This window comes from Oryza brachyantha, chromosome 1 (assembly GCF_000231095.2).
Source record: "Oryza brachyantha chromosome 1, ObraRS2, whole genome shotgun sequence".
In the NCBI taxonomy this organism is placed as follows: Eukaryota; Viridiplantae; Streptophyta; class Magnoliopsida; order Poales; family Poaceae; genus Oryza; species Oryza brachyantha.
Window position 1 is genome coordinate 18,554,300 of NC_023163.2, and position 61,661 is coordinate 18,615,960.

A 61,661-nucleotide genomic window follows, 5' to 3' on the forward strand; every position below is an offset into this window, starting at 1 on the left:
CTACTAATATGATAATATCAACTAACCCAAGTTTTTTATAAATGTTTTTTCAACTACCAATCTTACCGGTTTCTTTGGTTTGTCTTTTTTTTAGAAATGAAAATAGTTTTGTTAGTTTTGTGATCTGTAGCACCAAGTTTTGTTAGCACTTAGTTACATGGGCCTGGTTTTGTTAGTTTTGTAAGTATTCCTATTTCTTATTTTAATTCTGAACAGTACTGACGATCTCACCCAGTAGGTATAAGTTCTGAATAAGATCAGTTTTGTTTTTGCTGCTAGTTTTTATTCCTGCTTTGTGTCTTTGCTGCTAGTTGGATAGTTTTGTTATTTTTTGTTGTTTGGAGTTTTGTTATCAAATTTATGGCAATAGGTATTAGTTTTGTTAATTTAGTTTTGTCAGAAAACCTCCAAGCTAGAGATGCCTAGTTTTGTAAATTTTGTAGTTTTGTCAGCTACTATTCATGTCTAGTTTTGTAAGCTACTAGAAATGTCTAGTTTTGTGAATTTTGTAGTTTCATCTGTTACTAAACATGCATGACTGATGTCTTGTTAACTGATACTTGAATTTACCGGCTCTAATTATTGTAGAATCAACAATTCACCACTGTTGTAGGCCCGAAGAAACCTAATATACCCACTAATTGATGATGGCGAAAAGTGTAGGGATATGTTTTAGCAAAGCACAGCTAATCCAATGCTAATTTAGTTTTGTTAGCAATAGTGCAGAGAAATAGTTTTGTTACTTTTTAAAAGTGTTAATTGTGGAAGTAACTAGCTTAAGTTATGCAATATTAACTAGCTTAATATGTCTGGCATGACCGCACATCATCTATGAATTTAGGTCCTGCACTGGAACGATGCAGAGACTTTGAGGCATTCGTGTGTGACATGTCAAAAGTAAATTTTGGCGTCAACAATTGTCCAGAAGAACAAAATAAGTTCAAGTGCTCCTGGTTGTACTGAACAACACTTTGTTCCAAGCAAGAATTTAGTTTTATGTTTGCAAACTAGCTTTTAAGATTTGTTTTTGCCAAATGGTGAAATTGAAGATTTCATAAGAAACAATGATAGTTGTGAAGCGGGGAAATTAAGTATTTTGAAAGAGCACAAAAGATTAAATTTCTAGCTTGACACCTAAGAGTTGTTAAATATTCTTCAATTATAACTAATGGCAATTATAACTGTTGAAAATTTAAATCTTTATTGGCTTGTTATGTCATAGTTTTACGTATGACAGCCCATTAGGGTGTTTATCTCTTTTCAACTAAACGTGGAGTAAAATCTATCACAAAAAGCCTATTAGCAAAGCTCACTAATAGAATAAACAAGCCTAGATGGCATGGCAGAAGCACAAAGTTGAGTAACAGAACGACGAAACAAACGCATACTGGACGCGTGGTACGTGGTACGAGAGGCACCCAGATGATGACACGTGTCTCCATCGTGTGGCTCAAAATTCAGCTGAAATTGCAAAAAAAAATCAGCCGGCTGTCACCTTTTTCATAATTAAATCAATGTCAGGTGGAGACCATCTGCCATTTTAAAAACCTGTAGAGTAGAAAACCAACTTGCGGTTTGTTGGCGCAGTATGCACTTCCAAGGCATGCAGCAATGATCGTATGCATCTGCTTCTGGGAATATAATAATACTTTTGCTGCGTACGTTTAAGTAGATTATTCGTTGATTTGTTATGCGCACACTTACCAAACTTCTAAACAAACTTCTAAACAAGTGTTTATACTGATAAATTATATCATTACAATTTGGATTCAAACAAAACATTATAATTTTATAGATTTAGAATAATAAAAATGATGGATAATTTTCATATTTTCTCAACTTCAAAACTCCTACAAAACCCCAACCCAAACGCTAAAGCTCGATTGACCCTTTGGTTTTGTTAAGCTCACCAGGGTGGTGCGGCAAAACCTCGTTGGTTGCCTTCGTGTGCCTACTCCTGCACTACATTAGCATCTTTGCCATCAAACTTCTCTCCTCCTTTAAGTTGTTGTTTCTATAGATCCATCCTATAGAAATTTCGGTAACTAGGGCATCCATTATCGGCGACGAGGACTAGCTGGAGAAGGTTGCTCTTTGAGGCCATGTGCAATCTTTATCTAACCTTCGCCATAGAGCTCTCCTTCTTTGGTTCTAGAATTACTTAAGAATGATTACCACCATAGCCCTATACTCACCAAACAAACAATAGTGACTGTGTGCTGCTTAGTAAATAGAACATTGTCATGATGGAGTGAGCCGATTTCTTATACCAAATAAAATAGATAATAGTCCCTAGAATGTACATTCACATAATTATCATAAGCTATTGTTCTTCGAGGTCACTATAGTTTTCACTGAAAACATGACAAATATAAAGGAAACACATCCATTCTAACCAAATCAATCAAGCAAGAAGAGAAAAACTTTCAATTGAAAGATGGAAATTTTGGAGCCCTAAATTTTTGATGGCCTTGTGTGTGCGCTGTTGACGGCTCTGGCGCTAGTTAACTACTAATTTCATTGATGGATAAACTAGAAACTCAATTAGGCAGGATAGTTCAAAAAACCACCCACACTTTCATCAACATCAAAACCATCGGTACTAAATGAAGCAATGGTACTATTTCTGTCCTATAATTTTATTATCTTTGTCGGAGAGTGAAAAATCATCTAACGGGAAGTCGCGGGCCCCCCTTTGTTGGTTCGAACCGGGGGTATGGGTGAGAGTGTTAGTGTTAGGAGACAGAGGGAGTCGGGCCCCTCGGGTGCAACAAGAACACAGAAGAAGTATACATGTTTGGGCCGCTGAGAAGACTAATACCCTACTATTGTGAGTGGTTGCTTGGGGCGCAAGGAATTACACCCTAGCCGAGCTCAGCGACGAAGTGCGCTGAGCGTCTGTTGGTTATGTACTGGAGAGTGCTCTTTTCTTTACATAGGCAAGGGCCACCTTTTATACTGTAAAGGGCACCTACAAGTGCCTACACCCATCCTCTAACGATAATGATAGAGAAAACAAATATTTTATGGACAATTAATGCCCATCAGATCTAGGGGCGTGCGGCGACGACGCACACCTTTTCTCGGAGTGGGCCATGTCCCGTTTGCAACGTGGGCAAAGAGGTCCACGTCACTTCATCATTTAATGCTGAAGACTTCTGGTTTCTTCGACTCCACGGAGCGGCGGTGATGATGATGAGCCTCGAATATGGAGTGCCTACTCTCTCCGGAGGGAAAGACAAAGAAGCCTCCCATTAATGGTCGATGAGATAAGGCTGACACAGATCACATCCCCTGCCAGGGGAAGGGGCATGCAGGCTCTGACATATCCTCGGTCTGCCGTCACATCCGTCGGTCCCATTGGATGACTTACCGTGTCTCAGGCACGCCACATTCAATTTGGTGCCCTGCATGTGACAGAGCACCATTAAATGTGGCTGTAGAGCGTCCTGTGCTGGGCGCCTCCTACGCCACATGTTCTCTGGCATGTGGGGCGAGAGGACGGAGGGTCATGCGTCCCGACCCCTGGTATGAGAAGGTGGCAGCCTTTTTGGTCTCAAGCCCGACCCTCACGGGGTGGGCCACATAGCTCAAGGACGGCTCCTTCCGTGTAGCAAAGACTGTAGGTCAAGGTTTGCAATGTATTAGCTTTGACCTTGCCTTCGTCGAAAAGAACATGATAATATGTTGGACGGCATGTTCCCTTCATACGGCGTACCCGGGCCCATATCACTAGGGGTGGACAGAAAGCTCGTGACTCGTTAGCTCGCTCGACTCGTGACAAACTCGGCTCGGCTCGTTTCATTTTTCTAACGAGCCGAGCTAACATTTTAGCTCGTTAGAGATTACGAGCCAGCTCGAGCTGGCTCGTGAGCTTCTCGCGAGCCTAACGAGCTAGACCAAAGATACACGATTCGCCGGCATTCATTGATTCCACCCCGAAAAGCATACGTTCAATACTCTATAGGTTCGCCATGTGATTTGTTGGTTCAAACTTTAATATTTGGATACAATTTCATATGACTTACATGTTTGAACTGAAAATTTACTTATAAAATCTATTGAAAAATTGTTTAAGTTAATTTTTCATGCACGGCTCGCGAGCCTAACGAGCCAGCTCGAGCTTTATAACGAGCCGAGCCGAGCTAGGTTTTTAGCTCGTTACGATAACGAGCCGAGCCAGCTTGTTATCTTAACGAGCCAGACTGAGCCGAGCCGAGCCGAGCCGAGCTGGCTCGTTATCCACCCCTACGTATCACTGACAATCTCATTAATTCAATATTTGTATAGAATTTCTTTATCTACTTCTCACCTCAGCTAATTACATTTATCCTGTACTTAAGTTTTTCCACATGTTTAGTCGTTTCAACCAATAACAACAATTTTCAACACCAATCCCAATCCTCTCAAAAATGGTTAAAAAGCAGTACTACTGTTATGCTGCAGAGGAAGTTGTCGATAAGAGCGAGTATTCCTAAATAGGCATGGAAAAGAACACCCCCAATTTCGGAAATGGGGAGCAGCCGTTCAGCTGTTTGGGGACCCAGGCAAGGAGGCATGACCTATCCCCACCCATATTGCAACCCTTCAACATATTCTGAGCCTTCAAGGAGACAAGATATTTTCGAAGAGAGCACACGTAGGGCCTAGCTAGCACAGTGCACTATAGTATTAGGAGCACTTCTTTACCACGATTCTCCAACCAACCAATCAATCCAATCCCCATGTAGGCCACGAGACCCCGGCCCCTCCCTTAATCGGATCCCATCCATGACCCATCGGTTCGCAGAAATGAGCTAATCCGCCGTGCACGTACGCGCACCATCTTGCCACGACCAAACGCCGGCGCCTTCCCGGTGGCGCGTGCTTGCTACCTACTATAGCGTTGCATGCGCGCGGTGACGTGCATTGCCATAGCGCAGGTTTTCGCAAATCCACTCACAAGTAGTGCCAAGTGCCAACACATAGTACGTTGGAGTCAAAGAGAGATCGAGCCAAACTGAGTATATCCTGGCGCGATATGACGGATCCGGCTACTAGATTAGGGGCGTGGTTAGTTGGGGTTAGATCGGGAGGCACGCACGCACGCACGCCCCCGCTTTGCCGGTGCCGGATCACGCTGTTGGTCCAAAAGGCGGCACTGTTTCGTGCCATCGCCTCAAATCTCACGCGATGGCGACGTACGCCCACAGGGGGAAGGGTCAGGAGCCCGACACTTGTCGCGCTCCGGCCTCCCGGAGACTTCTATATGAAGAGGCCCCCCCCCCCCCCCCAGCGCGCGCGCCCCAGCGGCTCACCACTAGTTTACTCTAGGTCGGTCATGTCCTGTCACGCATAATTAGCGAGCTAGGATTAACCGCGAGCGGAACTGCTCTGTGCTTTTGAGCGATTTGACGTGCAGCTAGCTAGCCTAAGCGCTCTCAGTATAGTGAGGCGGTGGCGCGCCGGCGCGGAGGGGGCAGAGAGAAATGGACGGGCTGCACACGGAGCTCGCGCTGGGGCTGATCGGGGGCGACGGGCAGCAGCAGACGGCGCCGTTCGTGGCGAAGACGTACCAGATGGTGTGCGACCCGCGGACGGACGCGCTCGTCCGGTGGGGGAGGGAGAACAACAGCTTCGTCATCGTCGACCCCGCCGCCTTCTCGCAGCTCCTCCTCCCCTGCTTCTTCAAGCACGGCAACTTCTCCAGCTTCGTCCGCCAGCTCAACACCTATGTCAGTATGCTACAATACGTGTGCCATCGCTGGGTCCGATTCGATCGCCGGCGGCCCTGACCATTAACGGTGTTTTTTCTTATCTTCTTGTCATGTGATCGATGCAGGGGTTCCGGAAGGTTCACCCTGATCGGTGGGAGTTCGCGCACGAGTCGTTCCTGCGGGGCCAGACGCACCTGCTCTCGCGCATCGCGCGCCGCAAGAAGCGAGGCGATCAGGGCGGCGGCGCGTCCTGCTCTTTCGGCGGCTTCAACGGCGCCGGCGAGCAGCATGCGGCGTCCAACATGGGAATGTTTGGGGAGGAGGCGGCGGCGGAAGACGTGTTGGCCAACGAGGCCGCGCTGTTCGAGGAGGTGCAGAGGCTGCGGCACAAGCAGACGGCCATCGGGGAGGACCTGGCGCGGATGAGCCAACGGCTGCAGGCGACGGAGCGGCGTCCCGACCAGCTCATGTCCTTCCTGGCCAAGCTCGCTGACGACCCGAACGCCGTCACGGGCCACCTCCTCGAGCAGGTTGCGGAGAGGAAGCGCCGGCGCAAGCACCTCCCTCCCCACGAACCAACCGTCTCTCCCCTCCCGCCTGCGCCGCCGCCACCACAGCAGCCGCTCCTGGCACTTGCCGGCGCTGCTGCCATGGAGGGCACCTGGCAATGGACGACGGAGCATCAGATCAAGCCCATGACGATGCTCCCATCCTTGGAGCCGCCCACAGCTAGCTGCGGCGTACAGAAAGTGCCTGAGCTCGGGGGCGGCGGCGTGATGGGCTTGACGGACGGTGAGGCCAAGGTGGAGCCGCCCTTCCCATTCTGCCTACTTGGTCAGGCTTTCTTCTAACTTGCCGAATCATGCCCATGCACGCGTAGTAATTCTTCCATTTCCACCATGCACTTCCTAATTCAGTCACTCCTACGTACACACACATGCAAAAACAAAAGGTTAAAAATGATGTTAGTTCTAGTGCAATGCATGCAGTAATACCAGCATCGATCGGTATGTTTTGATCTGATTATTCTTACAGGGTACAGATTAGATTGCAGACGATGGTGTAATGCGACAACCTTAATTGCTGTACGTATGCACAACGCATCAAACGATAGTTGTACGTGTTAATTAGTATTTTTTTTGGGCGCTAGCTGCTAATTAGTTAGTCGTCCTACTATTATTAGTAAGTAGGAGTAGTGTTTTCATTAGGTGGACGCGTGGACATTTGTTCTTGTCCTCCAAGCTTGTAGGGATCATCAAAGTGGTTAAATCTATCTATAATCTTGTTGCACCTTCTGTATAATACTTGCCGGAAACGTGCACTTGGCCACCTGTGATTGCCCCATCTACCCTGACTCCAACTTTAGTCTATGGAGTAGTTTGTGACTTTGTGAGAAGTGGCTTTTGCTTTCGACGCTTTAATTTATCCGGGGCCCACTGCACATCCAATAGGAAGCTAGGGGTGGTGACGATCACCGTGACCGATGTGTTGTTTAATGGTCCAGGTGTCCGCTTCCATTAGCATTCTCGGTAGTGATGATGTTAATTAAAGTTTTGGATTTGGACGTCGATGTGGAAGCTAGCTACGGCCTACGGGATCGATCGGAAGAAGAAGAACCGATCAAGAGGCTCTTAGAGCTCACGAGAGGGCGCGCGGCGCGCGTGCCCAACTATTTTTGCCGATTTTTGACGTGATTTTCCTGTGATCTCTCCTCTCCCTCCCCCCGTCGCTCTCGGTGGCGCCGCGCCTTCGATCGAGTCGAGTCCACTTCTTAGTTACGCAATCCCGCGGAGATGCGGGGATAGGAGCTTGCAGGTACTTGACTACTGTACTTTAGTTTGAGCTGGGACCCTCGTCGATCGTGGCTTAATTGTGGCTAAGCATCGCGAAATCTTTGTTTAATTACCCCCACTAGGCTGGTCCTGCCCCCCAGCTAGCTGTTAAGTTCGGTGGCGCGCAAGGTGTGACACTCTGATTGATATGATAAATTGTAGTAATCTAGCTAGTAGTTGCTTTGCAGGATTCCAACCTGCCGGCAGCCGCAGTAGTCGCGTAGATCGATCGATCGAAACGACGGGAGGGAAAGTATTTACAAAGATTTGGCTGTCCGCCAGCTTGATCGATCGATCGATCGAGTTGTACGCGTGCTATCTAGCTACTGGCTGAGCTAGCAGTGAGAGATGATATATATATATATATATATATATATGTGTGTGTGTGTGTGTGTGTGTGTATGGGCGTACGGTTAATGACTAGATAAAGCTATAAGCTGGTACGGTACCATAGAACGTAGCGCGATGGCCATGGCCACTAGCCGGTTCTCTATCCACCACGCCCACGTGACATGATATGGTCCATGTTCCCCACGGTCGGAATATATATGTAGCCTGCCAATCTAGCAGCAGATGGCTCGTAGGGATCATATATCCGTTCTATCATTCATCCTTAAAATAGAGGATAAAGAGTAAAAATTGAGTTTTAGTACAACTTTTATCCAATCCTCTATTTTTCTATGTCATTTATATTAGGAGGAGAAACTCTATATTTAAATGTTTTCTCTCTATCTTTAAAGAGATATGGATAATAATAGTATCATATATGGATTATCTGTTAAAGTAAAAAAAATATGAATGACTAAACTATTTTAGATGATCATCTAAATAAAGATATAGATAAACAAATTTAGATAAACTGCTGGGGATGGTCTAGTAATATTATGGTCTCTATATAGTCAGGTATACCGAGACACTGACGCTCTGTATATATTTCGTATTCCAAGGAATTGAAGTGTATAAATACTACGGTGTGTAATTGCCATGATGAAACGAGATATATAATGATTTTTTATCATTGAGTGTGTATATATGGGAATGGGAGTGATCGATGTCATGTCACTGTACGACGACGCAAGTGGCTGTAGTACTACGTATAAGATCGGATGAATAATGACCGAATTGAATTTGGATGGATGAGCACATCCCTTTAATTGTTTTGACTCCCTCGTTTGAGACTATTTTGATAGCTAGCTACTTCCCCCGTTTCACAATATAAGATTTTCTAGCTTTATATAGATTTATAAGAATACAAATGAATCTAGACATATATATAAATTATATATATTTATCAATTGATAAATTTAGACAAAACTAAAAAGTCTTACAATATGAAACGATGGTAGTATTAGCTAGTCGATCGAAGAAGTAAACGTGGGCCCGGCTATATTCAGCAGGCGGCCCCCAGTTAGCAGGTCACCGTCAGGCACGCACCAGATGACTTTGTGTGTTTACTGTGAATCGCCACGAAATTGTGTATAGTATATGCATGTCTCGGTGTACTGTGTTACGTTGGCGACCGTAGGAGCCCACCTCGATCACGCCATCCTGAAAGGGGTGAGAGGGGCCGTGTATGCATATGCAGATACTGCTACGGTTACTGTGAACCGCATCGTCCAACCTGCGCGACGACAGGTAAGGTGATTCGAGCAGCTGCTACACTGTCAAGCCGCGTGACAGTAAAGTTAAAAACCATATCACAAGTACTATCAATCGCGACGTCTAACTAATGTTTTGACCAGCTAATAACTCGCATGCAAATGCATTAATATTCACGGCGCGCGCACGAGGGATTGATTGAAGTTAATGAATGGATTAGTAGTATTTCCTTCGTATTGTTTCGCCTGGTTGATCATCCGTCTTATTTAAAAATATAAATAATTATTATTTTGTTTTGATTTAACTTATTATTCAATAAACTTTTAAGTATGACTTATAATTTTATATGTTTAATAAAACTTTTAAATAAAATAAACGATTAAATATATATTCAATAACATATTCTCGAGGAAGCAGTGTGTACCATTAATAAAAAAACCAAAAAATATAATTATATTATACATGTAATATGGTTAAGTATTTGTAATAAAACGTTTAAAATAAATTAAATTTGAAGTAGAGAGATGTGCTTAGTTAATGCACGCCAAATGGTATGCCACTAGGAGTATGCACAGAGTATATCCAGGGCAAGGGCGACATGTACTGATCTACCTCCAGCTCGAGCATGTGAGAGGAAAGCCAAAGGCAGCGCGTGCACAGGCGCGACGTGCCACTGTAGGATTGCCTGGGGGCTCATGCACGCAGGCGGATCTCTGGCTAGCCAACTTGAGAGAGGGAACTGCTGCGCATTCAATTGCATGTTAGCCGGTGCGGGGCCCACCATGTCACGTAACATAAATTATGTTATCTATACCACCATAGCTGCTACCGATAGTCCAAAGAAAAAAAGCTGAGAAATCATATATAGAAATTATTTTTTAAAATAGTGGTGTTTTTGAGTAATTGTTTTCTCCTTTTCTCTTCTAACTCTATATTGTTCCACCAAGACACATGTCTAGTAGAAACTAGAGGTTTCTTCCCAGTGATGAATTCATGGTTTCTTGGTGTATTGGGTGAAAAAAGACTTAGTTTCTTTATGAGAAAATCATTTCTAAGTTTTTCCATCTCTTTCTTTATTAATTACGTTGTCATGTTATCATTTTTTATTATATGACAAACTATTTAATAAAAATAGAAACAATCATTAATATACCATTGGAACTGTCTAAGGTTGCTATAGCCTAAAGGACAGCATGCATGCTCTCCAATGTAATCGATCTCGCCGTTTGGTATATATGTGCCTGAATATATGTGGTGACAAGTTACAAACGTACGTGTGGTATATGCCTGATTTGGGGCGTGCCAAACGATAGCGGGATGGGAACATTATGTAATACTAGCTGAATGTCTGCGCGTTGCAATGGGATTTTAATAAAAGAATTTATCATGTGCCTATGGCCCTATGAATTTATGGTTTAAGACTTACGCAAAAGGTAACTTAAGATTTTTGACAAGGTAAATTTGTATATGTGATTTTTGACAAAGACTTAAAATAGAATTTTTTAGTGTCAGCCCATGCCTCCTTCACACGCGTGACCTCATTCGCGCACCCAGGCCACAAGCTGGGCATGAGCCGCATATTCATCGCCCCGCGCGCGCTCTTAGCTGTCCGATCGGCCGGGTGGTGACTCGACAGCTGGCCGTCGAGTTCGGGGCGACAAAACCCGAATCACAGTCGCCGTGAGTGCCAAAACCCTAACCATAGCTCGCTTTGCTCCCTCCCCTCTCTCTGGCGAGCGACGCCGGTGCTGTACTCCAGCTGGCCCGCACCCGTCCCCTTTCCACTTTCCCTTCCTCTCGTCGGTGCTCGGATGGCATGACAAGGCGCGGCGGTGCCATCGCACGACACTTCGCCAACGCACGCGTTTGCCTGAGGGTGAGCGTGCCGCCGTCAAACGGCCTAAAGTACCCATGCGTTGCAGCGGGATACCTATATTTCATACAAGTACTATTTCATACCAATATTATTGTTGATTTCATTTATTATTCCTAAGTATATGTACATGGCATCTGCATGCATTTGTAATCAAAGAGCTTGATTTAATTATGAGGAAATATGGAATATATCCGTGCTGCAAATGTTGGGATTCACATGCATATGTGAAGTGAGGTCGAAGGCTGCTGATCATAATGCCATTAGCATGGCAAATTTTTATCGATCATTACTCAATTATATTTGTAGATGTGGCAAACGAAGTTCGTCTTTGCCGTATCAAAATGCTGAATAACCTCCTCTTGCAGTTCAGTTCGCTCTTTATTATTATTGTTGTTTACTTGGTCTTCCTCTGACATGTCTTTTGAAATACTGTGTTTTTTAGTGTAATTTGTGTGTTTATGTATTCGCAAGAACCCTAAAACCTTGTCCATCAGATGTATTTTAAACTATTATAACATGTTGCAACAAACAAGTGAGTAGATCTTGAAGCATGAGGCCCTATAAACGAATTATACAATCCAGAAGAAATCTGATAATGGAAAACTGATGGTGAAGGTGTCCAAACCTGCATTGTACTTTATAGCTAACTTTTCAGCCTGCAAATGTTTAATTACATGTTCAACAAACATAACAGCATTTTTAGACTGTAAACTGAACTCTAACAGAGCATCAATTTATAGAGCACATTAATTTCTAGAACATAGTTTATACAAATCAACATACTAAACAAAGACAAAAAATATATTACTTGTGCACTGCAACACTTCTACTTAATTAACTATCTATCTCCTAATAGCTATTCATATTTGTACACATAGATGCAAATATGCAATCAATCTTAATCAATTATGTGCCATGTAGATTAACTAATTAATAGACTAATTAGAATAGTAACTTTACAATGCCATCAAGTTTCGGTTCACCTCGTTAAGATACCAGTGTCTTTTACTTTTTCCCCTGTTACTATCTAACTTCTCAAATCTCAAATCAAATTCACAAAACAAAAATCAGAGAAGAAGCTGGCCTCTTATTCCTCTCGCTTGCTCTGGTCTGGTAAAGCAGGTCAGCTCCACCCATCAAATTCCCGAAGCAACATAGCGCCGGCATGGCGTAGCAGCAGCCGGCAGGATGCTCCTCCTCCGCCGCCGCCGGAGGAGGATAGCGGGCCTCCCCAACACCATCTTCCTCGGTGTCATGGCATGCCTCCCCTGCCGCGCTAACCATGTCCACATGGCCTGCATCGACAAGCAGTGGCCCAACGCCGTGAGGAAGGAGCCCACGCCGCGAGACCGACCCCCACTCCCCCGCCACGGCGACCAGCACGTTGCCATACCAGCAGGCGTCTCCTCGCCGCACACGAATGCATCGATCCACACGCTCCTCCTCCCCAATGACCCTTACAAGGAGCGGTTCCGAGGATGGTATAGCGCCGCGACAGCCACTGGATCTACGGTCCGTCACTGGTGGTGCTGCTAGATGTGAGGTACACGCGCCTGGGTGGGAGGTAACTAGGGCATGTGACGGGCGAGTGAAAGGAGGTTGTCGCCGGGGGTGGCTACACTGGTTAGGTATGTGATGGGCGTGGCGTCGGTTAGGAGAGGCAACAACTATACAGTGAGAGCAGTGGTGGAGGAATCACCGGCGGTGCGGGGAAAGGAGCGGTGGTGAAGAAGTGGCGGCTAGGTGTGAAAGCAAGCACCTGAGCATACACACCGTCAACCTGAGCATACACACCGTCAGTGGGGATGTCCTGACAATAATAGCCCACATGTCAGCCAATGTGGTGGTGTGTGGTGGCAGTATTCACTGTCACCACTAGCAACCTTTATATAGTAAAAATATATTGGGATTGATATATATATATATATATATATATATATATATATATATATGTTTGATTCATATACTCAAATATATTTATAGCTATAGTTGTTCAGAAAGTCAGCAAAATTGTTAAAAATGTCGTCGATGAAGAGTGCAGAATTTAGTTCATGCCACAACGATCTATATGGAAGGGAAATTTTGTTGATGCTTTCCTGTTTAGAACAAAGAAGAACAGAGATAATCTGATGAGCAGGAAAATTTGGTCACGTGTAGATAGATTCTATTTCGCCGGAATTCGTTGATTGCTCTTCATACCACACATAACCGTGAATACGTACTTTAACAGCCTTAAAGAGATAAACGTGCCATTGTTTCGCTTTTTGGAAGAAAAAATGCAACCATGTTTCTACCAATAAAAAAATATACGAGTAAACCTTTTCTACATATCCATATAACAACTTAAAAACAAAAGTTGTAAAATAAAGCATAATGAAAACCATAACATCAAGTCTAAAATTAAGTTTTAAAGCTTAAATTTTCGCTTATAAGCAGTTACACATGTGAAACATGTGAGCCAAAGACTGACAAGAAATCCCTAGGATCACTATAATCCATTTAAAGTCAGACAAATCACTGATTGTGAATGTGGATGTGTGTATATATATTCACAAAAAAATTATTTGGTAAAATTTTGTAAATAGTAGGCTATTATTGCAATAAAATTGCCAATAACTTTTCATATTACATGATTGATATTTAGTTAACATTTTGATGAGTGGGGAACACATAAAGTTTAATGTGTAGACATCATGGTTTCTTGTATATGTGTGATCCGGTGTATCAACATTCAACAGCAGCATATGCATTCGAATTCGTGCATGCATGCATGCGAAGAACAGCCAACTTACCCTCCCTTGCACGTGTGCACGCATGGTATGTGTTCCCTTGCAGACTTGCAGTACGCCGCATGGCATACTGTGTGCAGGATATTGGACGCACATTATGGCTTATGGGGCACCGATCGATCGATTATTCTATCACAGGGGACCAAGTATATTTTATTGATCCACGGTAGGATTGAATTTTCAGTACATATTTAATCATTTATCTTATTAAAAAATTTACATAATTATCAATTATTTTGTTATGATCTAATTTATTACAAAATACTTTTAGACATGACTTATTACAAGATAAGATGAACAATCAAATATAAATCCAATAATCAACATTGTTGTTGACGTTAAAATGTGAACGTTGCCGTGTCACACATGAAGGCTTGGGAGTTACTTCTCAGACAGCTCCAGTGCAGGACCTAAATTCTCCGAAGGTGCGCGGGAGTACCAATCAGTTTGATCCCGTAACTGACAAGATAAACAGTCAAACAAGCCGATCGTCTATCGGGCCGATAGGTAACTAAATATCCAGCCGATCGGACGTTGGTATAATAGCGCTTAGCCGATAGGCCGAGCAATCGGCTGTTGGAAGTTTGGATCGGCTGAGAATCCGATACAAATATACTTGAATCATAAATAAATAAATAATGAGCATTTTGTTGCGATCGGCTAAACCAACTTGCATGTAATCCTCACAAGCCGATGCAACATAAAATAGTTATCGATCTAAATGAATCAAGCCAATTGGTATAAAAATAATAAAGTAATGCAATCGGCTACTCTATTGATGTAAATATAATAAATACGTAGATCGACAAAGATCATCGGCTATAAATGACTGACAAATGACCAAAATCTATAAAATATCTCGCCCAGATTGCTAAAAATAATCATAGAAGATCGGGACCAAACCAAGACAGTTCAATATTACGCCTAGCAATGTCAGGATAGATACTAAACAGATCTAGATCGCTATCAAACCGATGAGCCGATGACTGATAACTTATTGGCTGGTACTCCGATAAAACAATGAGCAAAATACATTGATCTGATATAAACCATATGATAAACGTGATTTACTAGATCGGACCGAATGGAGACAGTATTAGATTGAATATGTCAAATAGTAAATATCAAACCAACATAGATCGCTCAAAGTGGTCAACCATATCAACTCAAGATACAAAAGTAACCTAAGCCGAAACTGATACGATAACTAGCAATCGCGTAGCCAAATTAGAAGCTTGGACTGAACTGAGACAATTCTAATCTAGCCGATACGATTACCTTGGCCGGCAGAACGTAGGTCTTACCTCTCCGCCGGAGATCGATACGATGCAGCCCAGCGTCAAGTGCCAAGTTCCGCCAGTGTTGAAACCTCGATGAAGAGGGTGGCGATGCGCCGAGAGTAATTGATCTAATTATGATGTAGATAATTTACAATGACCCCGGATATATATATTTATACCCTTGGGTGGATAATAGTTCATGTCAAACATGACACACGACTCCTAATAGATAAAAAGAAATAACAAACTCTATATTTATTACGACACACATTTCCTAATAGATAAAAGAAAACAAACAAGTCTCGATTGGACTATAACTCTTTTAAAGATAAAGCAAAAATCCTAAACTAACTCTAATTAATAGATAGATTTATGCCGCCATGCCTTTGTCTTCACGATTCCCTGTTAAATTCAAACTGTTCTAGATAAAAATTTCCATTAGTGATTGCGCCTTTCTTATCCGAATTCAATAAGAAAATTTACCAAATTTTGGTGTTAACAAACATCAAACGAAAAAATACAAAATTATATAGTACATAGCAATATTATGTCCCTGGCTTATATCAGTTTTCTTTGCTCGTTTCTCAGTTAGGATGTGTAGAAAAAGATCAAACGGAAAATATTGGGACCGAGACTAAAAAATAGGGTTATCACTCGTGCTCATGGGTAACCGAATTGACTGAATTAGGAAAAACACAAATTCCCCTAGCTAGCCAATAGAACCCGATCAGATCCAACAAGAGAAAACCCTAATTCTCCCCCTACTTCATCATCACAACCCACAGCTTGTAGCGGCGCCACACTCGGCTACCGCTTCCTCCATGTGGAGCTCCACCTCAAGATAACAATTACAACCTTCTTGCATCGCGCCTCCACATAGATGTGTCACCATTGCAGCAGCCTTGTACTTCCCCCTCGGTCCTCACACCACGCCACGACTACTGGAGGTCCTCATGTTGATCTACCGATGCCTGTCTTTTCTTTATGTTGCCCTACCGTACCGGTCAATGTCTAGCGATGTGCGGTGAGAGGGTGCACCATGGGCATTGCCGCACTAGGCAACAGTGAGCTACCATCATCTCCATTTTTCTCACATGCCTTCGAATGTCTGGTGGCACAAGTCACAAGGTGTGGGGGTAGGCCGTGGGTAGCATTGCTAACATCGATGGTCATTGCGTTGACAACCTCCAACTCCTCCAATCCTATGACAACCACATGTGGATTGTGCCATGGTGGTGGAACCTCCACTCCTTAGCTAAGATTTATTAATTGTAATTTAACATCTAAAATGTATGGGTGATTTGTGATATTTTTGCAACTCCTGAATTTTTCAGTCATAACCGAGATCGAGATTAAACTTATCGATCTTGAGTGCAGCTTTGATGTAATATGATCCTTTGTTTTGGGTAACCAAAATTTCTCAAAAGACCGAATTGCTTGTTTCGACCAAATGTCCACCACTTCAGTTGATTGATAACATGTTCTTTCAACTTTTGTGTAAAGAGGTAGTAATTACTAGGAATGAGATACACCGCTGTAGAAACCCCTATCGGTGCCCAGTTGGAAACCTCTCATAGGTGTTGGTTTCCCAACCAGCACCCTACAGGTAGCACCAATAACTCATTGGTGTCGGTTATAGAACCGACACCTATAAGGCTTGAAGGTTCAGGTTCTATATACAAAACTATCACCAATAGGGACAACGGGGCCAAAAAAAGCACTGACTTGGAGTCGAGACAAGCCAACACAAGCAATTGGTCCTCTCTTGCCAACGAGCCTCACGTCTTCTCTTGGGCTAGCAGGCTCTGACGTTGATGGACAGGACAACTATGACGAGGTTGTTGATGTCATGGTCTACTTTAACTTATTGCGCTCACAGATCATAAATTCATTTTAGGAGAAGTTAGGGGTGGAGAGGGGATAAAGATAGTGAAGAATGAGGGCCTGGAAAATTAACAAGGTTGAGATCCGAGTGACAATTCGCTTAATTTTTGGGCCACAAAAGCTGCCTGTGATTCTTGTTATGGAAATAGTCCACTTTAGGTCCCTCAACTATTGATTGAGTTTCATTTGCATCCCTCAACCATGAAACTAGTACAGAGTATCCCTAATTTCTAAAACATATGCCAAAATATACAAGGAAATACCAAGCTATAAGTAAGGATGGTAAGCAGAATATGGTCAAAAATCATTCTCACATCACATATTTTGATTGCCATGAGATGGGACACTTTTTCTCGGTGTGCCCCAAGAAGAATGACCAGAAGTGCAAATCATGAAAATTGAGGCAAACCGGCAAGAAGCAACGGAAGACGACATTTCATAGAGGTCAAAGCCCAACTTGCTATAGTTGCTGGAAAAGGGAGGATATTGGTAAATGTCCCATAGGTAACACTTCTAAGCCTACGATTATATATGATGATTATGTGCTTAGGAGAAATAAGCAAGGCAATGTATTTGTATGTCGATGCTATAAAATAATTAAATAAGATAATGCTGAAAGGATATGGTGTTCAATGGAAGAGCTATGCTATTCTTCTACTGTATAGTAATATAGCATTTTGAGAAATTATTTTGCTCATGTAATCTATTATGTGTATTTGCAATTATTGTTTATTCCTGGATATACTATTATGTCTTCTATACCAAATTTAAACTAAAATAAATATTATATTGATGACATAGTATCTTTACTTTCATCTTATTTAGCTACATGGATTCCACGTGCACGCTAACTAGTTAGCAAAAAAACACGACCTAAGAGCATCTCCTAGAGAATAGCTAAATATTAACTCTCCAAATCGAAATTTAGCCATTCATCTTAGTTTTGGTAACTCGAATTCTGAGAACATCTCCAAGAGACTATCCACCCCCTCTCCAAATCCTGGCAAGGGGAGTAAGACAAGAGTAGCAACTTTTCTAGTGTCGGAATGAGTTGCTAGATTTAGCCATTGATAACTCAAGTTTAGTCATTCAAATAACATGATAAGTCAAATAACCACTCTTTTGGAGCATGGTTTTTTGTGTAAAATTAGTATGACAAGTGAGATATCGTTCTCTTAAAGATGCTCTTTTCAATTCTCCAAGTCCCAAACCAGCAGACCACCGGTGGAATCGCCGAACTCCACGCCAGTGTTGAAAATACATTCGGTGAAGAACGCGCGCGCTCGACGTCAGCGGGCAGCAACGGGCCGCGCGGCGCCATCGGGAACAGAGGCAGCGGGCGCCCAGCCCCGGGCCGCACATGCGCGGGCGCACGCACGCACGCACACGGCCAACCGAACTCGAGACGTAGGAAATTCCCACCCAAACCGCTAGACGGGCGCGGCACGGACTCGAGGAGTGGACGCGAATCTGAAGCCCAGCTCGCCGCGTGCGGACAAGCGCGACGGCGGCGGCTTATGCTTGTTCCTGGGCACGCGGGCGGCGAGCTAGGACCCGGGTACCGATTACCGAATTACCATCGACCACGGTTAAAGAAACTTCTACTGTCGGGCTGACGGGTGGGCCCAATCCCAGTCTGTCGTGTTGTGGGCCCTGCGTGATTAATTCTCCCGAGGGGATTAGGGATGGTTATTTACTGGATGACGCACTTACTGGTTAACCGTATCGGGCTTGTTTGTTTGTTGTTCGGATGGAGAGCTTATATGCTCTCTCGTTTCATTTCCTAATTTATAACCTGGTATAATTTCTTAATATTATATCCGTTTTAGTTTATAAGATATTTTGTTTTTCTCTAAATTTATAGAGAGATCAATAAATCTAATGAATTTGAAGAAACCAAAACATCCTTAGAGCAAGTACAATAGCAGACTATAAGCTAGCTATAAAATATTTTAAGATTATAAAAGAGGTGAGAGAAGAACAGTGAGTTATAGATTTGTAGCCAGCTGTAGCACGGACTCCAAGACCTAATATGCGTATGATATGTGAGACCAGATATTAATAGTGCAGTATATTTTATAGATAACTATTGTATAAATTGACTATTAGATTAACTATAAATGATTTGTAACTAGTAGTTCGCTATACTATTAAACTTGCTCTTACTATACTCTGTAATCCTAAAAGTTGGTGCTCTTGTTGCTACGTATAATAGAGTAAGGATAATAATATAGTTACCAAGCTGGCTACAAAACTCTTTTGTAGTCTTCTTATAGTCCACCCATATAGAAGTTAGCTATTTATCATTAATGCAGGATCCACGTGTCTCTCACAGAGTTTCTTAGTTCTCGTGTCTGAGCTGGCTATAAGCTTACATCTCGTTTCTCCTCTCTCTCCTTCTCTCCCTCCTTTACATCATCATTTAGCCGGCTTATATCTTGTTATTGTTATTATAGTAGTATACAGTGCGTTTGATCTGATATGTAGACTAGGAGTCTAGGATGTGATGTGAGCGACCATCCATTTCAGAACCCTGGGTTCATATTCACCAAGATGCATAAAGCGATCAATCGGCGTAAAAGCTGTGGTGTGTTTGGCATGCATTGGCCATAGAGATAAACAGCATCTAGCGCACCCAAATTTGGCCTGGAAATTGTTTCGAGTCAAACTTTCTATTTCTTTGAAAGCTATGGTTTAGACATTGATGTGATGTTACAGTCTCGGTATGCAGACCTGCAGGTGTCCTTTGGCACTATGGATCCAAACCACGGGTTCCATTGCAAATGTTGTATGGTGTATACAACTGTAGCAACCGTGTTCATCTTTGGAATCAAATATTCCACCCACGGACATACATTTAAATGTTCAAATTGAATATGGAAGGCAGCGCCTTGTTTCCAGCATGGATTTTGCGGAAATTTAACTCCGAGCCATCGTGATCGTTAGCATTGAAATGGAAGAACACTTTCTAGAACCAGGTTTGATCGATTGTTCAACGGTTTCTTCATGAAACTAAGTGTTCTTGTAGCATATGGTGGATTCGTGGTTCATAAACAGCATATGCATTCGATTGCACGATCGAAATTTCGAGATGCCGATTCTTCATGTAAATACAAATGAGGACGAACTGCAAGCTAGGACAACACACATTGCCGGAGAGCGCGCGCGATCGCTCGCTGCATCTCCTACCTACGTACACCTCTGCTCTACTGGCCTCACAAGTCGCAAAGAACAGGTCGGTTACAAGCTTGATTGGCTAATCAAACAGGGACTTTGGTCGCACCGTCACTCACTCACTCACTCCTCGCCGAAGACGGCCTCCCATACGTCCTCGAATGCGGCGAGGATGGCCGGGTGGTGCTGCGGTGAGTTCAGCGAGAGGTACGACCCCAGGAGCTCCTCCATCTCCGGCACGCTGCAGATGCGCCGCTCCACGACCATCTCCACCATCGAGCTCCGGAAGTCGGCGTACGGGTTGCTCGACCGCTTCACCACCGCCATGCCCGCGCCGACGTCGGCGCCGGCGTCCTCCTCCTCCTCCCCTAGCTGTTTCTTGATCGTCTTCTCCTCCTTCCTTTTGTCGTTGAAGTACTCGTTGTGTTGCTTCGTCGCCGCCACGGATACCACCGGCCGGAAGGCGTCGGCCGGGTCGCTGGTGGTCCTCGTCGATGCGCGCCGCGGCGGCGGGCGGCGAGGCACGTTCTTGTGGCCCTTCCTGGCGAGGCTGCTGCTGCTGTTGGTGTGGTAGAACTCCGAGGTGGAGTCCGAGGAGAAGCTGAGAGACGAGAAGAGGGTCCTCGTCTCGGCCTCCTCGCCGCCCTCCTCGTCGGTGCTGAACGGCGCGAGCTCGTCGTCGGTCACGGTGGACGACGAGCAGCTGTACTGCCCCGGTGCCCCCCTCGGGAGCCGCGCGAGGCCCCAGGAGGACGACGGGCAATGCCGCCTGGATGTCGACGGCGAGCGCGGGTTTCTCCTCGCCCTGCTCTGCCTCCTGCCATCCTTCGTCGGCAATGACCTTGCCGACGACGGCAGGAGGGGCGCGTCGGAGCGGACGGAGCGGCGGCCAGAGGTGGCCCCCGCGCCACCGGTGCAGTCAATGGAGATGTGTACGAACGACGCGTTGCGGCGGCGGTGTCGCCTGTGTCGGGCGGTGCCGTCAACCTTGGGCCTCTGGTAGGTGCATGGGGTGCAGAAGTACGGCGAGGGCGGCGCCGGCGGTTCTTGGTGGGCGTCGGCGCCATTGGTATTGTCGAGGCCGACGAAGGCCGTAGCCGAGGTGGTCGTGGTCGTGGTGGTGTTGGTGGTGCAAGAAGAACGCACAAGGATCTGCGCGAGCCTCTGCTTCAGCCAGCCGCCTGCGCCCACGCCGTCGCGGCGGCACTGCGGGCTCTTGTCCACGAAAGGCGTGTGCATCGCTCTATTCTTTGGGGTTGGAGATGGGTCGAGGAGCTAGCGGAGAAGTGGAGGTTTTTGGTTTATCTCACGTCGCGGCTTGGTTGTGCCTCCTCCTTATAAGCTTTTCTCGGGGGCGTGTTGCGTGAAACGTCCAGTGAGGCTGCAAAGACTCACGCCGGAAGGCCGTAGGAAACCGGTAGAAGAGGCGGGGGATGGAATGGTACAGCCGTACAAGTGTACACCGGGATCTCTCTCAGTCATGTACACACACGTGTAGGGTGCGGTGGAGTGGTGGGGGTTGGGCGAGACAGGATATGAGAAGGGTGATTTTGCACATGTATTTGAGATTTGCATGGTTTTAGGTATTTGTGGATATGCCAATCTTTTTTGGCTGACCATTGTGGCACGATACTCATGGTAGGTACGGGTAGATAATGAGTCAGCTTGGCTCGTTAAGGCTCAACTCATTTGAGCTCATTATCTTTAACGTTAACGAGTTATAAGCCTAGGTTAGCTTGGTTCACAAGTTGACTTGGTAAACTCGTTAACAAACTATGTGTTAATAACAAAATTTGATCGATATTCAGTATTAGAAACAAACACGATTAAGAAAGCCAGTACATCGATGGAGAGACAAGCCGATGGAAGTTTTTCCAATCCCGAAGAAGTTTCTAACATAAAGAATAAGGCAAGAGCTTGTTACACCAAGATCAAGTCTAGTTCGGTTTCTTTACACGGATCAAATTTTTTTTCCTTTTAGGAATTAATATTGAATGGTTACTAGTAACCATATCGGACTATAATAAGGTCCCGATAGTATAAAAAAGGTACACCCAAAATCCTTGTAAAAAACAATAGTTCAATAAATACAACATCTGGCACATCGATACCTTTACGAATAGATTTTCGATAGGAGCAAACTCCTGGGGTTGTATCAGCTTCGGTCTCTAGCACCTGAGTGAGTTCTCGTCACCCACCGACCATATCGGCTAGATCAATACTTTCTTGGTTTGTCCAATATACCAATCGATCTTGTATAGTTGCTAGTTATCCTGTCATTCAATTTAAGTTATTTTTTTGTCTATTGGATTGATCTAATTTATCTATCACTTTGTATAATTATTATCGTGTTTATATTTTACTATTTTTGCTATCTTCAATTTCATACTGTTTCAGTTAGGTCTGACGTATTAGATTGAAGTTATCAAAAGTTTATGTTAAGCTCATAAGTTTTGCTCATTGTTTCATCAAAGTTCTAGATGATGAGTTATTTTGTTATTATAAAAAATATCAGCCATCAACTCGCTAGTTTAATAGCTTGTTTTGGTTTGCTAATTGTTTGATCTATTCTTTTTAATCATAATGTTATATTGTCTTGGCTAGTTCCTGTCTATCAATATGTCTTAATAAACTAGATCAAATATTTTGGTAGCTCTATGCTTGCTAGTGATTTGGTTTTAGCTGGTCTCCTTTAAGATTATTCTTTCTACCATCTTGTTATTACATAAAAATACCAACTACGGTTTAATAGCTCGATAGCTTTCCATAGATTTACTAATTCCTCAGTTTGTCCATATTAATTATAATAATATAATATCTCGATTAAATCTGATCTATCAAGATTATTTTTTAATAAGGATGGATCAAGAGATCCATCAAGCTTCTATTTGCTCTTAAGCTCATCATAGCTTATAGTTCTACTACTTTGATTTACTTATTTGATTTGTACCAGAAACATATTTGATTGTTTTGTTTGCGCTAGTCGGCTGTTCATGACAGCTTCCATCGGGCCATCAGCCGATCGACTATGCGACCTAATCAAATTATTACTATCTTCCACGTGAATTGTAAGATCAAATTAACTGATACATCACAAACATCATCGAAGCTTTGAGCTTGCACCAGAGCTAAGCAGAACTCATAGGCCTTCGTGTGTTGACAAAAATTTTACGTTAACACCTATCTCATTTAAATTATCTCTAAATTTATGAATTTATTATTTTATTTAAGGATGAACACAGGTAGAGGTCGACCTGTCACTAAATTAGGGTTAGCTCTATTTCAACTAAATAAACTTAGTTTTGCTATCAAATAAATTCATTTTATTTAGCTGAAGTAGAATCGATCCTAAATTATGTGCGGGTTATCCCATGACCATCCTTAATTTTATCATATGTTGACGACTCTTTTGGATGGAGCTCTTTTATCATGGCCAACTAGGTTGACCACAGGGGTGATTATTTGAGTTTTTATAGAAAAAATCAAACGATATATTTATAAAAAATAATTTTTGAATAAAACTTTTATGTATGTATTCTTAACGATCTAAATGCTAAGTCTAAAAAATAATTAGTGGATAAAATTTTTTTCGCCGAAGTTTATTTTCTAACTTTAGCTTTTAAGTCGCTAAGAATACGTATATGAAATTTTTATTCACGAGTTATTTTTCATTTACAAATATATTGTTTGGCTTAAAAAAACCACGTTTCTCACTATCTTAATAATCTTCGGATGGTGCTCTTTTTCGCTGTTAGGCCGACGACAAATAAGCATCTCAGTTACATTTTTATAGAAGCGTGTGTAAAGTTGTAGACGCACGCATGCTTCTATAAAAGAGTCGGGAGCTTTTTTCAGAGATCTTGCGACAAACTTTGTACTAACTCAGAACAAAAATATAGCGTTCTAAAGCGGGTCTCGACGATATTTTTTTACTGTGCTAGTCCTTATTGTCCATGTGTATTTCTTGGCCTCGGTCACCGGGGCTCCGAACGGATGACGGATGCACACCCACAGCCAGTCAGTCAGGCTGCACTCACACTGCACTGCACTGCACTGCGCTGCGGCTGCCACGCACGTCGGTGCAGAGAACAATCACAAAGACCAGCGAGAATGTGGCGGGCCCCGACGACGCCGTGCGCGCCAGGCGGGCTGGTCGAGCTGAGGTAAGGCCTTGTTTAGTTTTCAAGATTTTTTTAAATATATCACATTGAATTTTTGGACACTTAAATAAATCATTAAATATAGATAAATCAAAAAACTAATTGCACAGTTACGAAAGAAATATTGAGATGAATCTTTTGAGCCTAATTAGTCTATGATTAGCTATAAATGCTACCGTAACCAAGATGTGCTAATGACGAACTAATTAAGCTCAAAAGATTCGTCTCGCGGTTTTCATACTAGCCGTGAAATTCGTTTTTTCATTCATATCTAAAAACCTCTTTCGATATTCGATCAAACATTTGACGTGACACTTCTCCCAAAAATTTTCTCAATCTAAACACCACCTAAGCCAAAACACACAGACACAGGGCTAGCTAGCTGCCGGTGGTGTTGGTCCGCCCGTTTGTGTCGGGCGGCTGCGTGCGGCTCGCTCCCGTTGACCTCCCTGCATGCGCGCGCCCCGGACCATCCATCGGGCCGCGCGGAGCAGCGCAGCACAGCGTGCGTCGCGGTCTCGCGGATGAGAGCGAGCGCGGCAGAGGGAGGATCGATGTCCGGATGCGCGGCCGCCGCGGGCACGCGCGCGGGTTCAATCGGTCGGGGTTGCGCTCTCCACGATCGTCCCGTGATCCGGCCGCGCGTGGTGGTCGTACGTACCCGACGTACCTTGGTAGGGGGGGGGGGGGGGCGGCAAGCAGAGCGTCGGACCCGCGTTCCGCGCCGCGCCACGGCCACTTGCCATATATTCCGCCCTGGTACAGCGAGAGATCAGATGCCATTTCGCCCACGTCTAAAAACAGGCTACGTCATCTGTACCGGCTGTTGCTGCCTGCTGCTAACGAGGCTATATGGCTGCTTCCTACTTGGCCTACTACTGTCACGTTGTTTCCACAAGTTAAATAAAGCAGATTCTTTTATTTTTGCGGGCATGTTTCTCATATGCTAAATGGTATATATTTCTAAAAAAATTATATAAAAATGTTTATTTCAAGAATTATATCAGACTTTTTTTAAGTTTTTATAGCTAATAATTGATCTGTTACTGTGCGTCGTTTACTAAACCAATCAAAGAACAACGCCTACGTAATTGTACCGGCTGACTGCCCAACAGCGGGTCACCTCTCCGTGTAAGTTATAGCCTTATGATGGTTGATAATTTGATACACTGTTTAAACGGGTCACTGGCTCACAACTTGTATAAATAAGGCCGTGTTCAGGGAGAAGGGGTATAAGTTAATTTACCTGACACGGAAAACACGGTAATAGATTAATACATAATTAATTAATTATTAAAAAATATAAAATAGATTAATATGATTTTTATAACAACTTTTCTATAGAAAATTTTTATAAAAATACATTGTTTAGCAGTTCGAAAAGCATGCGCGCGAAATACGAGGAGTTAAGTTAACTTAGCCTCTCTGCCGAACGTGACCTAACTCGACTTCCAGAGTGCACTGTTGATATACACTTGGACGTTAATAACATGACAAAAGGTCTTTACAGCAAGCATGGAGAAGGCGTACAAACTACTTTTAATTTAATTCAGGCCAGGCAAAAACAATCGTGAAGGCAGATTACATTTTTTTAGATAATGGTTGCTACTAAACCGGCCTCTACATCCAAAGTGGATGTACTCATGTACATAGCCACTTTGGATTACAAACGGTTCGATTTAATTACTATATGCTCCTACTCCGTAGCTAATGTCCAGACTTGCTCGGTATCGCGACTCACGAGGCATTTTAAGGTGCAGGATAAGTATTACACATTTCACGGCTTATTCCCTCTGATTGATGTGCCCCTGAGGCCGAGAAGACATATTCTGACCTCAATGTGCATGTTTCAACAGAGTAGACGGCACCAAACACAAACAAACATTCTACCATCTAGCCAACTATATTCAGTATTCAACTGTCGCCCCCCTCCCTCACTTCGATTTCAAACCAAAGTACGGGTTTAATTAAGAATTATTAGTCCAAACCTAACGGCCTAATTTCGCTCAAACCTAGGTGATCCTTCCACAACAAAGTTTGTAACCACATGATTAGGATGTAGCGGAATGTTTCATCCTCCCGATGCAGTAGGAGGCAGCCTAATTACAGCATCATCAGTGTACGCGTCCCCCTCAATGACTTCTCACCGTAACACGCCAAAAGGCTAGGCATGCACAGATGTACTGCAGAAGCAAACATTCATGTAATCTCATAAACGTACAAGGCAAAATCCAAGGAGGAGAAAAAAAAATCAGGCAACCAAACGAACAGTTAATAAAAGCCTTCACGGTCCTTGAATCTTGACCCTCATCGCCTGCACAACGAAAAAGGAACCAAAGGTCTTCGTCGATTTCAAATGCCCTTTGGACTTGATGTATTAATGGCCAAGAACAAAGGGACAGGTGATGCAAAACAAAGCGTCATGTGCTTTGCAGCGTAAGCTTGCCCGTGCCAGCTACAGGAGAAATGGTATTATGTAACTGTAAGCAAGGAGCAGTGGCTAATTATGTATGCTGGAGAGGTGATCAGTCTTGGAGAGGGGTCTAACACAATGATTATATTATGTGAGAGAAAGGAGAGAGGGTTTTGTTCCTTTCTCACTTGTCTCTTTATGTCACAGACTGAACTTAGGTGCAGTGGTGCATGCTAGTGATGCTCCTCTGGAGTCTCTCGTCCCTGCACCAGGCCACCAGCCAACTCATCCCCTAAAATTTCAACTTGCCATCACGTTGTGTTTAGCTTCTGACACTGGCACGTGAACAGGATAGAGCGAGCTGACATGATTGCTAGCAGGTGTAAAACGCACCTTCTCAAATTTGAGCCTTGATTATCTAAACACCCGGAGGACCTTTTGTACTCTGCTCCATACCACGTTGGATTTCACATCTTCTGTTCTGAAAAATCTAAGTTTATCTGTCAGACAACAATATCTACGTCATTGTTGATAAGTGATACCATCACAGCGAATTAGGGGGCAGCGCAAAATGCCCCCCATGACGTCTTGATCTACCTGAGATCGTGTGACGCAGAGATTTCTCTGCGATTTCAGCAGCTGTACGTACCGTGCACGTGGAAACACAGCTGCACCGGCCAAGCGGCAATCCTTTTGTGGTCACAACCAAGGGACGAGCTAGTAGCCTGTGTCGGCTAACGGATCCGGTGCAGATTTGGGGGCTACCAATTCCAACCTACCACCCTGCTTCTGCCGATCCAGACGAGCATGCAGACGCATGATAGGCGGTGAACGAATCCGATCGACAAAAAGAAGGTTATCCAGATACGGCGCTCGCAAGAGGAAAGGTTCAACGAACGAACAATCCGAACGTGCCTTCTGGGGCCTCGGTTTTGCTTGCCGCCTTGTGGTTGATGCCATTCACCGTGCAGAGCCGACGAGAGTGAAAAAAAACACGTAACAAGCTCCCTGATGAAGCTGAAATGGTCTCGGGGTGTACGTAACGCTCTCACTTCCGATTTCGGAGACCATACCTGAGTCATGAGCAGCCAAGGTGGTGTTTAGTTTGCAAAAAAGTTTTGCAAAAACATCCCATCAAGTTTTCGGATACATATTTAAAGTATTAAACGTAGTTTAATTACAAAACAAATTTTAGATTCCGGCAAGAAACCGCGAGACAAATTTTTTGAGCCTAATTAATCTGTCATTAGCATATGTTGGTTACTGTAGCACTTATGGCTAATTACTTTCTAATTAGGCTCAAAAGATTCGTCTTAAGATTTCTTCCGTAACTGTGCAATTAGTTTTTTGATTTATCTATATTTAATGCTTTATTTAGATGTTCAAAGATTTGATGTGATGTTTTTCAAAAAAAAATTTAGGAACTAAACGAGGCCTAAAGTGAATGCCCGCGCTTGGGGGCCTTTGGATGCTTACGCAGTTACCCTTTCTTCCCTGATATGCCATGTAGCGTGGATCTGTGTCGAGCTGTAGCACAGTAGCAGCAGCGGCTGACTGACAGTTGCTGCATGGCCGTACGGCGTTGCTTGAACGCCATGGGTTGCGGGTAGGTAACGTGGGTTGCTGAAGTTCTCATGACGATGCGCTGCTTCCGCTGTCCGGCCGGCCGCTGCAAGAAAAACGCCAGTCAGTCAGTCAGTCAGGCAGGGTCACAGTTCACCGTTTGCTTCCAAATCCAACTGGTTGCCGGTTGCCACTTGACGAGTATAATCAATGGACGGAAAGGAATAGACACATTTGAGAGGCTATGATATTTGTCAGATTGATAGACGCATGTGATCTCTCGCAAGGCTCTGCATGGCAATAAGTGCTTAACGAGCGCAATTAATGAACGCGAACAAAACCCTGGTACGGAAATCAATGTCTCCGCCGCTGAAGGCAATGGCTTGTAGGATCACAGGGTCCAGGCTCCCAGCTGTAGAGAGAGCGTCGTTGGCTTAGAAATTAAACATCCCAGCATCTTCCAATTTCAGTAGCCGTAACTAGTCCCTACTGTATGTCTACATCCATCCAAGGGTTTAATTGCAACACTAGTCGTATATGAGACAATCTATGTCGATTGGTGATCAAGTTTAAGGGTAGCTAAATCGCGATGGAATTTCGGTTATGGATGGATGCGAATACAATAAGTGGCATTCGCAATGATCAATCATGGTGATGGAAGCTAGCAGCCAAAAAAAAGTTTCGCACAGCAATGGGCATCACATGTAGTCAGGACTCAGGAGTCATGTACTGATGTGCTAGAAATTCGAAGACTACCTAATACTACTCAGGATACTTAGGAGAAGAATGAGCAGTACCTCTTGAGTAAATAAGGGAGGCATGACTGATGATAATAATCCATCTTTCTAGCCTGTTTGTCCTGATAAACACCATAAAATATTCGATGAGTCTTGCTCCAAATCTTGCTAAATAAGAAGAAAGAAAGAAAAAAAAAAGCAAAATGCATGGTGAAGTATGTAATGCATGGACCTGCCACCAGTTATTCATTACCTATTCCCATATCCATACTCATATTATTTGGGTAAGGTATGTGTAAAGAATAATTATCTAGGGTAATTTTGGATATGAGGAGGGTATTACCCATTTTATTCACTTTATTCATACGCATTCAATATATATAAACTTGGACTTATATTTACACTAAAAACAATTATTAAATTTAGCTGAAATTTGTTGTAATGATTTGTTATGCACAAGACCAATTTTGTACAAATTTTGATCCATTTCTACATGTGTGACCTACGTATGTCTCTCTCCTTACCTATTGAGTAATACCATTTAGTTTGAGTATTTGTAATTTACTTAGAAATAGGTACGGGAAAAAATAGGTAGGGATATGGGTAAGCCAATGTCCTCCCCAGTGGTTGGTCTAGTAATGCCTTGTTGCACTAAAAAAAAAATCAAGATAACCAAATATTACAGCAGTATCACACTGGGAGATCACGCAAACTGGTAGCAAGCAAGTGGGCAATCAGACACAACGAACTAGTAACACAGAACACCGGACATGATTATGCCAATGCAGACGATTAGAAAAACTTGGACAATGTGTATTAAGCCCCTAAAGCAAGATTGTGAAAAGCAAGAAAAGACAAACAACCATTGGATAAACTTTCACGTGTCCACATCACGCACGGACACCGCAGTGGGGTAGGGTGTGCGATGTAACTGGGCTGATCCTCACCCATTCCACTTATCAGATAGTGAACGTCCCCCACAAAATTAGTGGTTCATTTGTGTACAATGGTCTTGCGTAAACCATAGTAAGCAAAAGAAGTTGGGAGTTGGGACATGTCAATGAGTTGGCATGACCCAACACATTTGCATCCCTAGGTGCACATATAGAAAAGAGAAGACCAGAACTACTGTGTTTTACTATACCAGAAAGCATTTGGTGGAACAAGATAAGCTTTTACTGCGATCTCCACCAACACACTTGAATAAAATAAGAACCGAGGGGAACAGGAAGGTGACCGAGAAAGCGAAGCAGTCAGCTACATCAAGCTTCTTGCTATTGCAGAACATCCGTGGAAAGAGAGAACCTTTACATTATCACAAATGAAGAAAGCAAGAGGCACTGAAAAATAAACAATGATCGGTCAAACAGAAGACTGAGAATAAACTTGACATGCTATTTATTCAAGTACAATTTACAGAAGAATCTTCTAGTTGTTCTTTTCCGACTAAATGGTCAGCCATTGTTCTGAGAATCAGCATATCTGACATTTTATCAGAGGATGTGCTTGTCATGCAAATTAATCAGTTCAGCACTTTTTCATGCAGTGAAAATAAGAAACAACACAGTGTGGTGAGGCATGATATCATTCTAACAGTTCATGCTGGTAATCGATTTTTTCTTCATCAATACACATGAAAAATGCAAGTTCTTGACAAGTAGCTATTATCTTTCTATTAACGGAAGATGGCAGCCCGAGTTCTTGAAGTTTAAGCAGGATGATATTTTTAGAAATAAGGGGTCAGCTGCCAGTTCATGATGCTAATATTGATCCATATATTCTGCTACTTAATTGTTCATCAGGCTAAACTTAGAAGCTATCACCGTCCATTCTCTAACTTAAAATTATAAACCACCTAACCAGTCAACACAAGTATGTTTTCCACTGGTAATCTGCTCAGCTGACCATTATTATGTTGGCAGATTGATAGATATTATAAACTGCATAAGTTGCCTTGCATATAACATTAGGTCTAAATGCCGGAGCCTAATTAATTTACATCAACCAATCCATTCACTACATTACATATTTATAGTTAATTTTCTTGAAAAGGGCCAATACATAATGTTCAAATTCAGGCATCTGGACTTATCATCATATACAAATCAGGAAATCTAGGAGGAATGCCAAAATCAAGGGGAAAGAGGTTCAAACATTCATGAATAATTAATACTGCAAGCTTAGTAAATGATTCAGAATCTACATTGCCAGGAGTCCTTACTACTTAGGATCTACAAACTTCTGATAGTTGAAATGCTTTCAGAAAAATAATATACTGTTACAGCAGCAGCTTCTAAGAATTCCTTAGCTTATTCTTCTGTAGACTCACTTATTGAACAGTCTTGATAAACACGCACGCACACACACATTCTTCACTCATCTCTGTACTGTTATTTGTTCCATTTCTGTAAACTATCTTCCCAAGTGAAGTTACTAGCATTTCGTGAGAGACCATTATCTGCACATAGATAGGACCCCTGATAGGGATACTAAGTACTTAGCCCCTGATAAAGATACTAACACATCATTCTCGGTTTTATTTTTCATACAAACTAGCTGGAAATTGACCAACATCCAAAATGTATAGGGGTGATAACAATACCCAAAAAAAAAGAAACTCCAACCTGTGAATTAACAAATCTAAAAACAATTAGGGCACTACTCTAGATACTTCCTTTTTTTTCCTGAAATGTGCAGAACGGTTGTGCATCATCGAATTAAGATTGCTCCTAATCTTCCAAAACCGTGAACACAATTATATTTTTTTAATTATAGAAAATTCGTTTGTATTAGCACCATTAAGGACCCTCATTGCATATAGTCTAGATCAGTAGTTTATTTTGACCCTATCCTAAAAGCTTGGCTATGACCCTCATTGCACAGAAGATTTTATTTTTAGAAATGTTTGTTCTTTTGGCATAAGCTTCAAACACCAGTAATCTTGTAATCAGGTTTGCCTGGTTCAAACAAGAAAAAACTATCACCTTCCTTCAAAAAATTTATATTATTAAAAAAAAATGTGTCCCAAATATTTATCCAACACATATAATCCAATATGTTTGGTGGAAAGCAACAATAATGTTCTCAAATAACATAAATCCTAAAGCTGAGCCTTTTGATTTTTGCTTCTAATTTTAATCAAAAATTTGTGATGGCACAGTAATAAAGCAGAACATCTATAAAGTACAAAGCAGGGAAATATTGGACGAAACACATTGCTAGCAATTAGCAATGCCGATAAGCCAGCCTTCTTTCAGTGAATTCATGTTGGTACAAGGTCTGCACTGCAGCTTAGATGAACTTCTTCGACAAAAAGACACATGTGCTTTATTTAAGATCTTTAAGCTTCTCCTATCAAGAAAAATCAGAGAAGATTGTTGGTTTTGCACAGGTGTTTTGCTACTCTAGAAAACAATTGTTCAACTAGGAGTATGGGCAGTTCGGTGCTGCTACAAGACTGTGTTCTAGACATTGCCGTGGTGTGTGTTATCATCACATTTAAGGCGATTCAAAACGAACAGTGTTATAGCTCACAACGTTTATGTATTCCACCCAGAGCCCACTTCAAGACAAATTTTGGTGGATGATTATTTGCTACAGAATACACAACCAAACCATGAATTAGAATACGTGATACACCATGAAGAAACAACCATTTGGCACATAACATCATCCAAACTGTCCCTCGAGAAACCATGCAATAGATAGAACAACGGTACTTCGTTAAGAAAAAAGATAGAACAACGGTACGACGAATTCTCAGTTTTAACACAGAGATTATATAACAGGAGACAATATGTAATCGCAGTACAGCGTAATAATATCGATGAGTTCACCAACACAATCCTAAATTCCTATCGGTCGTTCGGCAAATGGGGAACAGATATACCAGTGAAGTAGAATCACTGCATCAGATTGGTTCCTGTGGATGGAGAGGGGCTAATTACCGGCCACGAAGAAAGCGATGCAGAAGATGAGGGCGAGGTTAGTTGGAGAGGTCTCTTCTTCGTATCCTCGGCAAGAGGATGCGCCGCACTTTCCTCCGGCGAACTGGCGGCGCGCCGGCCCGTCTAGTCCGTCGCCGACGGAGCAGCGGCTAGGTGGGTTTTTGCGTTCCGCGGGGGTAAAAGCTGAAGAGCTAGTTTTCCGCAAACGGCACAAGAAGGCGTATTCCCTAACAGGGCCCACATGTCAGCTCCCGTGCCCCAGATCCAAGCTCCCACCAAACAGAGAGGGAAAAGCTCCACTGCGTGTAGTCGTCTTCCTCACGCGCGCGGCGCACCCAGATCCAGGCGCCCATCGCCGCGGCAGCATCCGCCATGGCTCCCACGGCGCCCTCGGCGGCGAAGTCCGCCTCCCCGTCCCAGCCCTCCGGGTGCGCCACCCTCCTGCTCCTACACTCCCGTGACCTTCCTATCCCCTCCAACCTGAACCCTAACTGACCAATTGGGGATGTTTTGAGCTGAGTCTGCAGGAAGAGCGAGGTGGCGGATCTGAAGCAGCAGCTGCGGCAGCTGGCGGGGAGCCGAGCGCCCGACGCCGACGACCAGCGCCGGGACGTCTTCAAGCGGGTGATCTCCTGCATGACGGCCGGCATCGACGTGTCGGCGGCGTTCGGGGAGATGGTGCTCTGCTCCGCCACCTCCGACGCCGTGCTCAAGAAGATGTGTTACCTCTACGTCGGCGTCCACGCGCGCAACCACCCGGACCTCGCACTCCTCACCATCAACTTCCTCCAGCGCGACTGCCGCGACCAGGACCCCACCATACGCGGCCTGGCACTCCGCAGCCTCTGCTCCCTCCGCGTTCCCAACCTGGTCGAGTACCTTGTCACGCCGCTCGCCACTGGGCTCAAGGATCCCAGTGCTTATGTCCGAATGATCGCTGCCGTTGGTGCCGCAAAGCTGTATCACATATCTGCTACCGCCTGCCTTGATGCTGACTTGCCTGCGGCCCTCAAAACGCTTATGCTCTCTGATCCTGATGCACAGGTTAGTTGTCATTCCACAAACAGTGATGTGATTATTACGCGTCCGTGATTTTACGCAATGATTCACCATCTATAGATTATAGTTCTCACAATACCGTTCCCATGCCACCTAAAAGTCTATGACATCTGTAGTGCTGATCTGAAGTTGGAATTGTTAGTCGTTCAGTAAGGATTGAATATTTTTTCTGCATGCCAATGCGAGCTGAAACTTGAATTGGTTCGGCATGCAACCAGCATTGCAGTTTCCATAATAGTGTTAAGTTGCATGCACTGACCAGTTGCACCTAAAAACCTAAGCTGATAGGGAAAGGCGGGCAATTCACTTTATACACTCCAACAAATAGAACAGGTGGACAGCAATGCCTTAGGAAGCTGCACGCTAGTGATCTTAATCTTCTTTGATAATAGTTTGATTTTGATCTTATTTGATCATATAGGTTTTTGGTAATAGCTTGGATGAAAAGGTTTTGTGATGGAAAATATGATGTCTTAGAGAACATCCTGAAATAGCTTGAAGTGAAAACCATAATTCTAGTGGAGACAAAAATACTGGACCCAGATACCCTATTCTTTCAAGGTTAAATAATTAAACAGGTCAACTCTGAACCAATCTGCTCCTGCATCAATTTAGGTTTGATTTCTGGAAAAGATTTGGAGCTGTTTAGGCGTATTCAGATATTTTTGCTCAGAACATTGTTCTGGCTGAGGCTTTATGTTGTCTTTTGCCCTTATGTAGGTAATAAGTGCTCAGCCACAAGTTCATGGGTGTAGTCATAGCTTTCTTCTGGTTATTAGTTCTATCATTGTTTTTATTAAAATCCCTGTGGAAAAGCTGTGTGTTACTTGAGGAATGGACTTTTTGGCTTACAAGCCAGTGAATTATCTGAAGCAAACAGTTCCCAAGATATGACTGTGGTTCTGGGAAAATAGATGCCATGATACTATAAAACCCTGTAAGACAGTTAAGAGTCCGCACACAGGTAGAAATTGTACTAAGAAGAGAGATATCCCGGTTCGTTGGTGCTGTTTCTAACTGGCTATCCTCATTTTCTATTGCTCTTGTCCATTTGTAATTGTTGCATGCTGTTGCCATCTTAAGTGTCCCTGCCTCACCTTTCCACCGCACCATTGAAGCGTACTTTTGATGTGCTGTTCATCTGATGCATTTTACATGCATTACAATCTATAAATTTTTAACAATCATTTCAGTACTTACCAACTTAAATTCCTATATTACTATTGATGTATATATCCTTTCTGACCTACCTATTGCACATGATTATGTGCTTAACTTTTGAAATGTTCATGCATTATATCCAGCTGTATTCATAGCCATATTCATATTAGTTCTGTATCTCACGTAATTGTCTGTATTTGATAATATGCGAATCCATACCCATGTCCCAAACTGAAAGAAACATTATATAGGATATGAAAAAATTAAAAGGCCACTTGTAATCAGATTGCAGCCCAGCCCTAAATTTGATATTGTTCCCACATTAGATTTTATTCTTCTATACACCTTTTGAATATGATACACATTAATATTATTCAAACAGTATGACTTAAGAAATTGGCCACACACAGTCTTTGTACCTTGTGAGAATAGCGTCGCCTGTTTATTTCTAACAAATTCTTTGCTGTCTACTCCACTGTATGGCTGGCTATGGATGTTCTCACATGAACATATTAGGATAAATAATAAACACTGCAGTTTTCCCAATTATTCAATTCGACAGCAATTTGCTTGTACCCTCAGGTTTTTGTTTTCTCACATTGCCTTCAACAGTATACTAGTAGGTTTATGTAGTTTTCACTGGCTATGAATCTGGACAGGTGCTTGTCCAGATTCGTAGCCAAATAGGACTAAATATAAGCATTTCTGGTGAAAAGTTGCTATGTTTTGGGATGTAGTATTTACCAAGAAATTATATTGCAGTTTTTTAGTTCCATTTAATGTTTAAAGACATCTCAATTTTGCCCCATATCACTAGAACATATTGTTTTCTTTGTTCCATGCATAGTGATTGAAGCCAAACTAGGTGTTGAACCACACAGGTGTTTGGTTTGCTAATTTGCTGGTCCAACAGCTCGTACACTATTTAGCTTGTTCATTGGTGGTTCAGTGAGTAGAGCAAACTCATCTTATATTCTACTGGAGAGTAGCCAGAACAGCATGCTATGTGTTTGTCCACTCCACAGCTTCCAGGTGGTTGGACCTCTTAGTACACTAGCATATTTGTCCATGCATTGTATCAATTCTCAAAAGAGAAAAAAGAGACTTCCCATGAATCCAATCCTTATCCAAACAAAAAATAATTTACCTCATGTCTAAGAATTACATGCCTAATTCAAATTAGATCAACTCCAACAGCACCACCAACTCCTTCCATTATAGGGTGGACTTGGGATCTGGAGGAATGTGGCTAAGACCTTCTGGATAGGGCACCTGGATGTTTTTTATTTTGATCTAGTGTAAATTACTTCATGTTTGATCTGTGGTTGATTATTAGCATGGTAAGCAAAAGCTGGATGACTGGTGGTCCAAGGATACAAGTAAAAAATATTTTAATCTATTCTTATTAAAGTTTGGAGCTGAGAGGGATCAAACCACTTATCTGAGGCTATACCAGCTTTAACTGAATTGCTTACCATATACGAGGTTGTCTTGTGGAAAAGGTTTAAGTTGAATCATACCTGTTTAATTGGAGACACCAATTTAGGGCTCATTTGGAACACAGGATATGAAAAACATAGGATAGGGAAAACATAGGAATATGATAGGAATTCACTTGGAAAAGTGAGGATTGAGAAGCACAGTAATATACGATATTAGCCGTTTATTAGATCTGGGTTACTAGTCAACCATTGCTTGTCAGATGCTTATTGCTCCATTGATGCAAAGGAAAACAAAAATGAGATTTGATTGGATGGTTTCTTTCCTACGTTTTACCTTTGAAATCAGTCATGGAGGAAACTTTCCTTTAATTTTCCTGTGGTCAGTCAGTGTGATCCGAATGGAAGGAAAGGAAAAATTCCTGGTGTACAGTATTCCTGCAAAAATCCTATGAACATCCCGTAATCCAAACAAGCCCTTAACTTGTCTGAGGTTGACTGGCTGTATCTGTTGTCTTGAGGTAGTAGCATTATTTTTAAGGTGGCGGCTGATTACACTTTTGAATTCGCAGGTAGTTGCCAATTGCATGCATGCATTGCAGGAGATCTGGACCCTAGAAGCAGCTAAGTCAGAGGAAGCTGCAAGGGAGATTGAGACACTATATAGTAAACCAGTAGTATTTTACCTTCTTAACAGGTAAATTGCCACCTACCTCTTTTTGTAGTTAACTACTCAATACCTGTATTCTGTGCATACTTAAATTGTTTTGTTTGTCATTGCAGGATCAAAGAGTTCAGTGAGTGGGCACAGTGCCTTGTTCTAGAGTTAGTGTCAAATTTCCTACCATCTGATAACAATGAAATTTTTGACATCATGAACCTTCTTGAGGACAGACTTCAGCATGCAAATGGAGCTGTTGTTTTGGCAACAATCAAAGTTTTTCTTCATTTGACAATGTCAATGACTGATGTTCACCAGCAGGTGCACTGTTTGCTACACCCATTAGATTTCCAGAGATACAATCTTACTCTTGCAGCATAGTTTTGGTACTTGTCCTAGTGGAAGTTTGTCACTACCATCTTACTGTTATGCATTTAAACATATTTTGCCATTTTACATAGCTAAAGCCACACTTAAAATGCTCTTATTTGGAGGTTTATACTTTGGATTTCTTATGCCTTCTTGTACTGTATGGATTCCATTTGTGATTTTGGTATTGTACACTTTTTAATTAGTATGAAAGAAGAGACATGACTGAGGATCTTTCTAATTATTGATTGCATCCTTCATTGTAGGTTTATGAGCGTATAAAAGCACCACTGCTTACTCTTGTAGGAGCTGGGAGTCCTGAACAATCATACTCTGTGCTATGCCATCTGCATCTTTTGGTGATGCGTGCTCCAATTCTATTTTCCTCTGACTACAAAAGTTTCTACTGCCAGTTTAGTGATCCTTCATATGTCAAGAAACTTAAACTTGAGATGCTGACTGCTATAGCAAATGAGAGCAACACTTATGAAATTGGTACAGCAGATATATCTATTTCCACTGATTATATATTGCCCCTATCTCGTGACATATATGATATATTTTTGCTCCATGATTTTCATTATGTTTACAAAATTTTTGTTCCAGTAACTGAGTTGTGTGAATATGCTGGAAATGTTGATGTACCTATCGCACGAGAGTCTATCCGAGCAGTTGGGAAAATAGCTCTGCAGCAGTATGATGTGAATGCTATTGTTGACAGGCTTCTACAGTTCCTTGAAATGGACAAGGATTATGTGACTGCTGAAACTCTTGTAAGTTTTTTCTTAATAGTATTTTATGTAATTATCCTAGAAGTTGATTCTTTTTGGGACAGAGGGAGTATTCAAGAATGGAGTACACTCAACTCTCGGCGTCTATGTTCCTGAATAAAAACTTAAATGTAGGTTTTGGTGAAAGATCTTCTGAGGAAATATCCTCAATGGAGCCATGATTGTATAGCAGTTGTTGGAAACATCAGTAGCAAAAATATCCAGGAGCCCAAAGGGAAAGCAGCTCTTATATGGATGTTGGGAGAATATTCGCAAGACATGCATGATGCTCCATACATCCTTGAGAGTCTTGTTGAAAATTGGGAGGAAGAGCACTCTCCTGAGGTAGTAGCTAGTTCTTTTCTCTTCACCATTTATTTTGACGTGTTTTCTTTCACGAGTTCTCTACCATGTTAACTGACTGAAATTACCTTCTGTCGTAAGAACTGGGTACTTCTATAATCTCATGATTTTTTTCATGGAATATAAAGATAATAGCTACAGTAATGAATCAGTCAGAACTGGTGTAAATACTAACTATTGCAGGGTTTGACATATGCTGATTACCATGAGTAGAGAGTAGGCCCTGTTACTGATTAGCTGAATGGCAGTGTACATGGGCCAGTTGAATGATAGGTATCGGAACAAAGATTTCAAAGTGAAGTTCCCATATGGTAGCTGAAACTATGGACAACTCTGTTGCCATTTTTTTCTTTTGAATTGTTGTCTTATACCGAATCATTGAACATCAATGTAAAATTCTATCTGTTCCTTTAGACTATCATATGCATGTAGCAACTTGCCTTTGAATTCGATGTCATTATTCCTGTCATGTCGTACATTGCAGGTTCGCTTGCATCTCTTGACTGCGGTGATGAAATGTTTCTTTAAGAGACCACCAGAGACACAAATGGCACTAGGAGCTACATTAGCTGCTGGTCTATCTGACACTCACCAGGTCAAGATCTTTCTCTGATAGTAGTTTGATTATTGTTACATTTCTATGAGCTCTAGCTGAACTGCCAAGGATTGATTGCAGGATGTTCACGACCGGGCACTTTTCTACTATAGGCTTTTGCAGTATGATCCTGCTGTAGCTGAACGTGTTGTAAACCCTCCCAAGCAAGCTGTGTCTGTATTTGCAGATACGCAGAGTGGTGAAATCAAAGATAGGATATTTGATGAATTCAACAGCCTGTCAGTGGTATACCAGAAGGTAGCCTTCTTATTTTTTTGGAGATTCATCCATTGCTAAAAAATTTAAATATTGATCATAAATTTACTGGATAGGTGTTAATTTTTCAGTAATTCAGTATTATAAGTTTGTTAGTTCTGTTAAGTCTATTATGTACTTCTCTTGGTAGCTACTCTAAAAATAATTATTCATGCTACTATTAAACAAATACATGTGAAGTATCAATATAACATTATCTTTGCATTTGGCAGCCATCTTACATGTTTACTGACAAGGAGCATCGTGGACCATTTGAGTACTCAGAGGACCTTACAAATTTGACTGTTGGGGCAGAAACTACAGAAAACACCATCTCAGCCCAAAGATATCAAGAAAATGATAATGATCTTTTGTTAAGTACTTCGGATAAAGAGGACAACGCAACAGCTACCAGCAATGGTTCTTCTGCCTCTACTTACAATGCTCCTTCAGACTTGAGTGGTCCTTCATTGCTAAGTTCACAAACACCATCTGAAACTTCACTAAGAAATCCTGGTGGACCTACATATTCGTCACAATCCAACTTCAGTCTTGATGACCTTCTCGGGCTTGGTGTTCCAGAATCCCCTGCTCCTCCACCAGCTCCAGCATTGACCCTCAACTCTAAACCTGTGCTGGATCCTGGTACTTTCCAGAAGAAATGGGGCCAGTTGGCCTTATCCTTGTCTCAGGTATGTTGGTTTGGAGTTCTTTCCCATATATTTTGTGATTATTTGTCTAGCAACATGCTCAGTCGAGTTTGAATGATTTTAGCATGAAAATATGGGATGCCACTGCTATCGTCTACTGTGTCTTTCCATGAAAGTTATTCTGATGAGATGTTTCAAATCAGCAGTTATATGTTCTGAGTAACGAATTAATGATTTTGCCTGGTCAAAATGCTATGTTTTTTGTATGATATAGCAATCCTTAATACTATACATTGAAATTCATTGCCAATCGGGAAGTCTGGAATTAGTAACTACATGTTCTAACGGTTTCACCTTATGATCTCCTTGTACAATCCTTATGATCCTTATACAATTTAAATTTTGTTTCCTTGTGTGCTTTTATTGTTTTATCAGGAATGTACATTAAGTCCACAAGGAGCAGCATCATTGATGAATCCTCAATTACTCATTCGTCATATGCAAAGCAACTACATTCAGTGTATTGCTTCAGGTGGCCAGCCCCCAAACTACAAGTTCTTTTTCTATGCTCAGAAAGATGGGGCTACGGCGTTCTTCCTTGTAGAATGTATCGTTAACACAGCATCGGCGAAGGCACAGATCAAAATTAAAGCAGATGACGGGACTGCTGCAGAGGCATTTTCAACGTTGTTTCAATCAGCTTTGTCCAAATTTGGTCTTTCTTGATCATGAGCGTTTTCTATTGTTGATGAACCTGTCACCAATTTCTCTGCTTGTGTATCCTTGGACATCCTGAAGTTCTTTGCCGCATCTTTAATCGGAATGTTGAAGCATGAGTTCAAATTTGCTGGTCATCTTCAACAGCGTATTAAGCAACAAGAGCATAGAGTTTTGTAAGGATGTGGTATTGTTAATGGTGACTGGGTGGAGAAACGGAGCACTGTATATTTTTCTGGAGATGCAAGTGATTTGTTAGGGTCTCCAGCAGTTTGGTGGTACGCTGGTTCTCGTTTCTGGAGATGGACGACACCTGTTTTGTCGATGTAGAGACAACAGATACACTCTTCTGTATGCTACACCTTATTTCTTATTTGCACAGAGCAATAAAGCCTTACTCTTTTTTTTATAGCAAAGTTCATTATTAAGATTTGCACGAGGAATGAAAAATCAGAGGAATATATAAAACATAAGATGCTGACAGAAATATACATTTAAATAGATGATTGCAAAACACAAAAAAAAACATAAGAATAAATGTCTAATTAGATCACAGGAATTTGAGGGGGCCTTACAGTTATGGGAAGAAAAAACATGATATACGACCTTGTGTTTATTTTTCACCAAAATCTCTATAGGATTGCCTAATCTATAGAAATTGCCTAATCTATAGAAAGTTCGAAGAAAAGGATATTATGTAATCTTTGTTTCAAAGGCTCTCATAGGGATTTTTTTCCATAGGATTAAAATCCTCTAAACTTCTTATATTTTTCTTAAAAATCAAAGGGGGCTAAATTGTGATGAGGTGACATATCTTCCCAAAATAACAAATGCTTACTACAAATGCTTACTGCTCCACACTAGTTTAGTACTTCAGTCACAACATCAGGGACACGCCATAGGCCACGGAATGAACTTTTATACAAATAACACAAGAAATTTCTCCATACCAAAGTATTGTATTAATACCAGATCCATATAGCCGCACATTGATAACAAAAGTTGGTTCAAAGAGGCATCCACCCGTAAAACATTATTAGAATCACATAGAAAAAAAAAGCCTCTAGATCCACAGAGAAGCATCAAACAGCTCAGACAGCCCGATCTAAGAAATAACTAATACTAGTTATTATACTACTAAAGTGATGGGGAGTACTGTGATGCTAGTAAAGAGGGCAGGGCAGATGGATCGATCGCATCTAGGACTTGAAGGCGATCCCAGATCAGACGGGGGTGAGGAGCTGGGCGAGGGAGGGCCTCGGCTCGGATCTCATGCCGATGACGATGATGAGCGGGATGAAGCCGTAGTGCGCCGCCACCTTGGTCTTCTTCATGGTCCAAGTGGTCCACACCTTGACGAACTGCATCGCCGCCGCCGCCGTAGACTGCTCCTCGTCGCCCGCCGGAGACCCCTTCCTCGCGCCCTTGCCCTTCGGCTTCGGCTTCAGCGACGGCCGCGACGCCATGGAGGCCCCCCCCTCTTGATTCGATTCGCGTCGCTGGACAGAAACCCTAGTGCTGTGGGGATGTGTCGCTCTGGGGTTTGGTGATCTCTCTAGTTACTGTGATTTGGGGGTATTATTGGCTTGTTCGTGGGCCACTTGGACCCCTAACTTGTTAAGGGCTGCGAGCAGAAACCTCATGGGCCCCAAAAAACAGTGTTTCTATTGGGCTGCTTTTCCATAGAATCTGGGCTATATTTTACGGTATTTGGGCTAGACATTTTTCAGAAATGCTTTTGATACTAGTAGATAGCTAGGTATCAGATATGATACCAACGTTTAGGCTTATCTCGTTTTAAACTGGGATACCGTTCATACTCTTCCTTTGCATTTTTGGCAGGCCAATCGATCGCTCCTATAGTCATATTGCAGGGCTACGGCCGTGCCATGGACAAAACAACGGTCGCTCGGAAGCTGAGCTGAGCAGAGTGATCAGTATGCTAGACTAGTCACCGACTGGTCGGCAGCGTGCATGGACCGCTCAGGAATCGGCCTCTTTGCCACGAATTCCTCGGCATTTTCACACAGATCTTACGTTGCCACGCTAACACCGTAGCCGCATCTTAGGCCCTGTTTAGTTGCCAAAAATTTTTCCCCTAAAACATCACATCAAATCTTTGGACATCTAAATAGAGCATTAAACATAGATAAAATAAAAAATTAATTACACAGTTATATGAGAAATCGTGAGACGAATCTTTTGAGCCTAATTAGTCTATGATTAGTCATAAGTGCTACAGTAACCCACATGCGCTAATTACGGATTAATTAGGCTCAAAAGATTCGTCTCGCGGTTTCTAGGCGAGCTGTGAAATTCGTTTTTTTATTTGTGTCCGAAAGTCTTTTCCGATATCCGATCAAACGTTCGATACGAGTAAAAAAAATATTATTTTGCTATCTAAACGCAGCCTTAGAGTTATATTTCAACGCGAGGAAAAAGGTAACTGTCCGTTTCATTCATGACAATTGACAGACGTACGGTATTGACCACAAGATGAACTAGAACCAGAACCTGAACGTAGCAGCCATAGACGCCCAAATCGTCTCATCAACCGAGCGGGGATACATACTTCTATATATTCACCGGCTCACCTACAACTCCTTGAGAGGAGAAACATCACTGGGGACATTAGAGCATTCCTAACAACTTATCTAAATTTGATAATTCATATTTTTATTTGGACGATTATTTTAAAACAGTTTCACCCTTTATTTTTCTTTGTACTTTACCAGATCATCCATATATGACATTCTCTATATCTATGACATTCTCTATATCTCTATAGAGGATGAAGAGAGATCATCTAAATATGAAGGCTAAATGATAGGATAGTCGTTCTGTTAGAGCTTAATTTATAATATTTATTCTTTATTTTTATTTTTAGGATAGAGGATGAGATGAACGGTTAGCAATGCTCAAGCGTTCCGCTCCACTAGCATCGAATCGATCGCCCGGGAAACAACAAACCTGTCGGAGTCACGGCCCGACCCCGCTGTCTCGGGTAGAACCGACACCCGACGGACACATCGGGAGCAGGCATCAAAATCAAATCGCCAAAAAGGGGCGAAGCCGAAAACGTGCACGCGGTGGAACAAACCGCGCGCCGCCGGGCTCAGCTCCACCACCACGTACGGCGCCGCGCCGCGCGCTGCACCAACACGCACGAGATCCGGTATCCACCACCCCCGCCCCACAGCGGCACAGCATCAACCCAACCTCAACCGATGACCTGCCTGCCGACGCGGGCCGGCCCCGGCCCCGATCGACGCACGCGCGGAAATCGCGAAAAATTGTCCCGGAGATCAGCAGAGGAAACCAGACGGAACTCGGCCTGGAACCCACTGCTATCGCGGCCCCGCCTACCATATATCCATCGTACTATCGCGGCGCCGGGCCGTTCACACCGTCGCGCGCGCGCGCGCGCGCACGCCGGCGAATGAATGAATGGATCAATACGGCCCCGATATGATGCCCGGGTCCCATCCCATCGCTTGCTCGCTGCCCCGGCCTGACGCGATGGGGCCTCCGCGAGCGACGGGGCCGGCCTGACGCGACCAACGCCACGCCACGTGTGGCGCAGCGGTACACGGCCGAGGTGACGAGCGAGCGAGCGAGAGCGCGAGCGTGACGTCGGGCTGGGTTGGTTGTTCCGCTGGGGTTAATTTGCCGGTTTGGTGGCCGGGTTGGACCCCGTCTAGCTTAATGGCGCGCGTGCACGCGCGCGCGGGGGCGGGGGGAGCCAATAGAGCGGGAAAGTTTGACTCCACGGCGCGGCGCGGCGTGGCGCCGATCGATCGACGTATACGAGAGAGAGAGAGAGAGAGAGAGTCGGTCCAACCTCTCCCGTCCAGGCTGCGGGGCTGTGTATGCACGTACGGCCGGGATTTGTGCGGTATGTGTAGTACTGCACGCGGCTCGTGGTGGGACGCGACGCCCGCGGCGCTGGCCGGCTGTGACTCGTGGTATGGGAGAAACAGAAGTCGTGATCTCTCACCATCCACGGAGTAGTAATCAACTATAGCTGTGGGTGGGGAACACGGCGCCGGCCGTTTTTTAATTAGGTGAGTGTCTCTGCTTGTTTGGTTGCTATGCTAGAAATATATTTTCTTAATAACAGGGAGATATTTTTCCTCTGGTATTAATGTTTTAGTTGGATTTTGAGTTTTGATTTGAAGAGAATCAAACCACGGTCCTTAAATATGTGGAAGAAAAGTAATTCTTTGGCTGTTATAGCTACCTCGATCCATCATTAATTGGCACTTTTCATATTTTACATGCAAATTAGTCCTAGAAATAGAAATTAGAAAAATAAATTTATCAAACAACAAAGCTGTATGTGCACTAACCCTATTAAGTACACCAAATTACATACATGCAGTTTTGTAGACAGTATTGCTAATTGGTGTATATGCGCTACTAGCGCACAATTTTATAGATGCCAGTTTGTCAGATGAAGTTTTCATAGGAAAAAAATGTGGCGCTGACACTGCATATGTGTCAATTAGCAATGAGCATTTTTCAGATTCTTTAGAAGGTACACAACTGTTTTATATATAAAATTTAGTAACTTCTAATATCTAAGGTATCAAGAAATACCAAATTTTATATAGAAACAATAGTATCTACAGTATGGTAAAATTACTCATTAGCAATACATATCCTTGCATCGCTAATCACAGTCATGGTTCAAAACTCCGGATTGAAATTTCCGACATCAACCACCCCAATGGCTCCATCATTTTGCTTTTTAGAGGAATAACGAAAACGTGTTTTGCAAACGAAAAATAATTTATAGTAAAACTTTTATATACGTGTCCATAACGACTCAAAACCAAAATCCGTAAAACAAACCACAACGAAAGAACACAAAATCAAGTCCAAAATTAAGTTCTAAAATTTAAATTTTGGCTTATAAGCAGTTGCAACTGCGAAAAGATGAGACCTTATTCCAGTCGAAACTGTTAGATTTTTTTTGTTGCATTTAGCAAAAATTATTCAATTTCACTAACATTTATTCAAGTTTAAGACATCCTGACTGAAAATATTTGAAGTTTCAATTCTATCTATGTCTCCGGTAGATATAATAGGCCAAATCGAAATTTTGAACTCTGAAAACAGCAGGCGAAGACCAAATATTTATATTGTGACTAGGTATAATATAAGAGATAATATAATATAGCTAAAGAATGTGAGGGTTGGGGTGAAATAAATAGAACAAATAAGAAATAATTATCTTCTGTAATATACTTCCATTTTTCCCACTATTATATTTTCGATATTGTACTTAAGCTTTGTCATTTAAACCAGAAAATATGACAGAGTATTGTTTAGTTGATCAGCTGAAAATCATTACATTATTTTGCCTAAAAAAGGTTCCATATATACGTAGTGTAGTACAATTTCACTGACAAGAATTCTTGGGAAAGAAGCCATAATATAGACTTCAATTTATCTGGGGAAGTTCATATGCTTAATCGTTTATGAATTACTTTGTTGTTTATTTTTGTGTTTGTGTATTGATCTAAGTTAAAATTAGAGTAATCCATCCTCCTTTAACATCACACGTGCAAAAAAACTGGTGGGATCCAGTGTTTCATGCTCAATCCATATTTTTCATCATCACATCCCAATTTATACACTTACATACGTCGGACGCTGACCGGATATCGGAAGAGGTTTTCGCGCACGAATAAAAAACTAATTTCATAGCTCACCTGAAAACCATGAGACGAATCTTTTAAGCCTAATTAATTCAACATTAGCATATGCGGGTTATTGTAGTACTTATGGATAATCATAAACTAAGTAGGCTTAAAAGATTCATCTCATGATTTCGTCCCTAACTATGCAATTAGTTTTTTTATCAATTTAGGTGTCCAAAGATTCAAGATGATGTTTTTGGAACTAAACGGATCTATATATATATATATAGAGACCTGTTACAAAAATATACTAGCATGTGGGAGGAGTGATATCTATAAATTAACTTATTTTTTTCAACACACTCAAATCTAGCTATATAATAGTAGAATCTGCATTAACAATTATCATTTCACAATATAAAAGGCAGTAAAGACAAAAATGATCAGTGATGATATGATCAATTAAGTCAACTCTCTACGAATTCAACAGAATTTAAAAACATGTAGACGTACATGTTCGATGTAGACACATCGACAGATTCAAGCATATATATTTTTTTTGCCACGTTCATCAATTGGACCATGGGGTCAATGCGCTAGATTGTGTAGAGCAGAAGGCAATTACAATGAACATTCTTCTCGAATTTTTTTTGACGTCTTTCTTCTCGATTTTTTAACCACATGAAAAGAGTTGTCCTTAACAAGATGAGAGATTAGTTTGGTAGCTGTGCACAGTGCTGGTACTGTGACAGCCGTACGTCCACTATCCAACCATAAATATGTACAGCTGTATATACGTATGGATACATGTCATCCTTCAGTACTTTGCATGTCACGTGTATGTAAAGAAAGAGCTGTAGCGTACTGTGCAAATCATTTAAAATCCCTCTTGATGCATGCATGATCATGCATATAAACATTTGAATCGAATTCACATGCAACAGTTTCGAACTCTTGGCTGGATCCCCGTATATGACCGTTAAAACGCGGTGGATTTAAGTCAGTTACAGTGTTCAAATTAATGGGCACTAACAAGAACATGTACATGGTATATATGTGCACGCTATGCACAACACCGACTGGGAAACAATATCTTAATTGAACATACAGTAAGCTGCACTGTCTGGAATATGGTTTCAACTAATCATAGTACAGGCCCTACACGTACAGTTTAATTACGTTGACACCGGCCGGTCCTGTATATACCTAATACCTCCCTGACCAACACATGCGAAAAGAATCTTAATTAAGCACGCTGATTTCATTAGTAAAACGTCTCTGCAATTAAGAATTGACTAGTGGCGGTCATCTTTTGAGTTATTAGGGGAGCAAGCAGAAAACAATTTGTGAATATAATTTTTATATATGTGTTAATAGCAATCTAAAAGACAAAGTTGAAAAATAAACTTTAGTGAAAACCCTCAAAATCAACTTCAAATTTATAGTTAAAAATTTAAATTTTGACTTATGACCCAAACCCCAAAACAAAAGATAGGGGTGATAGTATATAATATATATTTTACCATCTTGATAAATTATCTTAAGCTATTAAACTTTTAGTGTAAACTATTGGTAGCTCGAGGTATTTAGTATCTAGAGATATTAAGTTAATTTTATACTAGAAAATATGATATTTCAATATGGTAAAAACTATGAATTAATTGTACTGCTAGAATCATGGAGTACTCTCTCCGTTTCATAGGGTAAGTTTTTTTTATATTTGATTGGATTTATATGGATACTAATAAATTTAGATACGTATATAAACTATATACACAGGTTAATAGATGAATCAGACTAAAATAATTTTACAATATAAATGGAGGGAGTATTATATACACCCTCTCCATACTTTAATAGATAATTTTATTTACTTTTTGACACATGTTTCGCTGTTTATCTTATTGAAAAGTACGTAGTTATTATTTATTTTGTTCTAATTAAATTTGTTATTAACGTATTTTAATTACGACTTATATAGTTACATATTTTCACAAAACTTTTAAATAATAACAAGATAAATGGTTAAATATGTGCTAAGAATTAATAGCATTATCTATTAGAATACTAGACAGGACGTACGTATATAAACGAAAGATCACTAGACGCCGCGCCGAGACAGATTTACATATTCCATTACAAAAAGTCGTATCTTGCGCCTATCCCTTTTGCAGCTAAGAAAAAAGAAATCAAAAGGAAGGAGAGACTGGTTGAAAGCACAAACCCTCCTCACTTCAACGCCTCTCCTCCCTTTCCACACATAGCTTCGCTCCCACACCCTCACACACCCCATGTCTTCTGGAGGAGGAGGAGATCGCCATGCCCCCTACCAGCAGCACGGTCACGGCCACCTCGCCCGCGGCGACCGCGGCGCTGATGATTACGTGTACAACAGCAGTGACATGGAAAGTTTCTTCTTCAGCCAGCTGCCGAGTGGCGTCGGTGGTGGTGGCGCCACCGGCGTCGGCGGTGCCGACGAGATCATGCCGTACTCCAGCATCACGGACTACCTGCAGGGGTTCTTGGATCCCTCCGGGCTAGCTCGGCACCTCGACGTACCTGGCCCGTCGTCTCAGGATACGCCGGTCAAGCAGGAGCTGTCGGTGGATGTGACGAGTCACGACAGCCAGGGCACCGGCGGTGTGGCCGGAGAAGGCGTGGCGCAGGCGACGCCCAACTCATCGGCGTCCTTCTCGTCCAGCGACGGAGAGGCCGAGGGCGGGAAATCACGCCGGTGCAAGAAGGGCCATGCGAAGGCGGAGGACGAGAAAGATGAGGAGGATGGAGAGAACTCCAAGAAACCGTATGTTAATTTCCATTGATTCTACTCTATACTCTGTGTGATTCTTGTCGTCTTGATTTCTTGCTTGATTCGTCGCGGATGCGTGACTTGAGATGGGGATACCTTTTCTTGGTGTTAGATCTGGTTAGTTATACTGTTGCGAAGTTGCAAAATTGACCTGATATTTTCTCTCTATGCTTTCTGTGCTGCATGTATGGTGTGAACATTAGGGTTTGCTAGGAATTTTGCCTTTTTAGGGTTCTTTTAGTTTCATTGAGTAGATCTCTACTATTTTCTAGTTCCCCTCTTCTTCTGATTTCGGTTTTGCCCAATTTCCAAGATGATAGGATCTTTCCGATTTTGTGTGCTTATTGCTCGATTTAATATAGACAAACCGGGACGTACTCCAGGATAGTCATAACTCTTGCATAGAATGATTCAATTGCTATGAGATACAGGTTCAATTTTTGACCGACTAGATACCTGCTTGGTCTTGGAAGATTATATTATGATTTCACCTTTTAGAAAAGATTCAAATTAAGATATATTTCATATTACCAACCACCTAAATCAATTGATCCTCACCACTTTTGCAAAATTAACGCTGATACTGCCAATCCAACAGATAGCTAGCTAGCTAGCTAACTTATTAGTCCCAAATATATATCAAAAATAACAAGTCTTTCTAGTCCTAATCTAACATGAAATAGCTAGCTATTCCCATAGTCCACGATCGATCCCATCTAGCAAGCTAGCTAGCGCTGGCTTGTTAGTGCCCTGAAAAAGTCCAAGCTAATAATTAGACCTGATTGAGCTTGTCACTGCAGCAAAATTAACCAACCGATCTCCTGTATTCTGATCATATCTCTCTCTTCCTAATAGCTAGCTAGCTGATTGACCTGATCTTGTCTTGTTACCATGCATTTGTACAGGAATAAGCCCAAGAAGAAAGCTGAGAAGAGGCAGCGGCAGCCGCGGGTCGCCTTCCTCACCAAGAGCGAGGTTGATCACCTTGAGGACGGCTATCGGTGGCGCAAGTACGGCCAGAAGGCCGTCAAGAACAGCCCATACCCGAGGTACATATATGCATGCATATACCTTAATGAGATTCTTCCCAGTTGCAGCATACATATATAGTACTACATGTTACTGTGCTATGTACAATTGCATGCCATGATGTGGTGGTGTTCAAGTGCATTCACGTTAGATGCTAGCAAGTCTGATCCAGTTCAAATGCAGGAGCTACTACCGCTGCACGACGCCCAAGTGCGGGGTGAAGAAGAGGGTGGAGCGGTCGTACCAGGACCCGTCGACGGTGATCACGACGTACGAAGGGCAGCACACGCACCACAGCCCGGCCAGCCTCCGCGGCGGGGGCGCCGGAGGGCACCACCTCTTCATGCCCGGCGGCTTGCACGGCCTGCCGCCGCCGTCGCACCTCATGCCGGCGGGGTTCCACCCTGAACTGATGGGCCTAATGCACCACTACCCCATGGCGGCCGCCGCCGCGAACCCTAGCATGTACTTGCCAGGCGTAGCTGCTCCGCCTCCTGCGGCTGCAGATGCAATGTCCACGGCCCCTCCTCTTCAGCAGCATCACTTCACCGACTACGCCCTCTTGCAAGACCTCTTCCCTTCAACAATGCCCAGCAACGCCCATGACTAACTTCAATTCTATACACAAATATACTACTTAACTAGCACCCGGATATAGGAAGAGAGAATTTATCAAGATGCTTTTCAAACAGTGGAGGAGCTGCGCCAAAATGTGATCTACGTACCACAGTGAGTGCTCGAGCTTGGTCTTTGTGAGAATATATAATTGGTATTAATTAATTGATTTCGATCTGCAAGCTTCCATCTTGAAACGTATAACCTGTACGTGTGTGTGCACTGCATGCTTTTTCTCTCTTCCATTTGTCAACACCTCCCTGGTTACAAACTGAACGGATCAGTAGAGATGGACGCTACAACTTTATAACTATATAGAACGGCTTCCACTTAATTCTTCAGCTAGCCCTTTTCCGTTACTATTCTACACCTCGACTTATTGTACATGTACTAATGTATATCATGTGTACCTCATTGACTCATTTCGGAGAGAGGAAATCAATAGTTTTCACATTAATGTTGCTTAATTTGGTCAATCGAAGAAGGGGATGCCATCTTTATATATGATTATATGGTCGACCCGCTTTTGGTTGTTAGCTAGACTGAACGAAAGAAGGGTTTAGTTTCTTTTGCATATATAATTTTATATATGTAAAGCTGGAATTGATACGCGGTGATGCAAAAGAGAGTTCTGATTGCTTTGGACACTGTCACATTGATAACACTGAAATGGCCGGTTTCTTGTGGTAGTGGCCATAAGATAGCCTTATCATGCATGGTTTGCTTGTTTTGTTTGGTAGCAGATGGTACGTAATATTGGGATTTTGACACACGAATAAGTAAATATTCGTGATGTTCCAATGTTCGATGCACTAGCTAGGTACCGATCGGTTTTGTGCTAGAAATATATCGATAGCTATTTAATTCTTATTCAGTTCAGTAAAACAGACAGTTATTTCTTCTTCCTTTTCGAATTCTTGTACATGTTGATCTAAAATCTAATAATCGAAACATGTGTTGAATATGATGCTTTATCTGGCTTTATATATACGTTCTGTGAATAACCATGATCGATGTATTAATTCCCCGAGAAGTATAGGAGCCGTACGTATGGAGGTCTGGTAGACGATGGTGAGTCCAGCACATTTTTAAAGGTACATTAAGAATTAAAACCCACATATATAGTACCTTCATTCTAAAATATAAGTTTCAGTGTACTCTCACAATGTATCTAGATAAAAGGGGTGTCTTGGTGAATTTTAGAAAGCGTAAGTTATGAATGTGACGTGCAAATAACTTGCCCTCACGACATATGCTTTGGGAGCGCAGGTGCTGAATGGTCTAATCCTTTCACGCATGCATGCATGGAATGATAAAAAGCCAAGCTAACTCCTTTCAGCACTCACACATGCATGTATTTTGTATCTTTGCCACGCAAAAGCTGCGCCTTTAATACGGGTTTGCAGATACGAATATTTCGGTTTCCCCTGGACATAGTTGAATTCTCTAGTTTTGGTACTCTAGTGCCATCATTTTATTCCCTCTGCCGTCATTTTTGACCAAACTCTCTTTCCCTCGTGCAAGCATGTATGGCCTGTTCTAAAATATATAAGGTATCTTTGTTTTGCGCAAAATTACTATTTTAACTAATATGTGTTTTCTGTTATACATGCAATATTGTTAGATTCATATTTAAATATATTTTTGCACGAGTTAATTTTATACTCCATATTTTAATATACGACTTCGCTGACTTTTTGGCATATGTTTGACTTTGTATTATTCAAAATTTCTGTGCAAATATTAAAAAAATTAAGCTTTAAGTAAAATACATTTAGTAATTAATCCAATCACAAAAAATAAATCATAATTAAGTAAGTTTTTTTCTGAATAATAGGAATGGTGAAACATGCATTAACAAGTCAACATGATATATATTAAAAATACGGAGGGAGTAGTTGTTAATAACCTATTATAAAACAACTTAGTCAAATAATAAAATTAGAGACCGTGTAAAAAGCTAATACGTCTTAGACTTTCAGACAGAAACGGAGGGAGCAGTCCGTTCCTGCAGCTATCAATATATACTGTTGACGGTACGCGGTCAGGTGTAGAAATAGAACTGGTAGGTAGCTTTGGAATTAAACAAGTTAATTCACTATTAAAATTTTTCCCTTAAGTATAGTATGCAAGAGAGGAAAAATTATTTAAGACAAATGACGCATATACACACACTGCACAGTAAATTATTCCGATTAATTTATTTAATTAATAAAAGAAAAAAAGACAAACACATGTGCGAGAGTAAATTTTTTACCTAGATTGATATTTCATAAATTATTTATTTACTAAGAGTGTTGAGTAATTTATTTGTAAGAGAAGATAGAAACCACATATGCAGAGAGTGGTAAAGGAATGGAAAAAGGAGAAGGGCACACTTGTGAGGCATGCACGACATGCTTTAGCATATTTGTGTGTACATATGTACTTAATAATGTTCAACAACCCCTCTTGAAATAAAAAAAACCTCCTTTAATTAGAGGTTTCTAAAAGAAGAAGAAAGAGAAACTTAGTAATTCTTGTTAATTATTATCGGTATATAGCAAGTACAACTATAGCTCTATATATCAACCTTGTGTCCGCTGTCCGCATGCACCTACTGATTTTAAATACTATACCTATGTTTTACTTTCAATAGTCTTAACTTTTGGTTGTATGTGTATAATTTGGGGTTGCAGCGGTTAATAATTAGTGCAACTATCTTGTATATACGTGTGCATGTATATATGTAAACACGCGCGCTAGAGTTCACTAGCTTAATAAGAAACCATTATTGTCGAATCACATTAGATATTAACTGGTCAGAATTTGTAATCTTATAGTTGCTTGGATCACCGATTGTCTTATGTAAATGAGGCATAACAGACTAGAGATCATGAATATTTGACATAAAAAACGATTAGTTATCGCCTTAGTGTCATACCCCAATATGTATCATCGTATGATGACACTTGTCAGGGTATGCCCATAGGAAACTGTCACGAAATATCTCCTACGAAATCGCAAAACCGATATACAATGCTAGTATTAACGATAATAATTATAAATCATTGTAATTCTTAACTCAAATAATAGAACATATATTAACTTGCACTAGATTTCACCTTGCGGCCCATCCAAGAGCGCAACCGACAGTAAAAAAACACTTTTAATATAACCAATAGACTAAAACCAACACTACTGGAAATGATTGGGAATCAGGACGAAATCCTAATTAATATTAACTTCACCTCAACTTGAGATTCTTGGGAGAGGAACTAAATAGAGAACAAAGGTGAGTACTTACGTACCTTGCAAGCTAGAGAAATTTAGGTGTTTATTGCAAGTAGGGGTGAATAATGAGTCAGCTCGACTTATTTAGGATTGTTATAACGAGCTAGCCTAAATCGACTTATTAGCGTCAACAAGCTAAAAGCCTAGCTCGACCCGTCTTGCTAGCTGGCTCATTTAGTTCGTTAGGCTAGTTAACGAGCTATATCTTAGTTAAATTATCTCTATGATTTATAAATTTATCACTATATCATATATTAACATAATAATTGATACTAATAAACAAAGAATTGATTAAATATAATAATTTGGATGTGATTATAAAACTTAGAGCTAATTAATTAGTCCTAAATATATAAAAATGTAGTGATGTTTTGTACTAACGAGGTGAACAAGTAGCTTGCGAGTTAGTTCGTTATGCTCACGAGCTTAATAGCCTAGCTCAACTCAACTCACTAAGACTACAAGTTCGAGTTGATATGGGTCGAGCTTGATACAAGATGATCTGAGCCACAAGATTCGTGTTTTTTGCCCACCCCTTATTGTAGGTTTCAAAGTAAGGTCTGTGGTTTTGGAATCCATTTTATTTTAAAACATTGAAATCATCTAAGTATGTGTTTCTCAACAATTAGAGCGAGACATGGTCCTTACGCAGTCAGATTGAACAATGCTTCAAATTGATGTCCATAGTTTGTGCGACTCCTCAAGATTGACTCCACGAGTTGAAAACAAGTCTTTGGACTCCTCATGTCTTAATGTCCTAGACAACCTTTCACTTTATTTCATAATCCCTCTATCATAGATAGACGCCAATTGATCTCAACACCTAGTTTTTCAAGCAACAACATTTTTTTCACAATACATGGTAAAACTATGTTGTGGGCATGACTGCTTCGAATAGTTTGTTAATCTCTAGAGAGGGGATGCTTTTTAATTACCCACATGATATGAACCTGATACCGGATACCTATTGATACGAGAAATTTGTGACAAGGTATTTTCCAAGCCAACTCAAAGCCACCCCATGCCAACAATAGGGGTCCAAGACCAATCACAGACTAGGTCCTAGAACATGTAGTACCAGGAAATCCGATCAAATCCACTATCTTTTGGCATTTAAAGTTTTTGTAAACCGGCTAGTTATCTTGGCGAAGGGCTTCCAATTTCACACATATGGTTGCATTTCTATATATTTGGATGACACTCCAAGGAATCAATCCTTAAAGAGCGACCACACAAGTATCACACCAATGATCACACAAGTATCACACCTAGGTGTCAGGTTTTTCAGATCTTTTGTAACAAACTTTTACGTGTTGTCAGATTTAAGTTTTTGGGGAAACCATTTGTACACATACTGAATACATGGAGAGAGAGATTAATATCGAACCATGACTCTGGCGATGGACTGAATCGAGTTGGAGGGAAATCAATACAGAAACCCAAACTTTCAGATTATTCTGGAATAGGATTTTTAAGAATGGAATTTTGGCATCCAGGAAAGGGAAATAATCAAGATCGTGGCACAACTTAGGGTGTGTTTGGTTGACTGGACTTGCCTGGATAGGAGATGGTCGCCCAGTTTTTTTGTTGTGTTTGGTTCACGGGCGAAGCTGGATAGGGTGGTCCAAGAGAGAAATATTCTATGAAGATACTGGATGGATGTATCCGGCTAAATTAGCTGGATGAGTGTATCCGGCCAAATTGGCTGGATGAGCTCATCCACCCTCACTAACAGTGTTCATTAGTGATTGTTTAGTAATAATTAGTGTGTTTTGTTATTAATTAGTAATTAATAACTTTAAATTAGTGTTAATTAGTGATGATAGATATATTTTATTGTTAATTTGTACTAATTAAGATAATATTTATGTTGATTAATTAATATTATTATTTATTAGTAATTAAATATGCTCATCCCATCTATGCTCATCCATCCAACCAAACAAAACATTGGATCGTCACATCCATCTAACCAAACATAAATCTGGATCACCATATCCTTAAAAATATAGATGTCTATATCCCATCCTACCTCGACCACTAACCAAACGTACCCTTAGTTTTGGCATCAAAGAACACTGGGTATTACAGTAGTCCAGATGCATAAGAGATGAATGACAACAACAAATCCCTTGCCTCGATCAGTAAATTCATATTAACAATCACCTAAAAAATCATATTAACAACATGTAGTATGGGTGGTTTTGAGAGTTTAACAACCCACAATAAATAATTTTATTATTGATGGACTGAAATAGAACTAAAGCTTTAGAGAAATGGGGGAATAAGGGAATATAAATATTTTTAATTAAAATACTATCTCCACCCTAAAACATAGCTACTTTTAGTGTTCAAATTTTGTCACAGTACACATCTAATTCTAGAATATCAAGGGATATTCGTTGCAATGAAATACCTCTTCACAAACCCCGCCCCGTCCTATCGATCGGAATAACTAATGAAGAACAATCTAAGACTTGTCCACCTTTTTATCACTATATATGAACCTACCAAATTTTGGCATTATCAATTTTGCTACGGTAACAAATTAAATTATTCTTACAATCCCGGTCAATTTTCATTAATTCTAGAAGCTTACACTTTTAATATTCTTCTAAAATTTGGTATACCTTTAAACCAAACACATTGAACACTAACAAAAAAAATGGTATCCATGAAATATACCAAATTTTAGTAGGTTTGAAAATGACAACAAAGCGAATAAGCCTAGTCTCTTTATTTCTCGTTAGTTTTTCGAAGAACAGGTAAGTATACATAATTAGCAAACATATATGCGTTCACTCACGCGATGAAGTTGTGATCCGGGGGGGTGTGGGTGTCATGGATTGGCTTTTTCCCTAAAAGAGCCAAACGGCATATTCTCAAAAAAAAGTGCAAATATTCTTTTTATATATGTTTTTTATCAATCTAAAATTAAAGGCTAGAAAATAAAGTATGACAATAATACCCCTAAAATCAACTTCAAATTTAAGATTTAAAATTTAAATTTAGCTTATAAACATAAATAGAAGCGAACTTGAGTAGCGACAATACAAGATTAATTAGCGCGTTGAGCATGCAATCGATGAGATTCTCCCATCAGTGCCCAGCTATCATGGATCTAATTACAACCTTGCCGACTTCGCGACACAATCCATCAATTTGTCATGCACACACCGAGAAGGGCGTTCGTAAGACGACCAATAAAAGGTTGCCAAGTAGCTAGCTTCTTTGCATGCAGGTTCCGGTGTTTTCTGCACTAGTTCTTTGTGCGGCTACTGTGTGAAAGGATTCTCTATAACTAAGAGAGGAGAATGTGTTTATACATAAATACGGATATAATTAAAACACTCACAATTTATAGGTGTACACATGTGTGGCGACTCCTGCTACAAAGAAATCAATTAATGTTGGTTGCCATTTGTGGAAGTGGTTTTAGCGTGAATTGTCTACCTGTGAGTTCTCGGAGGAAGCATACGATGAGGCCACAACGTAGGATGGAGACCAAGTTGCAGACATGGTTAACATTTTCTAGGTGTTTGTTGAGCATGTCGAGAATGCCTCCTCCCTTTGGCCCATAGGTGTCCTAACTCAGTTATATAGTTAGTAACTCAGTTTGTTATTATAGACTTTTGCACATGTCCTATCAGGACACATACAAATATGTTTATTAGCCAACTCTATTAATCGTTAAACAAGCAAATTTGATGGCATTGATAAAAGATAGGAAAGAAGAGAGAAAAGTCATTGCTATGCATGACAACGGCTTAGAGGGTGGATGAAAAGGAAACTAGTGTAATAAAAAAAATTTTGTTGTATTAACGAAGAAACAATATATGACTCTATGTACCATTCTAAAATAGTCTTTTGTTATTGTCATAGATTAGATAAGAGTACATAGTGAGCTCTATCTTTGAATGTGTCCTATTGCCCACAACCTCTAAAGGCCAATGAGATACAAACTTTCTAGTTTAAAACTAACTTAATTAGGGGCCTCTTTCTAATTACAAAAGAGAAGCAAAACTTATGGAAATCAACTTTTGATAAAAGTGGGTATATATGTGTGGTTAAGAACATTTTTGGATTACATATGGGGTCTCCATTCCCTAATACTATAATTGTCCTAGCGTTTATAAATAGATATCAATATAAATATGTGATCAAATAATACATGTTCTGCACGTGTTGCATCGACATCAAAGGGCGAACTTTCTACCATATATAATAGAGAATTACGAACATTTGCATGCGAGTCTAACATGGGGTACGTGAATTGAATGCTAGAGCTTAGCTTGAAATGCATTATTGGATGGCAGGATCTTCTAATTGAAGATTAGTGGGCTTCTTCTTCATCATTAAAGTGTCTGTAAAGATTCCTCTGAAGATATAAAAAGCTGATGACATCTAGAGAATATATGGGTGAACACTCATTTTCATGGTGAAAGGACAGTTGGATATAGAAAGTTTTTATATATGTTTTCCATTCTATATTTGTCATGCTTACAAAGCTACTCCTTATTTCCATTCCTTTTTATAAGACTTTCATTTTTTCTAGATTAATTCATGTATCAATATATATGTTTTGTATATGTGTCTAAATTTATTAGTACACATATAAATCTAGTCAAGATCAGAATATCTTATAATATGAAATAGAGAGAATAGCTTTGAAAAAACACGTATACTTATAGACATCTAATTCACCTAAATTTATTAAGATGATTTTACCTTAAAATGGAAGTATTTTAAATAGTTAACCAAGCTAGTTTTGATTCAAAATTTGTGTACATATATCTTATTCTTACAAAAGTAAGAGCTGAGTGAATGAAACCTCCCACACAAAACAAAGCATTTTTTTTTTGGGCACACATGCGCACAAACAAGCGCCTAATTAATTAATCTTGTGTGGCCATGTAAATAATTTATATATCTTTGCAAAGTTATTGTCTATTTTTTATGTGCCTTTGTCCTTAGAATATATTTATTTTGTATCACTTCCAACACCTTTGCATCACGATGCGCACACGATGTAAATATATATATAATGATAACAAAGTATTTGCACTTATTTAGAAAGGCATTAAAACATCCGCAGCAATGTAAAAATAAGAAAAATAAAACAGGCCAACACATCTACATGACTACTCTCTCCGATGTTTGGACGATTTATAAATTGGTTAAGATGGTTTCATGTTTGTGCTTAGACGGAGAAAAGAAAAATGAATAACCGTGTTTTTTCAGGGAGTATTTAGAAATTTCACCAGGTACTGAGGTAGACTTGGGTGCTCTGTTTCAGGATCACAGAACAGAAAAAGGGGGCAAAGACAAGATCTGAGGAACCGAACTTTTGAGGATAATGTGGTCGGACGTAATGTTTCCTGGAAGCTGCATGAATATTAATTCTTAAGCACATGTGGTAACTACAGAATCCCTTGAAGCGACTAGTACCAATTACCAAACATTAATCCAGGCTGGATTGGTGGCCCGAGATTGCGACTCTCCTGAGTGTTACCGCTTTGTGAATTTCTCCCTTTCGATTGCAACGGCTTTGCACGTACATATTTATAGGTGGCACCTCCCTTTCAGAGATTCGACGTATATCTATCGTGTTTGGACGGTACCAAGCAGTAGCGAGCTTTGGAAATTCGTACGTTCAAGAAAATTTATCCGGCAATTATCAGAGGCTTTGCTTGTACTCTCTACGGCAGTAGTCCGTATTTTTTCTCATCTTTAAGAAGGTACCATGACCACTGTTTTCTATGTAAAATTTGATATCTTCTATTATCTAAAGCACCAAAAGATATCAAATTTTACATAGAAAACAGTGGTAACTCTTTAATGATGATAAAAGTGCTCTCTAAAAGAAGATAACGATAGTGGCAGTGAATCTATCATCCACCAACTATACTATATATTTTCTTATCATCTACTTTTTTATATATAAAATTTTTTAAAATAATCATATATTCTATTTTCCATCTCTTTTAAAATACAAGTTCTAAACAACACTAACATGCATGTAATTTATATTTCTCTGTAGCATACCATACACAAAATATGTATACCAGCTTTGTTGCATCTTTGTTGCATCGACTATAATTCAAGTTGTTATGTTTCTGTTCTAATTTGCGAAACATAGTATAAACTCGAGTATTTATATATAGAGTTAATTTATATATTTATTTTAAAATATCACCGGCCAAAGATGTTGGGGGGGACACTCTATGCCATTGTTTTGTGGTTGAGAAACACAATTGGAAGTCGGCCCATAGTTAGGGAGCTTAAAATGGACTTTTCACTTTCCCTAACTTGTTTTCTAACACAAAAACGGGCCACAAATGGACAGGTTGGACTAAGCAGCAACAACGTGACGAAAATCGTGGGCCGATAATTGGGCTCGTAAGCATTTAAGCGATGATGGGCTTTCCCGTCGTGTAGAAGACTAAAGGAATCTAAAGGGAGAGCAGGCTGGTGGCCGTGAAACCAACTCAAGATTTGCATGCGAAACGGCATGTAGACTAGTTGTTACAAAGGTCTTAGTAACACTTGAGGTTTTGAGTTCGATTTTTGGTTGGAGCGAATTTTTCAGGATTCTAACGGCTTTATGCTTTCAGTGGTAGGCGACGTACCCGTCGACAGCGAGATGCATGTGGTGACTTCGTCGATCTCTCTAGGATATGCCGATCAGGCTTCGAAGGTGCTTATAGGGGTAGAGTTTGCATGTGTGCGTTCTCAAGAGAGGGTATGCATGCGTTGTGAGCGTCTGCGTGGTACTGTGTTATAAAAAAAACTCAAGATTTGCTTCCAAGTGTCACATTTCAGATCAGTAGTTTGCGGCGAGCTTAAGCTCTTGTGAGATGGTAAACCGGAACGAATTGGGTAAAACCGTAAAACTGAAGAAGTGATCAACTAGCTAGATAAGGGGCTGAACTGGTTTCTCAGAGAATTAATTACAGCAGCAGGGCTTACGAACCGACGTTGCAATGCTTTGCTACCTCATTTTCTCGTAGACCTTCGCTCCATCCGTTTTTTTTTAATAATGCAATTTATTTCGACGTTTGTACAACCTATTGCTACACCATCACTTCATATGTAAACCTTTGAATTAGCACGTCTATTAATTTATAACCGGTAACGATGGCTTTCTTGTATAATATCCTCTGCTTGCTAGATTATCAATCACAGCCTAAACTTATAATTTTGTAATTCTTTTATCATAGTCTATTTTTTAACATTAGTTTATAAACTGAAAACAACACATATATATGAGTAAAAATTTTACCCATAAATTATCCTTGGCT

General features: G+C 41.3%; 5 protein-coding genes and 1 pseudogene across 5 annotated transcripts; 3 read left to right on the forward strand and 3 right to left on the reverse strand.

The window, feature by feature from the left end:
* The first annotated feature begins 5,308 nt into the window (after positions 1-5,308).
* On the forward strand, positions 5,309-7,019 carry LOC102716356 (heat stress transcription factor C-1a-like). Its single transcript, XM_006644327.3, has 2 exons — positions 5,309-5,714; positions 5,822-7,019. The coding sequence occupies exons 1-2, from the start codon at positions 5,469-5,471 to the stop codon at positions 6,545-6,547; spliced, it is 972 nt and encodes a 323-aa protein (XP_006644390.1). The 5' UTR covers positions 5,309-5,468; the 3' UTR covers positions 6,548-7,019.
* A 13,020-nt stretch (positions 7,020-20,039) lies between these two features.
* Positions 20,040-21,422, reverse strand: LOC102716634 (transcription repressor OFP1-like). Its single transcript, XM_040519933.1, has one exon. The coding sequence runs from the start codon at positions 21,367-21,369 to the stop codon at positions 20,254-20,256; it is 1,116 nt and encodes a 371-aa protein (XP_040375867.1). The 5' UTR covers positions 21,370-21,422; the 3' UTR covers positions 20,040-20,253.
* Positions 21,423-28,071: 6,649 nt separating this feature from the next.
* On the reverse strand, positions 28,072-33,203 carry LOC107303688 (annotated as a pseudogene).
* Positions 33,204-33,234: 31 nt separating this feature from the next.
* On the forward strand, positions 33,235-40,998 carry LOC102716911 (beta-adaptin-like protein A). The gene is made up of 11 exons (XM_006644328.3): positions 33,235-33,378; positions 33,478-33,994; positions 37,182-37,306; positions 37,393-37,591; positions 37,906-38,134; positions 38,246-38,412; positions 38,545-38,754; positions 39,257-39,367; positions 39,449-39,625; positions 39,856-40,314; positions 40,708-40,998. The coding sequence occupies exons 1-11, from the start codon at positions 33,323-33,325 to the stop codon at positions 40,996-40,998; spliced, it is 2,541 nt and encodes an 846-aa protein (XP_006644391.1). The 5' UTR covers positions 33,235-33,322.
* A 930-nt stretch (positions 40,999-41,928) lies between these two features.
* LOC102717194 (mitochondrial import receptor subunit TOM7-1-like) lies at positions 41,929-42,554 on the reverse strand. The gene has a single exon (XM_006644329.3). The coding sequence runs from the start codon at positions 42,453-42,455 to the stop codon at positions 42,213-42,215; it is 243 nt and encodes an 80-aa protein (XP_006644392.1). The 5' UTR covers positions 42,456-42,554; the 3' UTR covers positions 41,929-42,212.
* Positions 42,555-48,818: 6,264 nt separating this feature from the next.
* LOC102718609 (WRKY transcription factor 71-like) lies at positions 48,819-51,554 on the forward strand. The gene is made up of 3 exons (XM_040529973.1): positions 48,819-49,437; positions 50,349-50,492; positions 50,656-51,554. The coding sequence occupies exons 1-3, from the start codon at positions 48,926-48,928 to the stop codon at positions 51,080-51,082; spliced, it is 1,083 nt and encodes a 360-aa protein (XP_040385907.1). The 5' UTR covers positions 48,819-48,925; the 3' UTR covers positions 51,083-51,554.
* Positions 51,555-61,661: the final 10,107 nt, after the last annotated feature.

Bases quoted from the DNA above. Each gene is read 5' to 3' on its own strand.
- LOC102718609 (XM_040529973.1), top strand. From the start codon at position 48,926: ATGTCTTCTGGAGGAGGAGGAGATCGCCATGCCCCCTACCAGCAGCAC. The intron at 49,438-50,348 runs GTATGTTAATTT...GCATTTGTACAG, and splicing joins GGAGAGAACTCCAAGAAACC to GAATAAGCCCAAGAAGAAAG. The intron at 50,493-50,655 runs GTACATATATGC...GTTCAAATGCAG, and splicing joins AAGAACAGCCCATACCCGAG to GAGCTACTACCGCTGCACGA.
- LOC102716356 (XM_006644327.3), top strand. From the start codon at position 5,469: ATGGACGGGCTGCACACGGAGCTCGCGCTGGGGCTGATCGGGGGCGAC. The intron at 5,715-5,821 runs GTCAGTATGCTA...TGATCGATGCAG, and splicing joins TCCGCCAGCTCAACACCTAT to GGGTTCCGGAAGGTTCACCC.
- LOC102716634 (XM_040519933.1), bottom strand. From the start codon at position 21,369: ATGCACACGCCTTTCGTGGACAAGAGCCCGCAGTGCCGCCGCGACGGC.
- LOC102717194 (XM_006644329.3), bottom strand. From the start codon at position 42,455: ATGGCGTCGCGGCCGTCGCTGAAGCCGAAGCCGAAGGGCAAGGGCGCG.
- LOC102716911 (XM_006644328.3), top strand. From the start codon at position 33,323: ATGGCTCCCACGGCGCCCTCGGCGGCGAAGTCCGCCTCCCCGTCCCAG. The intron at 33,995-37,181 runs GTTAGTTGTCAT...TTGAATTCGCAG, and splicing joins TCTCTGATCCTGATGCACAG to GTAGTTGCCAATTGCATGCA. The intron at 39,626-39,855 runs GTAGCCTTCTTA...TGCATTTGGCAG, and splicing joins TGTCAGTGGTATACCAGAAG to CCATCTTACATGTTTACTGA.